The 72,089-nt window shown below is 31.0% G+C and overlaps 1 long non-coding RNA gene across 1 annotated transcript; it reads left to right on the top strand.

Annotated features, from left to right (window-relative positions):
• The first annotated feature begins 30,087 nt into the window (after nucleotides 1–30,087).
• LOC139904754 (uncharacterized) lies at nucleotides 30,088–50,116 on the top strand. Its single transcript, XR_011784218.1, has 3 exons — nucleotides 30,088–30,258; nucleotides 47,881–47,954; nucleotides 48,840–50,116. It is a non-coding gene; the product is annotated as an uncharacterized lncRNA (long non-coding RNA).
• Nucleotides 50,117–72,089: the final 21,973 nt, after the last annotated feature.

The following is a 72,089-nucleotide window of genomic DNA, read 5'->3' as shown; positions in this document are numbered from 1 at the left end:
GTCTCACTCGATCACAGAAACAAAATAGGTAGAACGAAAATTCCACCGCTTCTTTACAGAAAAAATATCAACGTTTCGTTTTATTTGACTTGCTGTTGTATATCGAGTATGCCGCCATGCTGTGCAGAAATCACTTCTGTGACCATGTTGTAAAGAGGTGTAATATTCTTGGATTGATTGTTTCTTCTTCCATATTAAGTTTCTTCCAGCGTTTTGCCACCATCAAGCTTGGTTGTGATTTTACTTTTATTTGGTTAATTATATGGTTAAGGTATAAACTTTTAAAAACTGGTTTCATATTTCTTCAACATCTTCCTTACGATTTGATTCGAATGCCATTCTCAAATGCCACGGAAGGGGAATTATATGAAATTGTGCGGCTTTCATGAGTTGGTAAAAAAATTCACCACAGTTTAACATAGAGTTGTTACATAAATCGTGAATCGAAACAATATTATTACATAAAGCCAACCATTCCAATTGTCTGGGTTCTACAAGGTTTTTAAAATAAAACTTATTATTGCAATATTGTCTCACCAAGTCAATGGTGGAGGACAATGGAAAATACGTTGTTTCTCTCCATAAAATTCTTTGAATTACTGTTAAAGGTGGAGGAAATTTCTCCGGATGATTATATATGAAATCCGTTCCCGACATAAGCCAATTATAACACGGAATTTGCAATTTGAGAATCTTTATCAGGATTCCATTTACCAATAAGAGGAATCGTGGTTTTTTTATTGTTGATTTTTAATCCGGAACTCCTTGCATATTTTTGAAGTAGTCTATTACAATATCAGTCCATTTAGTTAATTGTCCTTCAGAATTAGCCTCTAACATTAACATGACGTCATCGGGTTACTTATCAATTGTATGTTTTGAGTTTCCAAAATCTAATCCAAACCCCGTGAATTTCTTTAAAATAAAATCTGCAAGATCGTTTAGCGTAGCAGCAAATAGTAAGAGAGCTGAAGATCACCCTTGTCAACAATTATTTTTCAAAACTAAAGGGTCACTCTTCCTATCACCCATAGAGATAACGGATGTTCCATTAAAGAGAAGAGCTCTGACAGAATAAAAGTATTTATTTGGAAAGAGTTTTTTTTACTAATTTCATGACCTGACCATTTTAGTCTGAGATCTTGACATGGACGAATTCACCCATAAGCTACAGAAATTTTGACGTATCGATGTACTATATAGGTTGAAATAAACCGTAAATTCAACCTTGTTGGGTCTGAACTCAAGTTTCCGACCGAATTTTTTGTCAGTCTTGGTTTTTTATCATGTCCGTCCAATTAACAGTACATTTGTGCATGTTTTGTCCATGTACCTTATGTTAAAAAACCTCCAGAGGCTATTTTTAGTGGGCTCTGGAGGCCAAACCCAGCAGGGGTGGTGAGGCTGACAAAAAAATCAATGTTCTGGGTGACATAAGCAATGTATGGGGGTCAAACCTTTTGTATGGGATGAAGCTCCCAGACTATGTAGAATTGAATCAAAACCCTTGCTTAGGTCAACAACAATTATAGCTCCAAAAGTTTCCCATTTCTGTATAATCTCAATGGCAGATTGTGCATTCCTTGAAATGTCAAAAATCTTTCTTCCCTTGAGGAAGCCTTTTTGATTTTTTTCTATTTTGGAATTTAAAATTGGTTCAATTTTGGTTGTGAGAACATCAGAAATAACTCTGTAGTTCTCATAGAGCACTGTAATCGATATCCAATTATTAATGTTCGTCACAACACCTTTATTAGGAATAAGAGCAATATTGCGTTTGGTAACTGATTTTGGAAGTTTCCCATAGATTTACATGGACTTTCCCAACTGGACTAAGTAGGGAACTATCTCACCAACGCATTGGGTAAAAATTCTTTCACCCATACCTGGTCCAGAAGCTTTAGTAAGATTAAAATGTTTTTTTATGTATTTGGAAAAGCGATATTCTGTAAAAATTTAGATAAGTTCCTGATTTAGTTAAAAGACAATTAGTTTTATCACCAACAAGAAGCCATTGGAAGGACGTACGGATAAGTTTTAAAATTTCTTGTGGATCAGAGATTGTTAGATTACTTTGAATAATTTTCTTGATATTCGTTGACGATCGATCTTATCGGACCAAATTTTTAAGTGTTTTTGATGGGTTAGTTTCCAAAATGGTTTTTTCTTTGTATTCCATCTCAGCTATCTCTGAAGTACGAAATAGACCCAAAAAAAAATTTGACACTGCAGCTGGGTGCCTTTAAATTTAAGTCTTATTAAGTAATCATCCAAAGAAACTATCTGTCGTATTTTAGCAGGATATGCAACAACTTCCACAACGTAGTTCCCATCTCTCCATACATCCTTATAATTCTTGTATTTAAGTTCCACCTCTCCATTTAATATTTATTTCTTATTTTAGATAATGTTCAACCACATCTCTAAATAGCTTGAATCATTTGACTGCTCTAATTTCATTCACCCTTTTAAGAGTGTAGACCCATGTGATCATGACCCATTTTTTCCTATTAAAACTTTGTCAATTTCTTTTAATCTTAATTTTACATTGACAAAGTTTCCTTCAATATTTTGAACTCAATATGTATGTATTTTCTTGAGGTATTTAATTCTCCCGCTCATATAAATAGGTTGATTCATTCGAAACTTAAGATTTGCTCCGGCTATTTCATGTTCTGTAAAACGAAAAAAAAAGCCATATCGCATACATCAACGTGTTTTGGTCTTTCAATGCAAAAAGACTTATCTTCAGTCATGATGAAAGATATCTTCCATTGAAACTTCTAGTCCTGGTCAAGAGTTTTTCTTTCATTCATCTTCCAGTCTCTTCCTCTTTCGAGTAAAGTATGCGAGACGTTCCTTCTTCTTCCCCTTCAGACGGGTTAGAAGGTTTATCAAGGGTTCGCTCAGACATACATGTTGATATTTAATAAAAAGAAGATCAATATCTAACTTCTTCTCTCACCTTTTAGAGGATGAATGATTAGACATAGTACATATATCAAAACTGTCTATTTAGACTGTTTCTTAACTCGGGCCTTGGAATTTTTTGAAATGTCAATAGTTTATTAGTTCAAATAAGATAGATGATATTTGTATTCAGAGCATTGTACGTCAGGGACGGTTACAATATTAAATTTTATTTAGAGGGGGTGTAAGGATTTATTTTGGAAAAATTTCAAAAATTCATAGCTTCTTCACGGAAAATTTAACTCTTTTGGAATAAAAATTTCAAAGATTAAATAAAATTTAATATATTAAATGTTTTGAAAAAAAAAATTATCTATTAAAAAGCAAAAAAAAATTTTTTTGGGAAGGACTACAGCCCCGCCAGCCCACTCCCTGCAGACGCCCCTACACATATCTAGAAAGAATATTCTCGTTTTCATTATAAACGAATATATTGTTCTATTTTTAGGTAGTGATATTTTTTATTGTATTATCTAACAGAATAATTATAAAGGAAAACACCCTCAATGACGTCACAGGGGATCGATTTACCTGGACTGGACTGACAAGCAGTACTGAACTTCGGCCCTTGCACCTCCATAAGGATTGCCATAACCACTGAAGTAATTATCCGTGCTACTATCCATAATTTATGAGTACTCGTATTTTGAGATTACTTTATCCTTAGATATTCCCTCCTCAAGAATGAAAGAATAATTATAACCTCATCGGAAAATAAAAATAAAATACGGTCAAGATTACCAACTAGACAGAAATCTAAATATATTTCCCTTAAAAAAATAATTTAAAATATATCCCTGAAAAATCAATCACTTACTCATTTATCTTTCTAGGTTATCTTATTGACAAAATTATCTATTATATTACATGGAAAGGATATGGGTCAATATATATATATATATATAATATAAATTGGTATAAAGGAACGCGTGTTTCTTATTCTACTAACTGGGTCTATTGACAAGACGTACTTTTAAAGTATATATTGTATTTCGAATTTTTTTTTAATACATACTAAGACAAACTTGCTAATTCTCTCCTTAATTCCCTTTTTTTAATTCGTAATTAATATATGTATCTTCTTCTATTGTCGTTATTTGTATTTTTAATTAGGTTGGTGTATTTTCGAATCTACAATTTATATCTTAAAAAACACATTGAGACACACGGGGAATCAATCTAGTACGATAAAAAAAATTAACTTGTTAGCAAAACAAACAAACCTGCCCTCCAGATCTTATGAATCTGTTCTGAAAAGAACCTTGCACTTGAGGTACATAGCCATAGGTACGTAACTCTGAATGCTATACAACTTTCTTTTTATGTCTAAAGTATCTACCTGTCTCTGTTTTTGAAATAAACCCCTACGCGTTTTTAACATGGAACAATGGATCACATAATATTTTATTATAGTAGACTAGGACGTATCTGTATTTTATTTCGAATTATTTTATTAATACTTTAAATAACTCCAGAATTAAGTAAAACTTATCGATAGACGACATTTGAAGTTCTTCTATTCTTTTGAGCATTTTAATTATAATAGTTAGAAATATCTTTCTCTAACCATCGATGTCGAATACGTCAGTTATTTCATTTTAAAAGATTGTCAAACATGTATTTTAGAAGAATTTGACAATTTGATGGATATATATGCTTTAGTTACTCGTCTGTGAATGAAAATGGTTATTTGGAGTTATTTGAGGAACAAAAAAGTATTCAAAGGAAATTTGGTGAAGTTAATAAAGCATGTAACTTATCTTTATGTGAAATTGAAAATGATAATTTCAAATTGAAGTCTGTGAAAACGAATATTCTACCTTATATTCCGAAGTTTGAACTCCCTAAATTTGATTTAAATTTAGTTAAGCATTCTGTTTGGAATAACAAGGTCTGTTGTATTATAGATCACCAAAAATTTAAAACCAATACTCAAGTTAATATATTTTAGATCTTTTTTAAGGGCACTGCCTTCGGCAAGATATCCGCACTTTCAATCTCTGGTGAAAGTTGTTTAGAATCTATAAAAATATTAGTAGATTTGTATAGTAATGATCCCTTTGTGGTTTCAAATAAAATACTGGTTTTGTCATCTGTCAAGAATTATGCGAATAACCTTTTTCAATTTCATGATTACATTTAAATTTAAAAGGAATGTGAAAGAGCAATGTTGAATTAGATGAATCTAAGGCCTGTCAGTTTGTAATACCTATCTAATAAAACAAAGTTTCATGATTGCTTTCTAAAAGTTGGAAAAAACAGGCTAATGTCCATAAAAAAGAGATTGTAAATATTTTTGAATTTTTGGGGCACATTTTATTGCTGCTAAGGTAGCTGAATTCTGTAATTTTGCTCGTAGGGATAAGACTTAAACAGGATCACACAATTTATCTGACGTGGTCATGATGATGTAAGATGTATGCCAAAATTGTAATAATACAAGAAGAACATTACAACAATCCCCAATTTTCTTAAATAAAAGTGCTTTGAATCGAGAATTTCAGGCAAGATCATTTGGAGTCTGTTTTAATTCTCTGAGGAGAGGGCATAGCCCTCAAAACTGCTTATACAAAGGTAATTGTATGACTTGTAATGAAAGGCATAATTCCCTCATTCATGAAAACAATTCAGTATCTAACAAAAGTTAAATCGATGTGTGACTAATAAAGGATCAACTTTATTGATGACAGCACTTACTGAGATCGTCTTTGAAAGAAAGAACGCGCCCATCCGTATTTTATTGGACTTTAAGTCTCAATATTAGGGTTAAATGGATAAAAGATATCGATTTCAATTAGTGTAGTGGCTATTATGGAATGTGAAATAAAAAACTATTTTGTAAATGAAATATTTTGAATAATATTTGATGAATCACTTGTGAAGTTAACAAGATATCATACTGTGGACTCGTGGTACCTAGAACTGTCATTGAATACCCTCATCTTAATAATGTAAGCCTTGCCAACCGTATAGATCTACCTTGAAAGATAGATATTCTCATTGGAGCAGATATTTTGTCCCGATTTGTCATTTCTGCTCCAGTGAGATTTGGAGAATCAAATGAAACCTTCGCTAGACATACTAGATTTGGATGGGTAATATGTGGGGACATACAATGCGATCGAAAAACAAGTAGGAAATTTGTTTCCATGTCTCAAGATAAGGTGAATGTTGTGATATTTCAAAATTCTTGAGGTTTGAAGGAACAAGTCTTACTCAATCAAAATTACATTATTGATTGAAGAACAGGTACTCAAAGAATATTTGAGTCTAGTGTTAGAAGACTTGAAAATGGTGCTATAGAAACTCCTTTTCCATTAAAGAAGAGTGCACCACCCATTCGAAATACAAGAAATGTCACCTTAAAAAAGTTTAATTCTTTGGAATTTAAATTTAAGAAGAATCCCAGCTATAAATATGATTATGTGCAAATGGGATGGAAATGGTAAATTGGTGCATGTTGAAGAATTTAAATTAGCAGATACGTCCGAACTTAGTTTAATACATCATCATGTAGCATTGAAAGACGCTCAAGATCTACGATGTTGTTTATTGTGTTTGATGGTTAATACTCTAAGAGACAAAGATTTCTTTCAAATCTTCCTTGTTGGTAGGTCCTAAACTTCAATACGATAATATATACGGTTAGGGTTTTTAAAAGATTGATATCGTTGCTGACATTTCGAAAATATAGAATAGAGTTCGTGTTCCTGTAGATCCGACGAATCTTTTGCAATTATTTTGGAGAAAAGGAGGAAGTAGTGATCTCAATGTATACAGAAATAAGCGCCAAGTCTTTGGAACATCTAGTGGCGCACAATCTTCAATTATATCAGTTCAATGGAATAGCCAAAAATTTGAACAATTTCCTCGTGCCTCCACAGTCACTATCGATGACATTTATGTCGACTACCTTTCTACAGGAGCAAATAATGAAAGTGAGGCTGATTAACTTGTTAATTACTTAATTAAATTAAATGAACTTGGCGGTTTTCCATTAAGGAAATGGAAGACCAGTTGTACAAAGACAGTGTCTCATTTGGGGGAGTCTTTTTTCAGAATATGGACATAAATCTTTAGCTATAAAGGAGACACGAACTCTTGAATATATTTGGGATCCAAAGAATGATAAGGTTCAATTGGATGTCAAAATTAATGAAGAAAATACTGTGTCAACGAAACAAAGTCACCCTAATATTTTGACCCGCAAGGTCGTTAGTCACCTTGGCTATTTATAACAAAGTTTCTTCTGCAGAGGGTTTGAAAATAAAGGAGGATTGGGATTCTCCATTGACTGAGAAAATTGTAAAGGAATGAAATGTATGGAGAAATCAGTTATATTTACTAACTGAAATATTATTTCCTAGGTGTGTCGTTGAGTTGAATTGTGTGTATTTTTTTATGCATCTCAGAAGGGATGGTCGGCTGTACTTTATTTAGGTATTGTAATAGAAGATGGGTAAGTATTCTTAAATGTCATAACTAGTAAAACAAGCGTAAAACCTTTAAGGGCTATATCTATTATACGAACTAGAAGCTGCTGTATTGGCTTAAAAAATATGGGGAGTTTTCTTTCATTTTGGGTCTATCACTCCCTTACAAAGTAAACTCTGTACGTGTTGGATTCAACCAGACCCTTATCGATGGAAGACCTACATTGCCAATAGGTTTCAATATATTGGGGGGATCATTAATACAAACTGTTGGAATCATGTTTCTGGACATGAAAATCCAGGTGATATTGCTAGTCGAGGTGTACTGCCCAAAGAATTTGTAAGATCCAAGATTTGGATGAAGGAACCCACTTGGTTATCTCTGACTTCACATAAACGGGAGATTTCTTGGGGAGTGGTAAGTTAGGATGACAAGATTGAATTAGACAGAGAGGAAAAGAAGGTGGAGTTAAATACTATTTTAAAGCATGAACTGTATGCACTAGGTAAACTAATTAGTAGTGTTTTAACTAGAATAATATGTTAAGATCATTACTGGGATTAGACGTTTTATGTTTTGGTTAAAAAGGAAAAAAAGAACATTTTTAATTAAGGATTCCCTTTGGAGGAAATAGAACTATCTTCTAAATGCTTGATACGTCTTGAACAGATATGTTATATGGGATATATGATTAAGAAGCTCCAATCAGATGAAGAGTTGGATTTTAAATTCAAGCCTACTGCTTAAGCTCTCACTGGTATATCAACGACTTAATTATCAAGGTTTGTGGAAGATTGAGGAATGTTATGTTTTTATCAAGTGAAGAAAAACATCCTGCAGTTATACCAAAAGAATCATTGCTTGCGTCTAAAATTATTGCTTCTGGGCATAATTGATTATTACATGTCAGACCACAGTGTGTATTGTCAATGATAAGAAAAAAGTATTGTGTTATTAATGGACACCAGTTGGCACGACATCAATTTGTAAATATATAATTTGCCAGAGAACATGGGTAAAACTGAGGGCTCAGAAAATGTGTGAAATTCCAAATTATTGAGTTAATATTGGCCCACATTTCCATATTACATCAGTAAATAATGCAGGTCCCATAATGATCCAAGTTAACAAGAAGAATAAAAAACTTATGTAGGCACATATCTGCCTTTTTGGAGATATGGTTACATGGGCTGTTCTTTTGAAGTTGGTTAACAGTCTTTCAGCTAGCACTTATTCTTGGTATTGAGGCGAGTTACATGTAGACGAGGGATTACACATACTATATAATCAGACCATGAAAAAATTTTCATTATGGTATCTAGAGCTTTTACAAGATTGTAACAAAAATAGAGACTAGATATTTGTGTGGTGTCGAAACAATGGTTTTGGAGTGGAAGTTTATCTCTCATAGAGCTCCAAATCAAGGAAGAACTTGGAAAACTGTTATGAAATTCACAAATACTCATTTTAATCGTCATTTTAAACTGACAAGTCTGAATTATGAGGAAATGGCGACCTCATTAGTACAGTTTGAGGTTGTTATGAACAATAGATCCCTAACTCATTTAACAACAGAAACTCAAGAGATAGTTATTGTACCCTCGAAGATAATGACTAGGTTCAACTGATGGATCTTCCAGAAGAATTGTTTTTTGGTTGAGATATCGTATGCACCCCATATGAGATGGAAAAAGTTAGGTGCTGTTTTTCAGAGAGTTAAAGATCGATGGAAGAGGTAATATTTATTAGATGAGCAAAGGAGATCTAAATGGAAAATTAAATCAAGAAATTCCAGATAAAAAGACATTTCATCGCTTTTCTTCTTCCATTAGGTAAATATACCTTCTTCTGATGAAAACAAGTTGTTTGTCATGGGGGGGATGTAATAGATATTGTTTTGAACCCTTCAAGGGGGGTTGTATTTGTTTATTTCATTAATTGTTTGGCGTTCCTTGTTATGTTTGGAATTATGCCACCTTTTTTGTATTTAGAGTTGATGTTTTTTCTCTTTTTATTTAGTGTTTTTAATAAAAAGCTTATTGTGAATACATAGGGTTTTCAACTGTGAAAAGAGGTTAGCGCAGCCTCAAAGAGAGCATTGGGTTTTTACAATAGTTCTACTAGTATTTACCATTATTAGACATTTTATTTCGAATTATTTTATAATGAATGCACTAAGAATACTAAATATATTAATCCTTTTCCTAATTCCCTTCTTTAATTATTTTTTAATATATGTACGTTCGTTTAATTTTATTTTGTTGCATTTTTAATTTTTTTTTTTTTTCGTACATTTCTACGACCCATACCTTAAAAAACTTTGAGACACGGGGAATCTATCTTTTTTTATGAAAATAATTAATTTACTTACGCAAAAACAAACTAGCCCTCCAGAGCCCAGAAATCTGTTCTGATAATAATTAAACATATCCCTTCTTTTTGCATAAAGTTTTTTCATCCTGAACAAAGAAATTGTTAGAGAAACTCCGAAATTCCTTAACTTTTTGGGAGGCTTACATGGTGGTACAGGTAAATCAGCAGAAAGTTCAAGTTTATATAGATCAAGAACAAGAGGTTGTCCGATGAATTTATTTATTTGATAGCTTATTATGTCAGAGAAGGTTGATATATCTTGCAGACCTCACTCACCATCCCAACCCACAAGGAAAGTCACAAGCATTCAGATCCAGGGAATTAGCTGGCCAAAATGATAGTGGCGGCCAATAATCCGGCGTGTTGAGGATAAGAAGTCATGCATCTTCTTGTCCTTGTGTGTAGGAGCAGAGTCCTGCTGGAGCGTGTATGACCTTTTATCAGCCACTTCATTCATCCAGTGAACAACTAAGGTTTGCAGGACATCCAGGTGTGTGTCCATGTTGACACTTTGGCCATTTGCAAAGAAATAAGGTGGTGTGACGTCCCTTTTGCTGCTGATCACGGCCAAGAGCATCCCTGGCTGGACTTCATCTGGATCCGGGCAGATCCACCGATCATTCCTACGGTTGTTTGAGGCATCAATGGTGAAAATCTTCTCGATGGAGAAGAAGTGCTTAAAGCCTCCCTTTGTCTCCATGGAATTGAGAATCTTCTTCCCCTTGATCCTCTGTCCACTTTATTTTGCTCCGTCAAGATATGTTTCACACTTCGAACTCTAGAGAAAAATCCAATGATTTCTTTTATTCCCCTTTGGATTGTGATTGGGTTGACATTATGATCCTTGGCCAACTCTTTGATCTTGACGGTCGGATTGGACTTGATCGATCGTTTCAGTCAGGCTAGGAACCTTAGGTCCGAATTTTTTTAACAAAATTAAACTAAACCAAAATCCAAACTGATTCCGACATGAATTTAGGTATAAGTAACTATAATGTTTTTACGGGTAGAATTCGAAGGACTACTTCCGGTCAAAGCTTCGCACCAGAAATAAAACTCCTTCAAAAATGATGAAAATTAAGGAAAAAAAAGTTATTCCTACAAGTTTCTATGAAAAGAAAAACTTTATATATAAATTAAATTGAATATTTAGCTAACAATATGTTAATTTAGTTAATTCATTTTTATATCCATCTACCGTATCAAATATAGTAATGCTACGTCCGTTGTGAGCAATTTTTTATTTATTTATTATTTTTTTTCTCTCCTGTTATTTTATTTTAAAAAAATGAAACAAAGTATAAATGGACATTTGGCATATAAATTGTATTTTGTATATTAAATTCTGACGGTTTTAAAATTAATAAATTATATAGTTAGTTTTAATTAAAATAAATGGATATACAATGAACTAGATTGCCTCATTTGGAGCTAAGGTTGTGAAGTCTGACTTTTGAATTTTTTTATATAATTTTGACCTTGAATCATGAATCGTTAGCAATCTTTGGTGTCTTTTTAGTTCATCTACTGAGTAGTTGTTGCAACACATCTTTCCATATTTTGTGAATGACAGGGGATATCAGGTAGATCCAAATTTTCTCCTTCAACACAGTTCAAAAGTTCTTCCTTCGTAATGTTAAAGGTTAATGGAGGTTGGGTTAAAAAAAGTTTTGGAATGGTAAATAAGTATATTAACTCTAAATAAATATTTACATTAAAGTTCAAGTGATCCTTGAGTTGTATGTATTACCTTATTGATCCTGCTTCTTGTCTTTTTTGTATCCTTTATGATAACGTTGACGACATTCCTTCTGGTATCTTTATCCGGATCAAATAAAGCACTTAAAATTATATTGCCTGGGTGTGCAAAGAGTGAATTCACATTGAATGAAGTTTCAGCAACATCTTTTTCCTATGTTTTTTTTCCCTTTGTAACTGAAAGCGAATTTTAGAGTTGTGAGCTTCAGATATCTAAATAATGCATTGTCATATGCTGCAACCGAAGGAACCGACTAGAATTTGTATTGAAGGTCAGCATTTTTCTCTATTTTACAGGTTCACATACTTCATTCCTTAAAGGACTCACATAATCCAAATTAATTTTATATTGTTTAAAAAACATATTTTTGTTGAATAGATTATTCTTGTTCTTTCTCCAAATTTCCCATCCATTCTTTTTCTTGATCTGTGTTTTAAGTCTCTTGGTCCTTCATTTCTCGATTCCAAACAAATTTGTCATACTTTTCTTTAAAGGATTGACTTTCATTTTTGTCAATGGAGGAAGCAATCCTGAGCTTCTTTGAAAAGTTCTGATCTATGTAGAAAATAAATTAATCCATTTCTATTTTTCTGCCTCACAATTAAAGTTTTTAATTTTGAAAATAACTAATATTCTTATTTTTAAAGCAACAACCAAAAGGAATATCAAAAGTTGCGACAATTTCTCCAAAAACTCATCAATATAATTATGACTCGATCGACCTCACACATTTATATCTTTATTCAGATCTGGGTATCTTCTACATACAAGTTTGTCGACTTCTTATTTCAAGTATTTGGAGTCGTTAGAAGGAATGTTTGCCCTTTCCCAAATACTCTTGACATTAGGTACAATTATTTAATGATTTGCAGATGTTCTTTTCTTGATATTCTTACTGCATTAGGATGTTGATTTTTTAGATACAGGTACTATTTATTGGAACTACCTCACTTGGCAAAATATTGCAAGGTATATCACTCGGACTTCGGAACAAAAAATAGGCCCGGATAGTCCTTGTTCCTAAAGCCATGACAACAGTAACCATTTTACATTCTATGATGTTAATTTTTTAGAAAAGAATCTACAAGTTTCATCAAACAAAGAACAAATTTTTAATTACACGGCAAGTAAAAAATGTTATAGTTATTGCCATTTTGACTTTAGAAACTGATTGAGATCAGCATATTGCTTTATTTGCAGGGATTAAAGTGGATATTTGACTACTTTATCCTATATTTTAAAATACATTTTTTAGTTGGAAATAATTTGAAGTTTCTATTTGTTCTTGAACATTTTGGAAACTAAAGTGTTTTTTTTTGTTCATACCTCCTTACAAATTATGTGATGTTAATTGTACAAAAAAAATAATACTGTTTCTTTTTATCAAAAAATAAAAATTTGCGCACAAAATGTATTATATTTCTATATTTGTTCCAGTACATGAACTCCATAAATGACTGAACTAAACTAACATGTTTTTAACTAAAAAATCGACTTCTTTTATAAAGTAAGTTTTTTTATGCAAACATGGAGGAATAATTTTTTTTTTTTTTTTCATAAAATTTTGATCCTTTTTGGAGGAGTTTTAATACTGACCAGAAGCTTTTGCTGGAATCACTACGTTCTAATTTTGCCCGGAGAAAAAAAATTTGCAAAGTGTTTTTACTTATACCTAAATTCTTTTCTTGATCAGTTCGATTTTGGTGTGGTTGAAGTTGGTTTCATAGCACACACTCCAATGATTTCCCTTGACGTCCGCGTATAAGCAAATTTCACTGTAATTTCGAATTCCATTACCTTCATTTCCGGTATTCAAACACGTCTTTTATTTTAAGAGTTGGTGTCAGGTCCAAACAATATACAAATTATTAAAATATTGAAACGTACAAAGTACGGCCAATCATATCAAATAAAGTTATGAAAACTCTATGCCTGTGAAAAAATATATCGATCGAGAGTACTTTTTGAATAATTAATAAACAATTAAATTAAGGAATATATTGAAAAAACAAGGAAAAATCAACGATTTAAAAATCTCTATTTTTTATCGTTCTTGAACATTTTTTTAAATGATGAACGATTGTCACTATTGAACGATTGTCAAAAAGCCTGCAAATAATAGCTTGTATGTAATTGAAAAGGAAATTTCCGCTCAGGTATTAAATAATAATGAGAACAGCATAGGGGAAAAAAATACTCATAAAATTCCCAACTCAAAAAAACAAAAACAAATGGGCGTGCTAAGAAATGCAACCGATTAACATCATGGATCATAACATATCAACGAGTAAGGATCACTTTAGTTTAGGGACTTGTCGTTTCACAAATTTACCACATTTTTAATAAATTATATCATGAGTGTATTAAAGGCTCACCTCAATTTAGTGATAATTAACCTCCTTAATTATCTACCTCAAAAATAAGAACTTGCAGGGAAGTAGTCGACTCGTTGTATCCAAAGCTAGGTATTTCGTCTTTTTCTTTTTTATAGCTTTAATTTTCCTGAAAAAGAATTATCTAATAAATGCCTACAAAATTGTAGCTAAGATACATAAACAATAGAATTTGATGAATCAGCGGTCTTTGGAGCTCAAAAATAGATAAATATTTATATTATTTAGGATCAGGCAGAATTATGTACAAAGGATTTGGATGGAATAGAAAACTAATTAAGGAGATCCCTTAAACAAATTGGAGTTACCGTATGCTATGCCTTTAAGAACACAGTATGTAAGACATTAAAAAAAATAGTATTTTATAGATAAATGTGATGTATTTTATTTATGTTACCCTGATTAAATGGGTGGAAAGATTATCCTGGTTTTAGATTTTTCTAGTTTTTATATATGTATTTAGCATTATCCTTTTTCGTACAAACGTACTCATTTTATATTTTAGTGCGGAGTTTCATTTTTCGAGAATAAACCTTACTTCTACATACTCCTTCACGACTCCCTATTTATTGCTAAATTGGCAACAAGTACGTTCCACCTTATCCTGTATAAGTTTGCCTGCACGTCATAATATCTCTTTCTATCTCGAAATTGGAGACAGCGACAAAGGATAGTAGAAATTCAATTCTCGCAACCTGTTAATTATAAGAAAATAACTTTGGTACGTTCAGCTAAAGAATGCAAAGTGAAGAGAAGAATATAAAGAGGAGAAGGATCTCGACTTTTTCGAGTTATTCGGATAATGAGGATTTAAAAGGGTCACAAAATTAGATGGAAGATCGTATTGTGTGGAAAGTCATAGTTAATTAAATAAAAGAAGCATTCTAAAACAAATTTAAGCGGTCCAAATTTCCAATTCATTTATGTTAAATTCACAATCCTTCCAAAAGAAAATCTTTTGATCCAAAGCTTTCGAATAAGTCCAATTTGGGAATAATATTTGAAATATTCTTCTTCTTCTTTTTGGATAAAAGTAATTGGTATCATTGTGAAAATATACATGCCATCAAATGCCAACAAAGTCAGGAAACAGAAAAAAATGAGTATTATTGAATTTAAAAAAAATAAATGAGAAATATCAAAGAACCGCATATCGGATATTGGCACATATTGTCGTCAATAATTATATTATTACTTTGGAAATAGTTTAAAAAAATACACAATTATAGGTCAGGTTTTTTTTTATTTTTAGAGTGCTTAAAAAATGTTCCTGCATCCCAAAAGTTGGGGTAAAATTTAATTTGATCCTTCTCATATTTCACTCCCCCCACCACCACTATTTCACAAGTAAATATTAAGTATACTTATTATTATATATATAATGGAATTTAATAATAAAAGAGAATAAGAGTGAGGAAACGACTTAGTTCTAATACACAACACTTATTTCAAAAAAGAAACAGAAAAATTCCTAAAGTAAGATGTTAGTTAGCTAATTCTAAGGATACTTTCACAAAAAGACGAGACAAGCGTATTAAGGGGAAAACCCATCACATTCAAATTATGATAGTTTTAGAATTTTCTTCTGCGTAAAGTCCATCATTTTATTAGGATTTTTGATATGGATGCGATTTTTGCAGAGAAACATTATAGTGTTATAATTTTTGCACTCTAATACTTGTTTTCTCTAAAGCCATTTCTCCTAAATATATTATTATTAAACTATTGTAAAGAATTATTTACTACTTAAAAATAAATAATTCTAATTCATCGATTCCGAATGGGAAAAACAGCAGAAAAATCAACAGCTGACCCTAAAGTACTGAGTATATTTTTATGTTTGTGTCCTCATCATTGTCATATAGTAGGATGTAGCATATTTTGTAAAGGTTCGAAATATGAGGTTCTCAGGGTCTCAAAATGTTTATTTTAGGTCATGAATATAATTTGTAACTTTCAACCATTTTGAAAAATTTTCAGAGGACACTCAACTGCTTATACTATAATATTTTTAAATCAATAAATCTATATAATAATGATTAAATATAAGTATGCAAAACTGAGTTGGACTATATTTATCATTAATAAAATTATGTGTATTGTTCTACAAAGGGCCTAGCAAATAGGCAACATTATCATAATATTGTTTATGATTTCAATGTCCATTTCATGACATCATGCTCCGTCATAAGCTATAATAAGTACTACGCTTTGTACAAATTCAAATTAAATAATTATTGATTATATTTCACATTTGCCACATTTAAACTCAGCAAACCAACGTTCCGCTTATCAAGCCAAACTTTTGCCTTTAATGTATTTTTTCCTATCAAAAAGCAATGATATATCAAAACACGAAATTTGTTTGAATCTATTTTTTTACAAAAACCAGAAGTAGTGTCACTTCAAGCAATGTAACTTGTAAATAGATAGTCCGATTGCCCTAAAAATGTCATATATTTAGTTTGAAGGCTGTACTGTGATAGAGACTTAGAACTTATTGAACGATGCAGTAAGTTATAGAACATTATTTGATTTCCAGAATGTCGTAACAATATTGTCCAATAATACGTAGTCAGTATGAATTTTGTCAAAATTAACAAAAATAAGTAAAATACACAGTTATCCTGAAGAATCATTATAATTCCTCATTAAAAATGACATTGTATTCTAACCTTTTGATAGAATCCGTTTGTTACTTTCCTCAGAACTTCAAGCAGTTCTCAATCATTGGACTGTAATACAACAAACTTGTATCGCCATTACTTATTTCCTAAGGTCTAAAAGATTTGAAAATAGGAGAAACAAAACACACATAAGTAATTCTAAAGCAAGCGCACATCCTGGAAATTATGGACATGTTACAGAAGAATCCAAACTACTCCATTAAGGCAAGATTCCTCTGAGTTAACATCCTTGATGAGGAAAATGTGATGATTATCTATGTTTCCAGTTGAGATAAAATTACTCAATGAATATATATTTTTTGAATTTGGGATTCCAAGTTGTTACTTCAATGTGACCATATATGATAGGACTTTTATTTGAATGGATATAAATTTACTTCTCACTTATTATCGGTGCAATACAAAAAAAAAAAAAAAACGCAATATAAAAAAAGTGAATATGTAACATTCAGAAATTGTTCATTGATATGATTATCAATTCAATGTATATTTTACGACCTATATACAGAATTCCTGTTAGAGCGGGCAACGTGCAAAATGCCCGGGCCATATATAAAATTTCTGAAAAATTGGTCAATGGTATTTTTAACTTCATTTACATTGTCAGGTAAAATTATTGTGGGAAATTTGATTATTGAACAATTCATTGCTAAGCATTTTGATCACTAAGGATTTGATTATGATGAAATTTCATTATAAGTATTATTATACTCTAGTTTAATTTAATTGAAATTTAACTTGTATTCACACACTCAAACTCCGACAAAATAGTTGATTTTTGTAAAAGTAGTACCAAAAAAACTTTGATCCCTTGAGTTGTGTGAAGAACGAATGTTCTTGATGCTCAGGGAAGCTATGACAGGGGGGTAATAATCCACCTTTTAAACCAGTGGTTTACTTGCATAACCCATGGGTTGGGGTGAATCATTTGATATTAAAAGGGGTCCTTGATACTCAGGATAGTGGCGCCGATAAATTTCGATCCCCCTTGTGGGCAAACATTTCACTCTAGTAACCCATGGGGCGTGGTGTATTATAATATATTCGAAGGGATCCTTGATCCTCAGAATAGTGGCGGCTATAGTCTTTGATTCATCTTAAGGACAAGCTGTCTACCTGCACAACCTTTTGGCCAAGGTATACCTTGCAAAATATAATGGAGTCTCTTGTGTTAATTTCTCACCATGCTATAGTTTGATTGTCTGAATACAATATAAATTTCAATAAAAATGCACTAGATCAGTGATGTATAACCTTATAATATAATTGCCCGACTTGTTACTCAAAATATTTTAGAATATGTTAAATTAAATTTCTTGAAAAATTTCCACATAAAACAAAATTATTAATTACCCATTTATTTCAATTTTAGACAAATATAAAAAAAAAGGCCCAATCTACTTTTTCAAGGCCAAACTCCTTAAAAAAGATAATCTGGCATCCCTGTAGGAGTCTAAAAAAATACAAGATACTGTAAAATATTTTCAATATTTGTATTTATTATATGTATTATACGCGTTTTAATGATATTGCAAGAATATTTCTAAGAAATACTAGTTGAAGGAGAATGAATAGTGGGCCACACCTAAACATTAGGCAAGGTGGAATGTAGTCTACAATCCATAGGTTTGTCATCCTTGCACTAGATTATCAAATTGCTTACAATGAAATTGTATCTTAATCAAATCCTTAATGATCAAATTGCTTGCAATGCATTGTTTAATAATATAATTGTCAAAGATCATTTTACATGACAATATAAATGAACGTAAAATGCACACTCTATTGGAAATATTATAGATTTCCCGGGCATGATCCACATTGGCTTCTCTGACGTGCATTTTAAACATTGCACGATTTTCCAGATGGCTTGTATCATTTACATATATAGGGAACTCAATATATATTACAACTTTGCTATTTGATTCCTCATATTATGCTCTCTAATTACAGTTATATTTTCAAAATTATTATTTTCGAGTTTCTGTTTGATTGTTTAAATAATTATCAAAGTCATTTGCCCCCATGTCGAAAGTATAACTTGTTAGTTCTTATTATATATTCAAAAGTCAATTTTTTGAAGATTATGAGTATCCATATAGTCATTGTGACTCTCAATTTTAGTTTCAAAAATGGTTCTTTTCATTTGTAATTATATATTTGAAGAACTGTAAGAACCCTCATTATCGCTTTCCTGCTACACTTCATTTTCCTTCATTATCAAATTGTATACATAGAGTGGAAATCAAAAATAATGACAAGATCATTTTCTCTAATTTATGATACTACTAATATATTTAAACAAGTGATCGAAAAAACTTAAATCAACTAATTTGAAATGAGCCATAACTCATGGATCCTAAAATAAATAATTGCAATTCTAACTTAATAGAAGAAATTCTAGTTAAGCAAATAAATTGAAATAAGTTTCAAAATACAAAAATAAATTTACAAAAACTATTCGTATATCATCATATACTCACATGTATACTATGATTTTTGGAAAAAATTGCAAGTGCAAAAAAAAAAAAAAGTAACAAAATAGAAAAAATGGCAGATTATGTTAAACTGATCAGCAATTTGATATATATTAAGATAGAATATAAATAAACAAATGCAACAGCGGCTCGAATTGAAAAAAATGTTAATCATTTAATTCTCTGTTGTCAATTATAATATAATTAGGCATGTTGTATTATTCATATTAGACATTATCATAGATTGACAAACATGAATCATAACTAAATACAGGGTGAATTTAATCCAGTTGTAGACATTTATTATTTTCAATCCGGAATCAAATTTGTTCAAACTCACGTAGGAGAACAATAAGGGGCCTTATCTCTGAACGGAGAAAGCTGAGACGGCTGGAAAGAGAAAGGAAGATTCTAACTTTTCAAAAGACCAACAAAAATTTGGACAAAGTTTGGAGGTGGATTATTATTCACTACCACCGCTTCCCTGAGCATCAGGAACCTTCGTTATTCGCAAAACTCAAGAGATCGAGCTTTTTTTGGTACTACTTTTACAAAAATCAACTATTTTGTCGGAGTTTGAGTGTGTTAATACAAAATAAATTTCAATTAAATTAAACTAGAGTATAAAATTACTTATGATAACATTGCATCATAATCAAATCCTTAATGATCAAAATGCTAAGCAATGAATTGTTTAATAATCTAATTTCACCTGACAATGTAAATGAAGTTAAAAATATCATTACCAATCTTTCGGAAATTTTATAGATTGCCCGGGCATTTTGCACATATCGTGCTCTAACGGGAATTCTGTATATAGGTCGTAAAATATACATTGAATTGATAATCACATCAATGAACAATTTCTGAATGTTACATATTCACTTTTTTTATATTGCGGTTTTTTTTTTTTGTATTGCACCGATAATCAGTGAGAAGTAAATTTATATCCATTCAAAAAAAAGTCCTGTCATATATGGTCACATTGAAGTAACAACTTGGAATCCCAAATTCAAAAAATATATATTCATTGAGTAATTTTATCTCAACTGGAAACATAGATAATCATCACATTTTCCTCATCAAGGATGTTAACTCAGAGGAATCTTGCCTTAATGGAGTAGTTTGGATTCTTCTGTAACATGTCCATAATTTCCAGGATGTGCGCTTGCTTTAGAATTACTTATGTGTGTTTTGTTTCTCCTATTTTCAAATCTTTTAGACCTTAGGAAATAAATAATAGTGATACAAGTTTGTTGTATGACAGTCCGATGATTGAGAACTGCTCGAAGTTGTGAGGAAAGTAACAAACAGATTCTATCAAAAGGTTAGAATACAATGTCATTTTTAATGAGGAATTATAAAGATTCTTCAGGATAACTGTTTATCTTATTTTTTTTTTTTTTTTTACTTTTGACTACTAATTATTGGACAATATTGTTACGATATTCTGGAAATCAAATAATGTTCTATAACTTACTGCATCGTTCAATAAGTACTAAGTCTCTATCACAGTACAGCCAAATTTATATTTATTGTTTTTACAAACTAAATAAATATATCACATTTTTAGGGCAATCGGACTATCTATTTACAAGTTACATTGCTTGAAGTGACACTACTTCTGGTTTTTGTAAAAAAATAGATTCAAACAAATTTCGTGTTTTGATATATCACTGCTTCTTGATAGGAAAAAATACCTTAAAGGCAAAAGTTTAGCTTGATAAGTGGAACGTTGGTTTGATGAGTTTAAATGTGGTAAATGTGAAATATAATCAATTATTATTTAATTTGAATTTGTACAAAGCGTAGTACTTATTATAGCTTATGACGGAGCATGATGTCATTAAATGGACATTGAAATCATAAACAATATTATGATAATGTTGCCTATTTGCTAGGCCCTTTGTAGAACAATATACATAATTGTGTTAAAGATAAATATAGTCCCAACTCACTTTTGAATACTTATATTTAGTTATTATTATATTGATTTAAAAATATTATATTATAAGCAGTTAAGTAGCCTCTGATGAATTTTCAAAATGGTTGAAAGTTAGAAATTATATTTATGAACTGGGAATTTTTCTGTTTCTTTTTTGAAGAAAGTGTTTTGTATTACAACTAAGTCGTTCCCTCACTCTTAATCTTTTTTATTATTATAATTCATTGTGTATACAATAATAAGTATACTTAATATTTACTTGTGAAATAGTGGGGGGGGGGAGTGAAATATGAGAATGATCAAATTAAATTTTACCCCAACTTACTTTTGGGATGCAGGAGCATCTCTTAAGCACTCTAAAAATAAAAATAATTGACCAATAATTGCTTATTTTCTCAGTTCATTTTCAAAGTAATTAGAAGAAACTCACAAATGTCGTGAAAATGATTTTTTATAGGTAAATCAATAGTTATGTTTATAACATTTAAGTTTATATAGTAAAGATGCAAGGCCATATAAAAGGTCAAAAGTCACCATAAGGTCAAGTTTTCATATTTTATTTACACATGTCTACTAGTGCATCCAATACTTAGGGTAATCTGTTGATTCGATCTTCTTTTGTATGCTAATGAAAAGTTGATTTTTTAAAGTTTTAACTTTCAAGGGTATTTTTTTACCTCTATAGTAATTTAAAGATGACTTTTTTAAACAATCTCTAATTCCCTAATTGTAAATGAATTTTGGAGTTTCAACTTCAAACTTATGCTGTGGGATTTCAGAAGTTGGAATTTTGAAGTTATCTTTTTGAATTTTAAAAGTTTCATTAATCTTCTTTTTCTGAAATGATACATAAAAAAATTATCTTAATTTTTCCTTTTGAAGAAAAACAAATGGTAACTTTAGGAAATACTTCAGATACCTAGATAATCAGAAGCACTGTACTCTACTCTGATTTGCAACATCCGCAAAATTCACCATTTGTGACTATGTTGGGTCCTATCCTAAGTGATTAAGTTGAAGTCATTAGTCATTAAAAAAACCACTTATTTTATATAGAGGACTTCAGAAAATACTCATCTTGAAGTTTATATCCCCCCGCCCCAAATTATAAATTAAATTATATATATAAATTAATAACTGCTAATTACGAATAAGCTTTACAAAATTGCATATAAATGGATTAATGTTGGCATTAGCTATATGAAAATGCAAATAATATAAGAAAATAGAATATTAACTCAAATACATAAAAACACATGAAGAGTCTAAATCAGTAAGTATCTCTAAAACATGATCTATTTAAAATATAAATCATGTTCTCCGTGTCTTGTTCTTCGAAGACAATGTTTTTTATTAATATTACTTCCGGAGGAATTTAACACGAGCTTGAATAGAGGAAGGATTTTAAGAAGGATTTATCAGGGGCATTATCCACAGGAGGTAGGTTGGAAGAAAATTTAATATTGGAAATTTAATTTAATTTTGCAATTTTTTTTTCCAAAAAAATTAATTTTAGTTATGAATTTTTACAATTTTTCTACAAAAAATTAAATATTCGAAATTTTTTAACAAAAAAATTAATATTTGAAATTTCATATTTAATTGTTTTGTTTTTTAAATTACTTTTTTTTGTGAATAGCTATGAATTATTTTATATAAAGGGCCTCTAATTTTCATCACTATTTATTTGTCTTAATTAAAAACTAAATTAACTGAAAATTTAGAATACACTCATAAGTTATCATAAATTTAACGTCATATTTTATGACATAATTCTATTTTTTTTTTTTTTGCAAAAAAATCCTTTGTAATAAATAAAGTTACGTCACTTTTTTTTGCATATCATATTGTAGATATTTTGTCATTTTTTTTATTCCCTAAATTAATTTTTTTAGTGGAAAAAGTTTTTAATAGATTCTACGTCTTTGGATATTATTTTTTATTTTCTGAGTACTACGTAAACTTCTCTCAGTTATAATCCCTGGACGATAATCAATGAGGCATTAAATGTTTAACATACTTTTTTGTATATAATAAATAGACGTACTAAAGGATTTATTGAAATTTACGACTTTGAAATAAAACTTTAATGTATTTTCAGGGAATTAAATTTTTATTCAATTCAGTCATTAAAACTAATAACGTACGAACAAATCTATGAGTAATATGGTATTTTTGTGATAGTATGTCTTTTGAGCTTCCAATAGCTATTATCTCATGGAGTCTCTCAAATACTTCCTCTCCTAAAAGACCAAAAAGTTAGTAGCAGTGAGCCAAATATTCAATTATTATTCATTTAATAGGTGGAAATGGCTAACAGCTTGTAAACAAAGAGGATATTTTACTTAAACTGGAATTTGCAGTATGTAGAATACAAAACGTCGTTTATGGTCATTTTTCTTAAATGGAATATCATTTCTTTCTATGTTAAAGTCAAAAATATAAAAAATCAAACATTTAGAATTTAATATATACTACATTTATACAATAATATGTGTTATCTATATGAACGGTGTGCCATAGAGAGTTAATTTCTGCTCCGCATCTTAATTTATTCATAAGTAGTGTTCGATTATGCATTTTTCACCTTTTGTGTAACTTTAAGATTAGATTTTTTGATACCTACATATATAAAGTATATTACATAAACCTACATAATTACATCAATTTAAGCTCGATTCCTCAATATTTTCCAAAGTTATTGCCGATTATGTATTTTTAACGTTTATGTGCTGCCTTGAACTCTCAAAATGTAATGGCCTCTTACTGAGGTCATATACCTATAATCTTTGCTCCGAGTTTGATCAAAATCGACTTCTTTCTTTTACGTAATCATGGTGACCAAAAGGCAGACTAGATAATAAACAAACATAAAAATATAACTTCCATTCAACTTTCTTGGCAGGGCGAATAAATCAAGTAACAAGATGCTAAAAAGGACAAACAATGGCAGAAAAATCGATAGTTGACAAAAGAACTTGTCTAAAATATAATGTTAGTAGGATAATACACCGATCACTCCTTGGCATTCCCAAAATTTTAGCAATTTTTATTTACTTTTTGCTTTCAGCTGTTTATTGGTCTACTATTGTCCCTTATTTACAAACCATGGATTGTTTGAACACAAATCAACTCTTATAAACAAACTGTGAACAATATACTACGATTTTCTATCAAGAATAGAAATTGATAGCTTTCTTTTGGTATGATCTTGCCCCTTATTTGGGGCCTGATTGATTTCTGTGAAGATTTTTGAAGAGGAGATTTTATATTTAATATTCCTTGAATCTTGAAACCTCTTTCCTTAGAAAAAAAAAGAAAGGAGAAAGACCTGAAGCACTATAATAGTTAAGCAATTATTCGATTGAGGAAAAAGTAGTTTCGTTTTCCCCGCCTCTTTTTAACTAAGTATATCTTGTTCGTTATTGGTCACATCGGATAATACGATAAATAATTTTAAAGGTATGAGTGTATACTACAAAAACTTTATTTCTACAGTATTGCGATTGGCAAGCTCAGTCATGAATTATCATGCGTCAAGTATGGAGGTCTCAAAGTAAGAAATTCACCATATTTTACATTTTTACTACTAAAAAATAGAAAAAACATGTTATTTCTGAAGTGGATTGCTACTGGTGATGAAAAGTAGATCATTTCCATCAATGTCAAGCCGCAGAAATTGTGGCCAAAAGCCAACAAAGCGGCCCAGACCGTATCCAAGCAAGGATTGACTGCCAAAAACGTGTTGCCGTGAATACAGGGAATAATCTAATATGACTTGCTCCTCTATGGCCAAAGGTTCAATTTTGCCCTCTACTGTGGACAATCAAATTTGGAGAATTGGAAAGGAATCGCGTTTCATCAAGACGACTTCATCTTTGCAATGCTATGTACTAATGCTAATCAATAGATATATATGAGTTTATATGTTTTTAACGAAGTAAATTCCTTTATGAAAAATATTATTATTTTATAATATTTGTTGCCATAAATTTCAATTTGTTTAATTGTATGAAGAGTTTTTTTCCTCTCTTTTTCCCTAAATGGCTATATACATAGTCATGACTATGGTTTATATGCAGTAAACAACTGCTTTCTCAGCATTTACACAAACAAATAATTCCATTATTATAAAGTTAGGTAGGGGAAAAAGTAATTTCGTATTTCCAGCTTTATTTAAACTAAATATATATAGTTTATTAATAGTCAAATCTAATCATACGATAAAGTGCTGTAAAGTTGTAAGTGTAAACTACAAACATTTTTCAGAAAGTACTGCGCTTGACCAGTTCAGTCGTGAGTTATGTTGCGTCGATTATGGAGGGTTCATAAGAAGAAATACGCCATATTTTAAAAATATCAAGGACCCAATTTCAGGTAATTCCTGCAAAAACAATCCATTTCTGGTACAGATTCTGACTGGCGTTAAAAAATAGATCCCTTACATCAATGTTGAGCGACAGAGATCGTGGTCAAGCCAGGATGGCCATACACTCAATTCTTCCGTCTATTGTGAACAACTTGATCGTTAGAAGATCGAACACAGAAATATTATTGGAAAATAAGAAAGGAATAGTGTTTTTATCAAGACAACACCAGGCTGCACACCTTTTTTATGACGCGCCAAAAGCTTCAGCAGCTCGAACGGTAAGTACATATGCATCTTTGCCACACTCTGGGCCTGGAACCAAGTGAATAATGATTAATTTAGTGTATTTAGGTCGGATTTCTCACTAACAAAAGGAAACAAATCAGACCTACAGATAAACTTTGCTTTATAATAAGACGTCACCCTCGGCTACTCTTATGGCTGTTATCACGATACACATAAAGACGTACGACTTACGGGGTTATATTACGAATCCATTTTAATCCAAAAACTGGTCAACAGCTGCATTACACTATATCAATGATATCTACATGCCTTCATTTTAGACATATGGACAAAAGAAATCATTTAAAGGATTTACATCTGAGCTATGTGGTTGAGGCTACTTTGACTTCCCCTATTAATTGATATTTCTGGTCAATTATAATGGGGGATTTGTCCCCCTCCCATTCTTCATTTCATTGTTTCTATCGTTTTTCGACTTATTTTTTTAAAGTTATAAATGCTCTTCCTGGCTACTTTGGCTAATTAATGTTGAAATCTCCCTTAGAGTCTTACCTGTAAGAAGTAAAGTTGTGACGTTGAGTATTGTGTCCCACACAAAGAATGTATATCAATAATTTGAAGAGGAACGTGTTTGCCCAATGAAAGGAAAGAGCAACAGAAAAGAGGAAAAATTATCTACCTTAATGCAGTAGTAAAGTGTTCAAATTTATGTATTATTATTTTTTTTTATTTCGTGATAAGTTTTGAAATAGTGCTCGTATAAACATTTTTCTTAATTATTGTTTAGTAATCTATGATGTTATTATTCAATGATTATGTAATAAGTGATGCTTTTATTTTTATATTTATTTTACAAAAATAAAATTTAGTTTATATTGTGTTTAATGAAATTAATATAATTATTGTCCTCAGAGGACAATGTGGGATTTAGAAGAATACCATAAATTGATTAGCTTGTATGGCACATAATGAGTAATTTATTTATTTTGTAAAGATCCTAGATCTTGGAGAGAGTATAATGTTCCCATATTTGGACGATCAATTTAGCTGTTTAGAAGTAGATTATTATGTAAATAAGTTCGGAAGTTGCAACTACATTAAGATATTGCAATGGAAATTAATTACAGTTCAGAAGTAACTTATATTTTTTAAGTACATAGTTACTTAACAGTTCCCAATAACTATTTATATGTGATAGCATAATAGAATAATGTACTGTAGACCAAAATAGGGAGAAAAGAGGAGCATTTTATCTTTGAGAGTTTAAAATAATTCTCTACTTGTTTTCCAAAGGAAAAATAGGCTTACGAGTACTAAGGAAATTGTCAATGAGGCTTGAAGATATTTCATTGTCCATATTTACAGTACAGAACGAATTCAAACTTAAAAATGGAATTGATATTTGTGGTATTCTGAGACTATTTAGTAGTGATTGTTGCGTTATAGGCATTAAGGAAACTAAAGGACTCTTATCAAGGAAAGAGTATACTTTAAGTAGGAGTTGACTTTAAGAAGATTGAACTCAAAAATTTCAATGAAGGAAAGTAAGAAATTTCTTTGTTCCTCACTGTATTTTACATTATATTTTTCTTAATGTAACTCTTTAGCTTAATAATATCAGTATATGTAGGATGAATAACTATTCATAAACAATAGACATTGCAGAAAAAAATACAGAGAAAAGAGAGGCACATTATCTGTAAATGTCTAAATTCATTGCAGACTCACAAGTGTTAAAGAAATCACTAATTAGGGATAATGGCTAAAGTGTTGAAGTAATATAGTTATCCGTATAGAACATATATCTCAAACTTCACTTTATTAATTGTATTGATATCAATGTGCTTGAGATGAGTTATTTTTCCATTGCCTATAAACATCAAAATCAATGAAAGAGCTTTCTTAGAGTAGGAAACGAAGCAGAGTTGACTTAAGGAGAAAAAAGACTCAACCACTTTAATGAAGAAGCAGTGGATTTGGTGGATAAGAACTCTTTCTATTCCTCACTGGATCTTCAGTAGATTATTCTGTCGTTTTATGGAACTCGATAGTTTATATATGTAGAAGTATACGATGATTCTGTAGAAGATTTGGAGGTATTTATGCATTCTTGAGCAATGATTCATGAGGTGAACAACTAGGTATTTTGATCCTTTACATGAATATCTATATGTTTTAAATATTTTATTGCTTAACGAGTAATAACTATGATAAACCCAAGACTGAGGTACATATTTTTAATACATACATTCTGTCAAAAAAGTACAGGGCATTGTTAATTTAAATTGTCTGCACTGAAAAGATTTAAACACATTTTTTTTAGGTTGGCAGCACTGTCTTTCATTATGATGCCGAGTTTGAGTGCGATCTGTAAACCAGTTTGTTTACAACAGCTGGATAAGTTAGTCTATCCCAAAAGTGCTCTTCGATGTATACAATAAATTTTTCCCCCTCCATTCTGATGATTGTTGGATAGTTTGCGCATCATACTCGGGAATTAGCACGATCAAGCATGTCCGAAAAGACATTCTTGCCGTACTGTTTTTGCCGAAAATTCAGCTTTGTTGGAACAAGCTGTGCAGCGATGAGTTGCATGCCAAAATATTCTGTCAGAATGGTACTAATTAACTCGTGAGAGATGTTAAGGGAATGTGATAACCCCCTTAAGATGGTATGACGATTTTTTAATTCAATAATTTTGTATATTGTAAAAACCGTAGAGCACGAGTGAAGTAGACTGAGTTATCCAATTTGTTGCAAAAAAACTAGTCTTAGTTTCCACTAAAGTTAATAAAAATACAAGATTAGACCATAATATAATCAAGCTTGCTAGAATTTTCAAATTGATGTATCCAACCGACACGCCTGCTGTGCAAAACACGCAATCAATCATAGTCTATGACGTCACTATTGATAGAATTTTCAATTTGATGTATCGTAGCGTACACTATGACGTCAATATTTAAAAGAGTGGTGGAAGTCAAACATCCAATGTATACACGTTATTATTAAACCTAGTATTTCTATTAACCTTGGTTTCTACAAGGTACATAATATATGTAAGTATATGAGAATTCAACATGAAATCTGTCATCAATATATGTATAAAAAAAACTTTAAAAAGTACTATATAATAAATTCCTAATCAAATTAGTTTTAATCTACGAATTGCATATATCAATGAATTTTCTTTCTAAGTTTTACAACTGTGATTGCAAATTTTACAATTACATTTTATGGGTAAAAATACATAATATATATCTTCTAAATGGCTTATATTTATCTCTTCATTCAATACTTTTCATGTACTTTTATCAAATTATCTGCAAGGGCGTCTGCAGGGGCTATAGCCCCCCCCCCTCCCAAGAAAAATTAAAGAATATTTCCTTTTTATTAGAAAATATAATATTATTTTCTTTCTAAAAATTTAATTTTTTGTGCATAGCAATAGATTTTTGAAATATTTTTAAAAAATAATGTATATTTAAAATTTAATTTCTGAATTTTTTGTTAAAATTTTTTTTTTTTTGTGAGCAGCTGTAGATTTTTTAAACTTTTTCACAATATATACAATGAATTTTTTAATGTTTTTAAAAAAAAATTTGTTTTTTTTCAAAATAAAATAGATTTTTGAATTTTTTTTTTCAAAAAAATAATATTATAAATTTATTTCCACACCAATGTAAAATTACTAATTTTTTTTTTGCCAAAATGTAATATTTATAACTTTTTTTCCAATAATTTAACATTTATAAAAAAATTTCTAATAATTTAGTATTTTGTGAATAGCTTTGGGTTTTTGAACTTTTTGTTCCAAAAAATCTAATATTTTGCGAATAACTTTGAATGTTCGTAATTTTTTTTTCCAAAAATTGAACTTTTTGTAAACAGCTGTATATCTTTGATTTTTTTTTTAATGGAATATTTTGAAACTTTTTTTTTTTTAATTATAAAACTAAGCTCATTCTCCCAGCCTCCCCCCCCTTTCCCCCCATTCAATTCCACCTCAATAACCTAAGAGTATAATGAGGAGTTATTCCGATATTAATCCTAAATTCTATGCAATTTTTGAAAAATAAAAAAAAACACTGTTCATATTGCCAACTATAAAAATTTATCTGCGTGTATGACTACTACATTTATTTCTATATGAATCAATTTCTCTCATTGTGATATTAGAGTAAATTTTATAGTTCTTCCACCTTTAAAAAAAAATTGCATTAAATATATTCTTATAGATCCCAAATCAGATTAATTAGTTAGTTATGAATTTTATCTATTCACGTAAGATATTAGATTCTTGCAATGATGGAAGTTATTAGCGAAGAGAGCGTTATATTATTCTGCGTGTATTTTTTTTTCTGAGAATGCCTCTCTTCTTAATTTCCCGCTCCTCTTCTCCTCTTTTTTCTTGCAGCAGCCGTTTCATTTAACAGTCACAAAAACATTCTTGGTGCAGTACGAATAGTGAGCAACATCTTCTTTTAATTTCGTTATCCAATTCAACGAATCATTTGGTGAACTTTTCATAAAAACTATCACATTCAAAGGAAAATATTAACTTTGGAATTTACTAACAGAGTCAAAGAAGGGATCAATCTGACAGTGAGTTCATTGATTCTTTACATTATTTTCTTCTATTAACTCCTCTAAGTTGACTTTATTAATGTAAACAAATGGATTTTTGATTGTCTCATTTGCAATTTTGAAGGAAAAAAAAAAGTTTTTGATAGTTATGTTTTATACTCCACTACAAACTGATAAAAAAAGACATTTTGACAAATTTTAATAAGTTTTTATCTAATATTTGTACTATTAGTTTAGGAGAGGACAGGATTATATAATCGTCACGCAACCTTAGAAATGCATTATCAAACTATTATACTTTGTCTAAAAAGCTGAGCCCATAGTATCTTGGCCGCTATGGTTGAGTTGACATCTACTACAGTCTTCATTAGATTGTCCCTTATTAATATTTTGTATTCACTGATATTTTTAACCGGGGAGAATTAAAAAGCTAACTGTACCAAAGGTTGAAGACGCTAAGGATATTATTGGCGTAGTAATCTGGTTTATGTCATTTTAATTGAAGGAAAAAAAAAGTTTATTGGGTTGAAATTAGCAATTTTTAAGCTTCCAGTACTTTACTTAATATCATTATATGAGTCAAAAATTGTACTTTAATGTTTGGTTTATGAGTAAAAAAATATTGTACACCTTTTTTGAATCTATTGAAAGGGTTGAGAAGTACTCAATAATTTGCAGTTTCTTTGTTTGAATCAAAAGAATGCTCCATGTTTTTGTTCACAAAAATCATCACTTCAATTAAGGTTAAATTTCCCTCCATCATGTTATATAATAATAAATACTAAGATTTTTTTGAAATTTTATGATCATTCGGTTCTTGTACTTTTTTAGGGATACCTGATTTTTGAACCATTATATATATATATATATATAGCAATACCAATGTTTATACTTCAGTAAGAGAATCCTTGCTCCTCCTCAGTGACATGACAACAACAACAGGAGTAAAAGATACAGTATCCCCCCTGTGGAAGCCTTGACGATTTCATCCTCAGGGTAATTGCTTCCAGACCTTGGAAATTGTTTATTTCAGGTGATCCACTTTGTGGCGTGGGGTTGCATTTTGGATACCTTTGATGGCACACCGCCAAAAGTAATCAAGGATGTTCAAGTTAGGAAGTGAGGGGCCACATATCCTTTGCCCAGAAATCGGCAAAGTTTTGGGCGCAGAGCTCCACTTCCTGGCTTTCTGAACATCCCATAGCCAACGTTTTTTCCAACAAAGATGTAGCAGAAACTCCTCACATTGACCCCGACGATAGCAGTGATGTCTTTTTTGGCTATATAGTCGTGAAACAAGTCGGACGCACGAAGCCTTTTTTTGCCTCTTGTTCACTGATATGGGGGGGGGACGATTCAAAACAAAAACTGCATCAAACAAAAGTTTATTTATGATGCTATCAAGTGACTAAAAAAATCCCTCGACATTTTATGGCAATAGAGTGCCGCCTAAGAGGTTGATATCAACTATGCAGACGTCAACCCTCTATTGCTAATATTACGAACGAAAAGTAAATCGTTCTTAACGCCTAATGGGTGATTAATTTGAATATGAGACGATGTATGTGTTAATATCCTGGAAATGGGCTGTTTAATGCATAAATATTTTTGTATGTAAGAACAAACGTATTTTCGTTTTACGTCATAAAGTAAATTATTTTTATTCCTTTGCACTTATTTTTCCTGTTTTTTTTAATAGTAGGCTTATTACACATAGTTTCATGAGTTTTTAGCACGATCTCATTTCACAGCATTTCTAAACCTTCTCTATAAAGAACAAAAATAACGTCTCCAATTGCAACAACTCTTATATTATTGAATCCTCAACCTCGTACCCCCAATCAATAGAAATAAATAATAATATTAAAAAAAAAAGACAAAAGTGGCCTTTCCACCCTCACAAGTTCTTCCCACCCACTTTTTTCATAGCATTCTGAACAGTCTGTGGCGAAACTCCGAGATCTCTTACATTGGTCCTCACGGACTTAAGTAGATTTGCCTGCGCTGTTTTCTTTCACTCTTCCGTGTCCAGTTTGTTCTTTTTGACAGAGCCATTCTTCCTCTCCGACGTTTCGGACTTCCTGACATCGTAGAAAGTGGTCCTGGAGAACCCCAACTACTTGGAGTACCCAAATGGAAATTCTTGGATCGAGTCTTAACTTTATTCTTAAAATTGTCCTAGATGTCCTCTCTCTCCGGATATATATATTTTTTTTTTTAGCTCTTTCAACTGTTTCACTTGAATGACTAAATTTATTGATCCCGTAAATGGACTTTCAATTGATGTTCAATTCTCTGTCGACCTTATTTTTTCTTTTTCTTTTCTTATATAAAGTTTATAGAATAAACTTTAGACAATATTCACTTCGTTGAGCATACAAACTAATTTTGATTTATATTGTTCCCTCAATATAAAAATAGTGTTTACAAATGTATACTTAAGTATGCCACATAAAATACGTGGCTTTCAAATTTAAGCTTAAAATTAGACATTCTAGCCAAGAATCACACCTCAAAACAATCAAATATTTCGATCAGACGAGCACAAATAATATAAAACTATTACTAAATACTAAATATTTCAAAACATAGTATATAGATGAAAGCGTTCATCCATTCCAACAATTATTTCTGAACTAGTTATATTTCTAGCTTCAAATGACAGTTTGTGTTTGACAATGTCAATAGCATTATCCCAGAAATTACCAGCCATCCTTTTTATTTTTAAATAAAAATCAGCATATCTAGCTGTAATGGACAAAACTATTCCTCTCAAGTTTTCGGTATGAATTGTTTCTCCGCCTTTTATCGCATTGGCGAGAAACAAATTCAAGTAAAAAGGAAACCAAGGAACACTTGACAAAACCTTGCAAAATATTTTTTTAAACTTTCCACAATCGTCACAGGAATCGTAGAAAAAAAAACATTTTGTTTAAATATAAAAATAAGCTTTTAATTTTCTTACCTTGACAACTCCACACAAAGAATTCCTTATTGTGGCAACCAATACTCAGGAGATCCAATTTTCTCACGAAGTTTTAACATATCTTGTTAGATACATCAGCACATGAAAACGAAATTTTAAATAAATGCATGCATGCATATTTATACATATGTAAACATTAGGTTTCTATTCCGGGATTTCTTGGAATTCTACATCAAAGGAAAATTCCAAGGAATTTCTTGGTTGTACTGTGAAATAATATAATCTTTATTTTATAATTAATAAATATAGGGTTTGGATAGGATTGGATCTAGTGAGGCTTGTGTATGGAGCATAATGTTTTTGTTTTTCCCCCAATAGTATTTACATACAAAAATCAAGAAATCAAAGCTTATATATTTTTTAACTTTTTTAAATATGACTTAAGAGATTATTTAAGCAAAGACGAACGCTCGGGAGACCTATTTTTTGGCAGTGGTACAGTGGGGGGTGGGGGGGAGATGAAGGGGAACTTTTTGAAGGTTTTATCAAACATGAAAGCTTCTAGTACTCTACCTTAACTCGAACAAATTAATTAGACTTGCTAATTACTTCTGAATTATGAGACCAAGGCTTATCATTTGGCCGTGAATGTAAGCAAATAGGGCACAAAAAATCTCTGAGGACCCATTCATCAAATAACAAGAGTTATGTCCAAAGATAAATATGTGTCTTCTAATATTTACATAGTATTTTTTGTTTTTGGTTCTCTTTGATATACAGTGTGCGACAGCATAGGTTACAAAAAATCGACTTGATCAAGAACCAGATAGTGTTAAACGATTAGGCTCTATATTATACAAAAGAAAAATAATTATAAATAAGTTATTAGTTGAAATGGCTGGTTTCTATTGCCAGCATATCCTCAAGCCTGGGCCTGAAGAGTCTACACACCTTTACGAACGTGGCCCTCGGATATGGCCGTCCATTGCCTTTACGTGGAAGTCTTAAGCACGTCGACATAGTTATAGTCGAGAGGATTCATACTGGTGAAGAGGGAGGCCACATATCGTATTTTCAGAAATTGGAAAAATTCTTCTCCAACCATTAGTCTGTGGTCCTTGCCTTGTGCTCTGGGGAAGATTCCTGCTGAAATTCATAGTTTCTTAGGACAAAACCACCTTCTTGAGGACGTCCTGGTACTCATTTGCCAAGATGTTCAGGCCTTTCGGAGCATGCTCTTCCCGTCTGATGTCACAATTCCCAGCATCATCGTCGAGGCAGGGAAATTGGTCTGGTTTACCTGTTGAACCTTATTGTAAAGGAAGTTAGTGGTCTTTCCTGGAGTTCCTCAACTAGTCCACGGTCAAGTTTTTCTTGTCTTGTTGCTGTACTCGGTGGGATTCAAATCGGCTACACTACACCTTTTTGCCTTCATCTAGACAATTAATGAACTGATTTTAGTTAGTTGTAGCTTATTTGAGCGCTCATATTCTCTGAACTATTGTATTAGAAAGTCTTGAAACCTAGTTCTCGAAGGAGTAGTTTCTGACACAATGAAAGTGGAAGTCACAATTTGCTGTTGTACAGTGTAAAAGGTACTTCTTTATGATTAGAACGCAGAACAGAACGGAAATAATGGTGGATCGGTGAACAAAAAAATACATAAATGGAACACCAAAATAGTGGAACACTTACAAGCCAAGATCTAGTTACTGAATTCAAAAAGGGGAGGCACAGGCTTTAACACCCACCCCCTTCATGCAGAATTATAGCATGAGTATATATTATATGCTTAAAATGTATTACTTGTTGCGAAAGGATAAAAAGAAATAATTACATTTCACTGAATTTGTTATAGCTTACAGATTTTCCTCAAAGAGAATAGACCGGTAAATGAGACACCCTGGTGTACATATGCCTAGCAATCTGAATTTACATGCATACAAGAACTGATTGATTGATTGATTCCATTAATTTCCTATTGAAATACATAAATATGTATGTTTTACATATAAGTAAATGTATTTAAAATATGTCGTAAAAAGCGGGAGTGGCTTTTTTTTATTTGCAATCTTAACAGGAATTTTTATATTCCAAAGCTGTTATCATTATTTTTCCAGTCTTGACGATTAACATTTTAGTATAGAGCGCGTGAAAGGCAGAGAGAAGCGATGAGAGTTTATATGTGAGTTGTAAGTTCGAATCCTAGTTGGACTCGAAGAAGAATTGAGGATTGACAATTGAGTAATTCCAGAAAAGATGTCCTGTTACATAAAGAGTGGGTTTGTCTCATTATTTCTTTTTTCTCACACCTAGATGCAGCTGATCATATATAACCAGGGGTGTCCGCAGGATTATATTGAGGGGAGGGAGGAAGGAGAATTTAAAAAAAAATGAAAAAAAATATATTTTAAATGTCTTTGAAAAATTAAGTATTTTGGAAAAAAAATACAAATATTCAATTTTTTTTTGGAGAAACTGTTAAAAAAAATCATTTTTTAAATGTTCCTTTAATTGGTTGTACTGATTAAGTATAAGTAAACATTATAGTAATACATATACACCATTTAACCTAGGAATCTTATTGTGAAATCCATATACACAAATTATATTTCTTTCTATAGGAGTCACATGGGCACGAACGTACACACATTAAGTTCAAGAGAATAACTTCTCCTGAGCGTGTTGTACATGAGCTACGGTGATTCCATTCAAAATTTCACAGCTGTTTCAAAAAAAATTCTAAAAATTTTTGTAGAAAAATTGACGGAAAATAAAAAGTTCTGTAAAATTGTTTGAAAAATTAATTTTTTGCAAAAAAAATGACAAATTTAATTTTAAATATTAAATTTTCATATAACAAGCTAAAATTCCTTAAGTTTGGGTTTTAAAGCCCCTTCAGCCCACCCCCTGCGGACGCTGCTGTATAACCTTATCACAGCTAAACTGCTGGTTTTATGCCGATACCAGTAAAGTTTAAATTTCCATTATATAATGTGAATATTTAGATGAGAGTAATTGTATAACCAGCTTGTACAAGTGATTTTACAGAAAAACAGTCTTGTTAGATTATCCCACTCTAGAAGCCATTTCAAACAATATTGTTTTAGTTTGAATGGAACTCAGGCTTTAGAGGGCTTGGGCCTCCGATGCACCAAAATGGATCAAAAGATAGTTTACCATTGTTGGAATGTATTTTGTAATGATACAAAGTCCGTATCATCTCCACAAATTGCATTTGAATAAGAGATATTAAATTGTACTGTTCAACAGCAAAGATAGATCAAAACAACATATGTATACTCAACATAATAGAATTTGATGCCCTGATTCCAAAAGTTGCTTATTTTCTCTCTTTTAGCCTTGTGGCTTTTATAAAACGCCATACATTGTTTGCTATTTTTGTTTAGTTTTAAGGTTCAAAGCTTTTTAAAGAGCTTTTTGTTGAAGATCGGGATAATTTGTGTTAATATATTTGAAAGCTAAATGGTAAAAATTTTTGTAACCATTGTCAGCATCATACTTATAACTCAAATCATCTTTGTTTAAAATGGATAATAGGTGCTTTTTATTCATAGGCTCATAACTTCAAGCCAAATATATTTAATACATTTATCTATTTCTTGTAGTGAAAATATGAAATTTGAGCCCCCAAAATGGTGTTTCCTTCAGGTATAATGCAATTTATGAAGTGAATCTTCCTATTTTCTAATCTTTGTATGTAAGAGCCATTATTCAGAAATTTTGATATCCCATATCAAGGGTTCCTTCTCCCATAATGCTTATAAGCCTCCAAATTGATCAGATAAATATAAAATAACAGTTAGTTACAACTTCAGCAGCACACCTCCTTACTTCATCATGGATACAAGATTAAAATCATAAATATATTCATCATTCTACATTGCCTCTAAAATTCATTAGTTTCACTTATGTATCCTTATTTCAAGCTCAAAGGACACATGATGACTTATTGCATAACCGGATTGACTTAGGCATTCCCAAATAAATACATTCAAGGTAGTAATCGGAGCAAATCCTCAAAAAAATATATCGCACTGGCCAGGGGCAGTTCAACAGGGATTTCGTTGCCAGGGATTCCTTTCAACACATGTACTCTTCTCCATTGATGAAGATCAATCCCAAATTGAGGATCCTACTCTCAAGAGGGATTTTATTACTCTTTTTTATTTTTTTAAGTTTCTTCCCACCTCCTTATCTTTTTTTCTCCCTTCTTTCTTTTTCTTTTCTTCGATCTAGCTAGGACATGTAAATATATTGACTTTTCTTATTAGATCAAATCAAAAATGAGAATGTTTTAAAAAATCTCTTTTTTTTAAATTAAAGTTCAGACTTTCATCTGTCAAATGAGATATTTTTTAAATATATTCGTCTTAAAGCTGTGAGCCTCTGAATAAAAAGCACCTATTTTCAATTTTAAACAAATATAAGCATGATACAGTCATTTTAAAAATGATTTTAGAACTTTTTTAACATTAGGCTTTGAAATATATTTAAATCATGTATTCCTATTTTCAACACCAAGTGCTTAAAAAAAGTGGGATTTTGTAGAATAGTGTTATTTGAAGAAAAAAAAAATTATTATTATAAATTTTCAATTTTTATCGAACGAAAATCGAATAATTTACCACCCTTTTCATATTTTTAAGATTAACTATTTTTCAAGAAAAATATTTTGAATATATTTACTTAAAAAGAATACATTGTTTTTTTTACAAATTAAATATTCTTATTATTTCTTTGAAGTTTTGATTATTCCGAAATATTAATCTTCATATTTAGGGAGGATCGACTATTATAAATTTAGGAAACCCAATTTCTAATGTTCTTTGTTTAATTATTTATGTAATTAAATACGGTTGCAACAGTCAAAAAAGCTCAGTTTGAGTTAGAAATTAAAAAGAATTAGAAATATGTATTTAAATCAAATAAATATAGGTTTAATAATGACTTAAAGCTATGGATGCATGTGAGAGGCTATGAATAATAAATATTTTGTGTTTGTCATTTCAAGAGGATTATTATAACTCAGTTATAAGCCTTTTGTTATGTTCAATGCAACATTTTGCAAATGTTATTCCTAAAATATCGATCATGTGATCTTTGTTTTGCTACTGGGTTTATATATTTTGTATCCTCTACTTATTTGTTGTAAGTTCAAAAATTAAAAAAAGAAAAGGTGTATGTCTTTCATGGTTATGGTTATATCAATTACTGGCTGTAGTACCCAGCATTGCCTGGAGTTATTAAGCATCGACGATTATACCAATTGTATTATAATACTATGGAAGATAACTCTTCAACAAATCCTTAGTGGTACTCCACGTTTTTCATGGGCAAACTCACACGTAAATACACAATCAATACTCAACAGCTAAAGAAAAAAAATGTATTATGATTGGATGAGATAGGGAGTACTTTGGCTTATTTCTAAGCTTCATCAAAGGTAACATTCAGTTAAATTACACGCTTGCTAGATTTCATTCATTTTATATGGTGATCCCAAGTGTATATCACACTGTTGATTAATTTTAAAACAATATTGGTGATTATATATTCTATTTATTACTGAATAGTGATATAACAGCGTTCTTGTTAACATATATTGTGAATATTCATGTAGTCTCTATTATACGTGTTTCATAATTGTCATACAATAAAAACGCCTAAACAAAAAAAAATATATAGAAGGTTTTTCTCTTTACAACAATAATACATTTTCTCTACCCAAAACATATAACATCCAACTGATAATAACAATGCTCTTAATTCAGTAATACCATATGTCTCGCTCCTCCATTTTCCTTACGCTCCTATACAAATCCCATCTCTATAAATGATATAAATCAGGGAGAATTATATACATGCTAAACGACTGCGAGAGCTACATTGTAATATCTTAAATGAAAAATGTCGTAATTTGATACAAAAGTTCATACATACAGATAAACTTTTCTTTAAATCGTCAATTATTTGTGTATGTACTCGTCATATTATTTTTTTTTAAATATAGTTGGCTAAAATATTGTATTAATGTACTTTCTAATCTAATAATTCTGTATTTATAATATATAAATAAAAATATATTTTGTGTTATTAAAAAATTTGGAGATGTATATCAATTTCCTAATAATATATAGCTTGTGTTAAAGAAACAAAAAGTGTGTACTACATATCCATGTACGGAACCTTAAATATTCAACTAATACATACTTAATGACATTTTTCGACTATTTTGAACTTATTATTCGTAAAAATATCTGGATAATTAATTAAAAGGAATTTAATAGTCATATTTAAAGCCAATTTGCCTCTTAAACAGTAGATTTAATTATCGTGAAAGGGATTCAAAATGAAAATGAAACTCTCGTTTAATTTATGGCTTAGGCTTCTTTTTTAAATTATACCTAGTATGACTAGAGCTGAACTTCGTATTTCAAGTATATATAAGTAATATGTATCTAGTCTGTTTTTTTATCAAATGTGGGACTAAGTCGAGTATTAGTCAGAGGTTTATTTCGAAATGAAATAAACCTAAAGATGAAAATTTAAGGAAACAACAAATGATAGAAAACATTGCAGCATTCAATAGATAAAATATTTATTAATTCCTATTAAATGCAGTTCCTACAAAATCTATCCAATCATAAAAAAATTCAATAAAATGACAGGTCTGATGTGAAGGCTAATAACTTTTTTACACTTTTCTCAATTGCTTGTTTATTTTCTTCTTTCCTTTAATTGGTTAAATGGAGCTGCAGGGTGTTGTCCATGAGCTACGGCGACTCCATTCAATGGCTGAAAAATAGATTACTTTTTATACTACAACTTTAAAAGGGTTCGATTTAAATTGATTTTTTCAGTTAAACTTTTAATTTTCTTATGAAATATTTAATAAATAAATATTTCAAGGTTGTCTGAGAATGTTTGAAACACAATACAATTAAGTTGATTACTCGACTTAATTTAATAGGTGATTAATATTTTAGAGGCAAAACGATTAACACCAATTAAAACATCTTTCATATACAATGTATCTGATAAGTATCTTTTGATTGGATGTATGTAATCTAATTTACTTTTTTGTATTTAATTTGGAAGCTTTTCCTACTTCTATAATATTCATTACTTATTTCAATTAGTCAAATAATCTTCTTATTAACCTTATAAATATTTTATCTTTAGAATACTGAGATGTTTTCTTTCAATAGTTATTACCTTTAATTTTCATTGATTTTGTTATTTCACTTCGAAATATGGATCTGAATCAAAATTATACTCTAAAAACGTGATTTAAAAAAATGATTTTAAGGCCAAATCTTCTGCAATTGAAAATTTGAAGATAATTATTGTTTTTTATGACTTAGTCAACAATTATAAATATGGTTTTTAGCCGGTGGGTGTTCCAAAACCTGAGTTTTGTTGCATAATTTTATAATTCTGATTTCTTAAGACATAAACTGAAATATAATTGTATATTGAGCTCTAAGGCAAACTCAACACCTCTCACTAGGTCATTAAGCATTTTTAACTTTTATTTTTCTTCAGATCATAACGCCAGGCTCTATTTAGATGATTTTATAACTGGATTGTACAAACTAATAAAAACAAGCATTGAAAAATAAATTATTTTATTAATAAACAAAACTGCATTCCAGTAGAAAAAAAGTAAATAAAAATCCATAACGTACGATAAAAAAATTAAAAGTCAATATATATTTTCCAAATAGGAGTCTAATGTAAACAATACCATTACATTTCAAGACCTAACGGTGGAATAAAAAGATGTGTTTGGATTTAAATCCTACATGACGCATTTTATGAAAATGAATTAGTTCTGAACCAATTTTAAAACGTTATTGATGGTCCAAAATAGTTACAGAAAGGAGAGAGTAAGATTGGTTGCATTGTCTCACGGAACCCACGTTATGGTAGGCACTCTTTTTGGAATCTCTTATTCAAGCCGCATATGTAGAAGTTGAGAAAATCTACAATCCGAGCCTTATGTGCGGATTGACAAGCACCTCGTCCCCTCCTGAATGAAGACGAACAGAACGTGCACAGATGCAAGTTACTCGGTCTTGTCTTTGAGAAACACGTCCCTGGGATCATCCACAAGATACCTGCCGTTCATATGACACCTTGGCTTTCACGGATATCTTCTCTTCCTAAACGAGGTGCAGCCTGCTTTAGTGACAAGAGGAGGCCAAAGAACATACTGGACTAGTGCTTCTTAAGAACCACAAGAAGCCCTGCTTCATATTCAACACGTAGAAATTTACAACCAGAATTGTTGTAGAGGCCCTGTGGACCTACCCAAGTCATTGAGCTGTTCACTGATGGCGATCTATTGGTTCACTAAGAAGTTCATGATGCGATTCCTGGTGCCATATCTGTTGTTTCCATATTCATAGGGCTCCTTCTCGAAAGGCTTCCCATCAGTGAGCTTCTTGGGGTAGGATAAGACTTCATTTCATGATGATTTAATTCTATATATAGTTTCCTCCTCTTTTCTCTCATCCGAAGTGCAATTATTTATAAAGAAGTCGGTTTGAACTCATTATAAAAAGGTGCAGCATTCATGTTTGATATTTTCATTTTTTTAAATTGAATAATATGTGCTCATTTTACACAAATGAATGCAAAAATGCATTATAAATGACTTCAAGTGGGAGAAAACTCATTTTAAACCATAAATTTGTTAAAAAGTTCTTTAGTTGACAACCTGCTAAATATTTGTGTTATATAAATTAATTTTTTACTTTTATTTTAAAGATTTAAATTTGAACCAGCGGATATTATGTTTGAAATATTTTTCATGCCCACAATTTCAGGGTTGATTTTTTAACTCAACAAGATTCTCTAATTAGTTTTTTATTATCTTTCTTTGAAAATCAATTGATAGCTGTTTTTCCCCTAAATTATAATTGGGAATTTATTTTTTGATCAGTAGAGGATTTGATTTTTCTTTTACGAATCATAATGTTGGAAGTATATGGTAGTTATGATTCTTCGTCTAAACAACGTTCATTTGTTCAACTTGGATTAGCTCTTGTTAAGCTTCGTACAATTAACTACTATTATTAAGTGAAGAATTGAAACATTATAGTCAAATCCTGTGTATAATGGCCATGTTAAAAAAATAGATCCGAAAATCAACATGGTAACCCTGACAATTTGAGGAATGTTTTTGAAAAGATTAGCCAAAATTTACTGCAACAAAGGATGAGGGGGAGTAGGAAATAAAAAAAGACATTGGCTAGAAATTAATCCAATATCGATCCCCAATTCTACTCTGAGTCCAACAAGGACTTGCAACAAATCCTCAGTGTTATGCTCCGCCTTTTATGATCTCACACGAATGATAAATGCAGTTTTGATTAGAATTTAATCTATTTAGGAAAGGATATTAACTACACAGGAATTAAATAACAATGAAAGCTGCTAAGGAACAGAAAATGTATTTTTTGGATTACCATTTTCAAAAAAAACAAACAAAAAAAAACCGGCCAGCTAAAAAATAAACAGGACTTTACATCACAAATTAAAGTAATCACATTTACTCCAACGTACATAGGAATCTTTTTTGAAGTCAAACTACATAAAGTATTCTTTCCAACAAAGGAAAGACGGAGCGAACCTATGAACATTAAGTTCAAAAGAATAATTTCTGCACGTTGTGCATTGAGCTAAGTCGTTCCATCATTTTCATCCTTGTTTCTTTCCGAAAAAAAAAATGCAAGATACATAAAAAAAGAGACATAAATTGTGTACATAAAACACATGAATGTTAAAAACATTAATAAGGGACTTGAAGAGTGCAAAAAACCACAGCTGAGAATATAATAGATGAAAACTTTCAAATATAACGTTTTGCTCTAATAAGGCTAATCTAATTTACATGTAAATGACCTGGAATAATAAAAAATTGTATGCAAGTATTTTAATTCGATTTGGTTACTTTAATAATACATAAATACTAAATAGCATTGAGTCTATTTAAATTTAAATCAGACTCTACATGGGATATACAAAAAGTAATGTATATATGTACTATTAAAAGTATAGGTGTAAAAAAGAAAATAATAATTAAACACGTACTACATTTTTGTAGCTTATAATTTGAGCAGTTTTTCTTATTTTCCAAAACTGTTATCATTATTCTTGAGGAAAGAACATCTTATTGTAATGCGCATATAGTCGGAAATGGCGTAGATCACCCTGACAATTTAAATAATGAAGAAGATATATAAAAGGAGCTTAGCTGCTATGATATTATATTATTTTATTTCAAAGCAGTTATGAGATAAAGGGAATATACACAAATCATACTCCGTATCTAGCAAGAACATAGTCAGGAATTACTTCAATATAGATCCTCAATTCTACTCTGATTCAGTCCAACAAGAATCATTACTTGTAAAACATAATTAATTGTAAACATGATCCCTATTATCCTCAATAATAATGACAACCAGGCGAGGATGTAAAGACATACAGTTTTTAACAAGACGTTTCATTTCTACGTACTTGTATTTTGTGGCATTTTTATGACAAACATTTGAATCAAAAAGTGGTGATTCATCAATTTTCTACACTTTTTATTCAATGTTCCCGGTTCTCCATTCTGAATGATGGATTCAATACTGGGACGAAAAGAGGCACAGCTGGCTTTGATTAAGCCCATGGAAATGTTGTTCTACTCCTCCGTGATCACGGCCTCCAGCGCATCAACATTCGGAGAAGAAGTCTTCCCCTCCAATTTGCACCGTCCAGTGAGGTTCTCGTAAGGTGAGGACAAAGGCCAGAAGTCTACTTTCCAGAAGGCAGCCACATTATCCTTGCAGAAAAGCTGCACCTTCTTGAACGTGTGTCCCGGTTCGCTGTCTTTGATAAACACATCGTTGTCCTTGGTGAATGTGCTCGTCAACCATGGAAGCCATGATACTTCTACACCTTGTAGTAGACGTCTGTATTGACTTTCTCGTTGATCTTGAAGAAGTAGGGGCGCATTTTGCTGCCGTTAGACACCACGACGCCGAGGACCATGACCTGAGCTGGATGTTTGGTCATGAAGGTTCCATCGAACTGAGCTCTGCATTCAGCCAAGAAGCGATCATTTTTCCTACTCAGAACAGCGTTAGCTGTGAAGATCTTCTTCTGGAAGATCGACTTGTGCGTAGAGGAGATCGCACACACTCTGCCGTTTTGCTTGTTACTCGAACATTTCTGATTGGACAAAAACAAAAAACATCAAATTATAGCTTTTTGTATGCTCTTTTGAATGGCATCAGGTACAAAATTGTCATATTTTTATAACCGAGGCTCCTGATCCTGTGTACAAATCAATTATATGTCAGCACAATCAAGTTGCCAAGTTGTGGAAAATGTATAATTTATGGAGTTATATGTGCCTATATTTATAACTCCACAAGAAATGCTTTGTAATACTTTAGGAAATAGGTAACTTTGTATAAGGACAATTCGTATAAGGACATTACGTATAAAACCATTTCCTATAAATAAATTTATGAGGAAACGGGGATAGACTTTATTAATTCTCATTTTGTACCCCTAATGTTGAGGATGTTTTAGGGTACCAGCAATACTTAAGTAACTACTAAGAGCCCCTTACAACCCCCCCCCCCCAATTCTATCTCGGATGTTGGGGTGTTTTCAGGTACTGCTAGGTCTCAAAACGGGATGCAACCAACCGCCAATACTTGAAGAAACTAATAAGAGCCCCTTAACATCACCCAATTGTACCCCGAATGTTGTGGGTATTTTTGGGTACTGCTAGATCCCAAAACGGGATGCAACCCGCTATTGATAAATGAGAAACTACTAAGGATCCCTTATAACCCTTTCAATTGTACCCCGAATGTTGGAGTTGTTTTCAGTTACGGCTGGGTCCCAAAACGGGATGCAACTAACCGCTGATACTTGAAGAAAACTACTAAGAGCCCCTCAAAATCCCCCCAATTGTACCCTAAACATGTAGGAGGATCCTAAAGCAGATTATAACTTTAAGCCAATAAGAACTCAAAAACACCAGCAATATTCGGTGTACAAAATGACAATTAATAAAGTCTATTCTCCGTTTCCTCATAAATTTATAGGAAATGGTTTTATACGAAATGTCCTTATACGAAAATGTTTAACCCAAACTCTCCTTATACGATTATGTCTTATACAAAGTTACCGTACACCCCACCTTGTCCTTAATGAGCACATATAGATATCAGTGATTACTTTAGATTTTCTCCATTCCAGAATTAAATTTTCTTGGTAAGAGCTTTAGAAAGTATTAAAGTACTGTTCAGGTTCTCAATAACAAAAAAATTGCATAGGATTTACAACTCTATGCATGCAACTAATCTATAAAATATCACGAAGCTTGAGCTCCTCTCCTTCCCAGTATTTTTCAAATTGTGAGGGTCATGTTCATGTAGGAATAAATTCATTTTTTGATAAAGCATAGTGTAGGGCTCAAAAAACTTAAGGGTCAGTATAATATAATCTCTTTAATATCAAATTGTACCATTATGTTACTATATGAGTATTAATAATATTTTGTACATTTATACATTTTATACCCTACTCTAAATAAGTGTATAATCTATCCATAATGATTACCTACAATCTAAAAAGACTTTCCTGATTACGTGTCAATTTCTGTTATTCCTCGCCTTTCAGTGTAGATAAAGGTATATATATGCATTTCCCTATACTTATACGCAAGGAAATAATCAAAAGATATATATATTTCTTCCCCTTATAATTGAAAGGACCTTACAAATGCTTAATCTACTTCGACTATAAATGCTTTTTAATTTGTATGATTACATGCTTTCCCTGGGTTTATTTGTTTCTCACCAGGATTAGGGAAAAAGTTGAATATTAGTTAAACCTTCTTGGAAAGTTTTATATATCAGAGGGACCCGCAGGATTTTTCTTTTTTTCTTTTGGTTTATTCAAAAAAAAATCCAAAAATTAAATATTTTGGAGAAAAATTTCAAATATTACATTTTTGGAAAAGGAATCAAAATTCACAACTATTCATATAAAATTAATGTTTTTCGAAAAAAATTTTGAATACAAAATTTTTTGAGAAAAATTTCAAAAACATTAGGTTTTCATAGAACATTTAATTTTTTTGGAAACTAATTTCAAAAACCCAGAGTGTTTTCAAAAATATAATTTTTTGGAGAAAAATTTCACAAATTAAAAACTGTTGACAAAAAAAAAATTTCAAAAATCTAGAGCTTTTGGCAAAAAATAAATTTTTAAGATAATTATTTCAGAAATTAAATTTCTTATATTCAATTTTTTAGAGAAAAATATAAAATTACATTGTTATTCAGAGAAAGTTAGATTTTTTGGAAAAAAAATTGAATAATTTAATTAAATTTTAAATTTTCTTGTAAAAAGCAAAAAATATTTAATTTAAGAGGAAGCTATTTCTTTTTTCTATGTTTTTGTAGTTAAATACCAGTAATAAGTTAGAATCGGAATACCCAATGTTGATCCTGATTCCAGAAAAAACATAGATTCTCCGATTCGAATAAATGGTTCCGTCATTCGCAATAAGTAAACTTACATACTTGTAGGTCGACCCATGTTACAGCCTACTAAGTAGTCTAACGGGTAAATTGGAACAGTACAATGTTCATACACGTTCAGGAACGTGCAGTACGTTCCCAAAAATCCCACACTATGAATTACATATACAGAACTTAATGCACTAAAATAACAATAGCTAAACCGACCTCATGTGTCTAGAAAGCAGTTTGTTTCTTCCTGAGTTTTTGAGCATTTATTTGACATAAATTATTTTATAAAATGATGAGGCAAATGTCCTTAATTCACATAGTCTTTGACAGAAATAAATGTTTTTATATTTTTTTCTATACAATAAATATTATTAAATATTTATTAATAAATAATAATAATATATTAGAATTGGAATATGGTAATAAAAGAAAACTCCTTATTTTTCCGATCCCAAATGCAGAAATAGCAACCTATTTGGGATTCAAGTTGATTGTTCCATTACTAATATTAATAGTAAGAGTCCATACAATTTTTAGAGGTGAAAGTCCCACAAACGTGATTATTATTTTTTTTAAGTTGGACATGTAGAAAAACATACAAATTGATTTAGGGGTAACTACGTAGGAAAGCTAATCAGGGCGTCTGCAGGATTATATATACAAATATATATTTTTTTTAAATAGAAAAATAAAATTTTCTAGTAAAAAGCAAAAACTCAAAATTTGGAGTGGTTTACAGCCCCTCTAGCCCACATTTTGCGGATACCCCTGGCTGTATATGTTAAAAGTAAGTGGCTATTTTTTTAGAGGTTCAGGTCCCACAAAATGTTAAAAGTACAAAATCGACCATAAATTATTATATTACTATTAATTTTTAGGAAAAAATATTTTGAGTGGAGGTTCTATCGAGTGCCCATTCTAGTTGGACATATTATACGATGAACAACCAACCATGTTGTTTTGCAATTTATTTTTTACATATGTGAAGTGCCAATAATTTACAGCTCTAAAATCTGTATATGTTGCTTGTTAGATTCTTGTTTATGATTCTTTTAATTTTCACAACATAATTTTTCTCATTTTTGTTCAATTGATTAATTTTATTTACAAAAAGTCATTGCTACATATTTTTTTTTCCAGGTGAGTTCTCCTTTGCTCAGAATTTCTTTGATGTAGCAAACAAACAGAAGAAAAGGACTGAAAAAATTACTCAGGTATCCATTTCAAAACTTTATTTAAGAAAGTCAACAATGGAATAAATCCATTGGATTCCAAAAAAACAAGGGTAATAGAAATACAAGGTTAGACCATCATGTAAGCTGGCTTGCTAGACTTTTCAATTTGATGTTTTAAATCGACTGCTCGGCAAAAAAAAAAAAAAAAAAAAAAAAAAAAAATTAGACAAAACATGCAATCACACATACACTATGACGTCAATATTAAAAAGCTTGGTGGAAGTCTAACATCAGTTGTTCAAGCTTTATGGTATGAACTTGTATTTCTATTAATTTTGCTAAAAAGGAGTCAAATCAATTAATATTTAACTAATACCTATTAATCTCATTATTGATAACTTGATTAAAAAATTGATTAATATTTAAAAGTAGGTGCCGTTCCTTAGTTATGTATAATGGTTTCTCCATTTTCAAACTCCAAAAATGTACATACTAGTTTGTAGCATGGAGATTTTTGAACAGTCCAGTATATTTACAAAACTTAAATGTAGCCACAAATGTTCTAGGTATTGTTTTATATTCAAATTGAACTCTATATTAATAAAATAAAGTGTATAACGATGAATGTATGAAAAATAGTAACAGGGTGCACTATATAAAGTGGTCCCTTATGTTCTATATACCAATACTGTATAACGATGCAGTATAAAGAAGAAGAAAAAACGAGTATAATTTACAGGACCATTGTATAAATTGAATTAAGTCTTGCATCTGTTTAAGTAAACTACTATTAAAAAGAAAAAAAAGGAAATAATTTATATAAAATTTAAAAAAATGAATGTGATTTTAAATGAGTTTTATCAACGTTCATCAAATCACAATTATTATTTTAGTATAACGTTATTACTATTATTATTTTATTAGTTAAAGAATTAACGTCGAGGTATGAAATGAGTGTGTTCATGAAAAATGGAGAATAAAATAAAGGAATGGTTGGGGGTAACCTTCTTTACTATTAAAGCCAAATGTGTCGAAACCAAATAACTCTAGGCAAAGGTTGTAACTACAACTAGAAACATTGTAGTATTCAAAACAAATGTGGTGTCATTCCATCAACATAATTCATTAATATGGTTCAAGCAAGAATGCTCTTGAGAAAATTGCCAGTCGAAAATTGCCGTTGGAGAAAATTGGCTTGAGAAAATTGTCATTGGAAATCCTGGTCGTTTCTAGAGAAGGAAAAATACATGATGTTTGTGGACTTTAAAGAGAATTCCTTGGTCATATTTAGTAAATGTAATACTATAATGTTCATCTATACTTAATCAGTGCAACTTTATCTAACCAATTACAAGAACAAAAAAAAATTGTCTTCGAATAATTTCATGTCATGTACTAACAAAATCACATATCTCGGCCTAAACTTGTTTCGAGCAATGACAGGCCTGCCAACCTGTTTAAAATCAATACCCTACACTTCACCGCAGGTAGAACTTTGTTTGGTGTTTTAATTGCTGGTCAAATGTGTTTGGTTTAAAACTAAAAAAGTGGTATTGACCAACAAAGTATTTATTCAACAATTATGAAAGGGCAGTGTCTTTCTTAGGATTCGATCCGGACAAGACAAACTATAGAGTGCAAAGAGGTCCTATGTCTGGTGAGTCAGGTGCAGCTTTCAGGGCATTTGTCAGGCATACAGGACTCTGCTCCAAGCCACACAGCAAAGAAAACGTTGGCCGTGTTGTCCAGGGTTTTTATTTTACTATTACAGGGGACCTCAGCCCCCTGGACTTCTTTTTGTGAGACGCTGTTGAGCACACACCAACAGATCCTCCTCCAAAATAAAATCCGAGCCGATGTACCGGATCTTGGAAGGTATTTTGGAATCTGCTAAAACTGACTGTCATTAAAATCTGCTCCCGGTTCCGAGGTCAAGATGGCAATTATATTGAATTATAATAAAAATAATTGACCAACTTTCATTTGGCATTAGTTGTGCATATTTTTTTAATCGTATAGGTTGTTAAAGTGAGGTCGTACCCAGTATTATGCTATGTTTCAAAAATTGTACTTTTTATATTTTTCATGTTTTCTTTAACATATCAAAAATTTACTCTATTTTGTAGTATTCATGTGTAATTCACATCTAGTGGATAATTACTCATTTTACATGTCTCTATTTCAATAAATATTTATACTAATCCTCCGTTCAATATCGTCCTAGTTGAAGTAAAGATGGTTGAAGAAAAACGAGGAACATTATCTACAAAGGCGTTCCCAGGGACTGTAGCCCCTCCAGCCCAAATTAGGAAATTTTTTCTCATTATAGAAACATTTAATATCAGAACTTTTTCCTAAAAATTTAAGATTTAAAATTTAATTAATATTTTTCAAATTTTTGTACAAAAAAATTAATATTCGAAATTTAATTAATATTATTCAAATTTTTAAGTACAAAATTTAATATTTGAAATTTCTTATATAAAAGTTATTTTTGACATTAAATTTTTGAAATTTTTTGTAAAAAAATTATTTCTTTGGGAACAGTTGTTAACTTTTGAAATATTTTGTAAAAAACTGTAAATTTTTTTGTGAACAGTTGTTAGTTTTTGTAATGTTTTGTGAAAAACTGTAAATTTTTGAATTTTTTTTCGAAAAAATTAATTTTTTTGAAAATAGCTGTGGATTTTTTTTTTTTGTTTTCGTAATATTTGAAATTTTTGTTCAAAAAATTTAATTTTTCCGATATATTAATGAGAAAAATTTAGTTCTTACAAATTTTTTACTAAATAAATCAAAAACCCCCCCTACTAAAAAAATATAGATTTATATATAATCCTACAAACGTCCTTAATTTTTGATAAAATGGCAACCAATCATCATTGAGCATAAATTATAAAGACAAGGTATCAATAGTTTTTTTTTTAATAAGCCAAATACTGAAAGTACAATTATAAGTTATAACATCATATTTACGAAGGTACAAGAGACCTAAAAATTGTCAACTATGAATTCAAAAATTCCTTAAAAAACGACCAAATTTGCCATTTGAAGCTTTACACTTTTCCAAAGTCAGCTTTTTTACTCTCTCAAGCAGAAATTTTTTTGTTGATGGTACTAAATATTTATCCAATAACCGAACAGTCTATTATATAGTAAAAAAAATATTTATTAATTACTCGTTTTTTGTTTTTTTTCTTCAATGTGTACTTTTGATCTTCAGATATTGTTTTTCGAATACAAATAAAAACAAAGGATTGGATTTTTTCAATGGTGCCCTGTGCTTTTGCTTTAAGGCATTTTGTCTCTAGGATATTTTGCTTTAATATGAGGTTTACACTGTTATTATTATTTTTATTAATTTGTTGAAATTGATGTTCCTTTGAATTTTTTAATTAGAAAATCTAATATTTATTCCTCTGAAATGAATTAGATGTTTATTCTCTGTTGGAAAAATGACGCTTGTTTGTCAATTCATTGGTATTTTCTAATATAAATAGTCCATCATACCCAGTGATAATGGATAAAGTGGAGGAAAAAGTGATTAGCATTGCTTCTATTCGAATTGTTGCCGTGTTTGACGATTTTTGGTTTTTTATTATTCCAATTTTATTATATATTTTGTTTCTGGTTCGAATTTATTATACAACTAGATTTCATTGGTGTATACAGTGAAATCTATTTTCATAATTTTACGAGTTTTTAACAAAAACAACACATTTGGTGCGTTTTATAGTAATATAAATTAAATATTTTGATTAAATAATTAAAAGAAAACATCAATTTCAATCAAAAATAGGCAATAACAAAGTATAGATCTCATTTGTTGCAATATTAAGGAGAAATATTTCCTTAAGGCAAAATGTTTACCACAAAATGGTTTGAAGCCAAATAGTGTAGAGTAAAAGTACGTAACGTTTTTTGTATATATTTACACGGTGGTCCACATAAATTAGGTAAATCGTTCATGGCCTTAAAACAAACGAAGTAGAAGATGTAAATCCATATTTTCATTATTATTTAAAAGCTAGATTTAATGACATTCAATCATATATTATGAAGTATGGCTCTCCTGAAAACTGGGCAACATGGCACCGGAACCTTTGCCAAACACGGAGTGCCTTGTGCTGAATAGTATGTGCTATTGTACGGATAATGGACTTCTTTAGGGCCTCCAAAAACGAGTGATACTTGGCACAGGCCTCATGATCGACCCTCTCCAAGATATAAAAATCTCATGGGTCAGGTCCAGGTAGTTTGAAAGCCGGAAATCCGGGATCCCAAAGCGAGGACATTTTGTGACCAAGACATTTTACACTTTTTTGGCCTTGTGGACCTGTGCACTGTTTTGTTGGAAGGTGTAATTTCTTACTTATTTTTTAATGTTCGTTTAATGGTTAGCTGGAGTTACAATGATTAATTATAATTAAGCATTACAGTATTATGATTACTCCATCTAACCTAAGAATCTTTTTGTGAAATCAATATACACAAAGTATATTTCTTCCTTTAGGAATCACCGCGGCGCGAACGTACACACATCAAGTTCAAGAGAATTACTCCCAAGCGTGATATGGCGATTCCATATTTCTTCCTTGGACTATTCCATCCATCCAGGGAATTATCACCTCCTCAAGTACCTTCAGGTACAAATCCGCTATCATTATTTTGCGCCCTTCTAGAAGAAGTTGGGAACGGAAAAAGTCGCCCCCCTCGCTGGATATGATACCCAGGATCATAGTTCTAGCAGGACTTTTCGTCTTCATGATGGCGGGAACCTCAGAAGTATCAGAAAAGATTCATCTAATTTCCCTGCAGTTGGATTAGCGATCAGCCCGGAAAATTTTCTCGTCTAAAAAAATCTCAAGAATCCTACAGTTTACTTCATCAAGTTGTTGATTTTGTTGCCTCTGATCACCCTGGTGGTCTTGATGTCCTCAGTGAGAAGATGTTTGACAGTCTTACACCTAAAAAAAACATCCTAAGCCGACACTGATGGTCGTTTTGATCACGTTCCTGGTCTTTGTGTTTGATAATTGGGCTCGTCGAATCTCCATTGATGGACATTTAAAGCCCCACCATGAACCTGAGGGATTGTTTTATTGTCAGCTTTAACCTTGTGATGTTTCATGAGGGTCTTCCCCACGGCAATAAATACATCACAAATTCGGTAAACTGTACTTTTCGAGTACATGACACGATTGGTAATCTCATGCGGAGTGAATCTCGTGCGACGCAATTTCTATATAACGGTTCTTCTGGTCTGTTCTATCTCTAAATGCCGACTGATTTAAATATATATATCTACTTACAATAGATCGCTATTGTAACTAAAGGAATTTTTATCACAAAACTTATAGAAGTGGAGACACAATCGATTGAAATTGTTTCCCATTTATCTGGAACCCCTTGTAGGTATGTTAATATTATGAATACTTCATAGTTTTGAATGAATAAAGACATAAATTAGCTACTTAAGAAACTCATACAAAATGAGAGTCTTTTCCGGGAATATATACATGTAAAGACTACTTGAATAAGCTCGAAACATATCTAGAAAAATAATTAAGTAAATCCCTCACGAGTTCTTGTATTTTCATATGAGCATAGAAATATCTACATTGTATCTTCATTTGTGAATTGAAGTTGATCGAAATTTGATTGATTTTTTGAAAGATCATTCAAGAATTACTCCGTGTTCGATCCTCAAGACTACTTTGAGTCCAACAAGTACATACTTTTATAATTCTGGAACAAATCTTCCAGGTTACTCTCCCTCTTTAAGGAGCATATAAGAATGTTCAATCAGGGTTTGAATATAATTGAATGGAGTAAAAATTTAAGTTCACTACTTAGGAGCTAAATATTAATGACAACAGCTAACCCAAAGGAAATTCATTTTGGAGCTTTCCAAAAAACAGCCCAATTAAAAAATTCACTCAATTTTCATTACTAAATATGACTATTAAACTAGACCTCCAGAGATAGAACACAGTTCTTCCGTATTCTTATTATGTCATTTCAAATTCTAAAAAGTATGAAACAGTAGTTCAAGAATATCATAAAAAGTCCAGCAAATATCATAAAAACAGATACAGGCCTTTATTGGCAACTTGATGAAGTTTAAATGTTATATGAAACATTTAAGACAAATAGTATACAATATTTTGCAATATATGCTTTTGAATTTAGAAGTTCCATGTAAAGTGACTTAGTTTGTGAGTGGAACGAATTCCTTATTTCACATCTAATCAAAAAGAATACGTACCCATAAATAGTTTTGATTTGTTGGTTTCAAGGGCATTCATTAGTGAGCTAAATAAAAACTTCATCCTTCAAGGGTATTTTATTAAAATTTAGTAGCCAATTGGTATTACTACCTCATTTCAATTCCATACTCTTCCTAAGTCAAACTTGTGTTATTCATTAACATAAATACTAAAGTCGCTGTTAAAATACAACGAGACTGTAGAGAATTTACTTTAATTTAATTTAAATAAGAAAATTTATATTCTAATTGACTTAATACAAATAAATCCTTAGATGACCAAAACACTTTTAACAGAACACTCCTACATTTGAATGTAATATGCTACGCTGTAGTCGAATCCATCTTTACCGATTTTAAGTTATTTTCAAGATTCCCAGACTAGTATAAGTTACATGCCTTCGTGTCTTCCTACTATCTTGTCCAAGTTGGGTCTGATTAATCATAAAGTATCCAACTTCCTAATAATACATGGATACGATTTTATCACTTTACAGACTAAATGATAACTTTACTATATAGTCATTTCATCAATTTCAAACCACAAAAACTGACTCAAATGTCTGTTATAATGCTTTGAGGCCATAATTATCTCCTGATTTACTTAATATACATACAAATATCTATTCACATTCGAATTGACCTTTTCCAATACATAATTCTTGTGATCCCAGTTGCATGGAGATCCTTAGATATCAAAAGCACATATTTTTTTCCAAATTTAAGTCTGAGTCCGATTGTTCATGTTCTGAGATGAGTCCATGTCATGATGCCTCTAACCTAAGACATCACTGGATCCGATATAAGTGAATTAAAATAAATGTACATCTATTATAAAAAATCATCTGTGATGTCATTTCTTTGAACGTAGCCTCACTGTACGCTGGAGTATATTACTCAAACTTTTGCGCACCTTCTGCCTCTTTGTATTTTTTCTCTACGATAACGTTATTTTGATTCCTTTTTGTTGTTTTACGTAGCGGCAGCTCATATTTGTTTTTCTCAGAAGTATAACAAGGAGCACATTGGAGTTTAGAGCGCCCTTGCTTTGTCTATTAATATATATTTAGTTTTTTATTGGTTCTAAGTTGAGCAAATGTCTAATAAGAACATCAGAGTATCCCATAAAATAATTTGGGTATACATATTTCTCAAAAATAAGCAGCGTACCAACTCATATTATTTTAAACACCTTGGGACTTAATTTCCCCCTAATTGATTGAAGTCCAAGATCTAATTTTTCAATTGAAGAGTAGAATAATACAACAGAAATAAAACAATAGAAGTGTATATATAACATAAAACCAGCTTTGAGATAAATGACTTTGAAGTTTTTGAAAATGCCCACAAATTGTATATGATGTCGTATCAAATTCAGTTTTTGAATTTTCACTCCATGTCTTCAATAGAAATTTTGTGTATTTTGGAAGGCAAACTATCTTTAACCCTGGTTGTATTAATCACTTTCCATATTTTAGCATTTCCATTATAAATAATATACTATTTTAAGTTAAAAATAAGTAAAAATATGTGTAAAATATCAATAAAAATTACAAGATAGTTGTCTTTATCTCAATCAAAAACAAAGGAATAGACATTAAAACAAAGGAATACAGAAAAAAAAACAAGGGTAAAAGGGTTCATTATATTAATTCTTATTATAAGTGTTAACAGGTTGACTCATACTCGTCGACTTCTTCACTATGCTCTTCAATTCGTCTTTGTCTCAATTTGTAACAGTTCGTTTTTAAGTTACAAACTGATTTTAGTGAAACTTTGTCGGAAGATTAAATATGCTAGCAGTAAGAAGTGATTTAATTTAGAGAGGTCAAGGTTACATTCAATGTTTAAAACACATAATTGACAATAACTTTGGAACAAATTTCAAATACATCACTCAAATCCCCCCCATACCCCCCTTATTGTCATTTTATAAATAAATACAGTATAAGGAAAAAAGTAGAGATCACAAAAGAAGGTCAAACAATATTCAACATTGTAAACTTTTAATAAATAAGGTGCATGAGGAATTAATGTAATTTTTTACGGAAAATTATTTTAGGTGGAGGCTTGCACTCTTCCGAGCGCCCATTTTAGTTAGGATGTAATTTAGGCATTTTTAAAATTATATCCATTTTTAGTAAACTTGTGTTCTACAACAAATAATAAAGAATGATAGTGTCTTAAACTAAAATGTTGGAGGTAAAATTATAGCATACCAAAAAACCAAATCTTAGAATTATTGTGCGCTCACCAGGGGGGCTCTTTTTCACATCTACTTACTTATGCATAGGTGGCCAATGACTAAGTCAATGATTTTTTTGTTTCCTGCGATTTACTCATAATTATGTTGAGCTGGAGGCAGTTCTATAAAAAATGACGTCATATATTGATGGATCATGAACATGCAACTTTTCAAAAAGTAGGTGGGCACATATACCCTCGGCTCTCGGTATTGGGGCACTATCACTCACCAGTATCTTGTGTGCATTGTCTTTTACATTTTAAAGGTTCTTGTAAATTTGAAGGATTTTTCAAATTACTCGGTGATTTTAAACTACCAGAATTTGGGTGTTCAATAATCCGAGTCTACCCGGCTAAAAAACAATCACTAATACTTGCTACCCATCCCTAATACTAATACAGAACTCTGAATCAATCCTTAAGTAATTGAGTAATGAATGTAGAGAAAGATATATTGAGAGTTAGCTTTCTACCTAAAAGGAGCTGAAAGGATACATACTCCTCTTCATTAATATAGCTAATTTATCGATAAAAAAGTAACATCTTATTTATCAATCACGTTTTTAATTTAATAAAAGATTTCATCATACTTTAGATACATAGAAAGTGCTTATTATATCTTCAGGGGGTGTGCTGTGAAAATTATTTTTTTGTAAATAGCTGTGGGTTTTTGAAATTTTTGTCCAGAAAAAATTTGGTTATGGGAGTAGTTGTAGATTTTTGAAATTTTTGTCCAAAAATTTAATATTTGAAATTTTTTGTGAACAGTTATGAATTTTGAAATTTTCTTTTAAAAATTGAAGATTTTTCATAAAGTTTTGAAATTAGTTTTAAAAAAAAAAAAATCTTTAATTTTTTTCCAAAAAATTCCAAGACATTTATTCAAACTTTAGATATGGAAATGATCTTATACTTTATTTTCTTTGTATGTATATTCAATTGTCCCTTTGTCGGATTCATTCCCTCCCTTTACAAAGCCATTTTCTCCCGGAAATAATACAAAAACCTACGGGTCATGCCATTTTTGCTGTGGTATAGGCAATTTTAGTTTGAAAAATGAGATGTTTAGGTCAAATTTGGACATTTTTAAATTTCTTGTACCCTAAAAAATATGATGCTATGAAAAATAATTAGTAAAATATAATTATAGTAGGAAAAAAGGGGATTTAACTCATTTATTGGCAATATTGTAAAAGTAATGAGTAAAGCGTTTGAGTTTTCTTTTTCTGTTTAACATATATTTGCAATTGCATCTTATCAAGTTTTGAGGCAAAATAATACTAATAGAGAAACATACCTTGGTGTGGACAACGCACTCGATAAAAAATAATATATTGAATTTGATGGTTGTAGATTCGATCTCTGGTCTCTCATAGAAGAGTAAATGTATATGAAGTGTATTGAGTACAAAGACTATTTCTAAGACAGGTGGAGTAATTGTAATAGTCGAATTTTTACTAATACATCATTGGTGCAACTCCATCTGACCAATAAATGATTTTTTTTTTTTAAATGTGAAACTGCTCAAATTGAGAATTCCAAAACAAATATATGAAATAGGATAGAAGGTGTTGCAAATCGTTTACTTTTTCGGTATTAAAAAAAAAAGGAAACCGAAAATAAAAATGGTACCCCTGACCATTTGAAGAATATTTGAGGTAAAAACAGTTTAGCTATAATAACAGTTTAGTAAGTTAGCTGTAGTATTAAGAAAATAAACATAAGTCTAACTCTGTATCAAGTCAGAACATGGCAGAAATTACTACGTCTTCGATCCCCAATTCTACTCTGAGTTCAAGAGGGTTACAATTATTTATACTTAAACGCACCCTCCTCAATAATGAAAGAATAACAATATCAGCGTTTGAAAATAAATTCAAAAACTGTTCAGGTTGCCAACAACGACCACAATTTGCAGACAAAAATGCGTAAGATTTACATCCCTAATGATACGCATGGCGTTATAAGGTTTAAAGGCAAGTTGAATAATATTACAGAGTTTTTAGATGTCGACGAATGGACGCACTTAACTTTGATTCAATACAGAAGATAACTCCCCCACCAATCCTCAGTGTTATGATTCATTTTTTATGTACACAATTACACGAAGTTACTCAATACTTAGATGTTCTCTCTTCATGAATAAAAGAGTAATAATTACAGCTCGAGAAATAAAATAATATGATCTGATGAGCTAGTCACATTAATTTTAAATTAAGTTTAGTAAAAAGTTCTGAGCCTTTTTTGCTAGATGTCTTAAGCAACCTATATCTAAAGATTAATAAATTGCATAAAAAATATATAACAGTATGCTTCAAGGTTAAGTGTACACTTAAAAAAATATAATTTAGTTTTTGTATTTGGGGAAGTTAGTTGTGTAGAACAGTGTTCCAGATGGAAGTAAAAAAATAAAAATCGATACATTTTTTAGTAACATTACAACCAAGGTGAAAAGGTAGAGCAGTCGTCAAAACTGTATTGTGTTGTTTACGGACCCAATACAGTATCGAACGCAAAAGCAAAGAGGTGGTTCCAACGATTCCGTTATCGCAATATGGACGTCGAAGATGAGGCACACTCTGGTAGGCCAATCATCGAAAATGTCGAAAATAATAGAAATAGTCCAGTTGGATCAGCATGTGAGCACTTATTCCATTGTCCAGGAATTAAAAATTAGGCAGAAAGCCGTTTGGAACCATTTGCATGAGGCTGGTCTTAAGAAGAAGGTGCACTACAAATTGATACAAAAGAACCTTTTGAATCGATTGATGCTTGCGACTCTTTACTGAAACGTAACAAAATCGATCCATTTTGAAGCATATGTTGACTTTCAATGTAAAATGGGTCATATACAAGAAGGCAAAAAAAAACTTGATCAAAGCACGATGAAGCTGTTCAAACGATGGCCAGGCCTTGATTTACGGTCAAGAAGATTTTGCTTTGTGTTTGGTACGAAAGGAAAGGAATCATTCACTATGAACTGCTTCCATCGTGCAAAACACTTAATTCGGACTTATATTGTCAACAACTGACCAGATTGAAGCAGATGATTAACCATTAGCGGACAGAATTTGCCAATAGAAAGAGTGTTGTATTCTATCAAAACAACACCAGTCCACACAAATCTTTAACGATGCAACAGATGCTCCGAGAGCTTGTAGGGGAGGTTATATTGCACCTACCTTTTAGTCTAGACCTGGTACAAAGTGATTATCATTTTTTCAAGTATTTGTTAATTTTTTCTTGGTGGTACAAAACTGGCCTCAAGAGAGGATTGCAAAAATGAACTGGTCAAGTTTTCACCAATAGGGACAAATACTTCTTCAATCGAGGAATTATGAATTCGCTTTAAAATGGACAAAAGCTATCCAATAAAAAGGAAGATATTTGATCAAAGTTGGATAATCTTAACAATGTTAATTTTATTGTCAAAATAAAGCAACAAAAAACCGTTCAGGACTTTTTACTTCACCTACAATATATACTAAGTTCTTCCCATTTCTTTTTCTTTATTGATATAAGTTGACCTAAACGCCTGCGAGATTTGATATGCCATTCTTATACCATTCTATACAAATACTCTCTTTTTTTTCTTTTTTTTTTGACACGCACGGTCGATTGTATTGTTATTTCTTAGATCAATATCTAAACTAAAAAATGGCTTACTTTCAGCATAGATACAGACAGAATTTCTTTTTTTTAATATAAATGTTTTATTTATTTTAATTTAGCATAATAATCATTTTTTAACCCTCATAGAATACGATATACTATAAATGGTTTGAAATTAGAAATGAGTTAAAAGAATTCCCAAATTTATTTTTTTCAGACAAATAATTTCACTAACTAGATACCCATGGTATAGGGAATGCCTGATCGTTTTCAAGTGATGTGAATAAGTAAATAAAAGAAAAGGCACCAAATAATATTTGTAAGAAAAACTTTGATAAATATAATGTTTCAAATCACTTCTTTTCAATGTGCATACCTTAAAAGAGTAAAAAATAATTAGTTAATGAAATCTGATACGTGTATAATATATAGTACTTTCCAAAAGTTATCATTCTCTCATAAAAAATAATTGCCTATTCTTATGAGTAAGGCCGATTTTGCCTCTTAAAACTATTATTTAGTTCATACAAACGTCGGCATATATCAAAAGAGACAGTATTTACTTCAAACATTTACGAATAGTTTCATTAAATAGGATAAACGTCACTCACTCGACTTTGAAGTAGGCTTTCTTACAAAAAAGTATGTAGATATCAATTTAAGATTTAAAGTGTAAAATAATAAATATTTCCTTCTTTAAAGAGGATTTTTTAAAGTTGTAAGCTCTAAATAAATCGATGATATAACATATCCTTCGGCATAGAATTATTCAATTTTGGGAATTTAGACCAAAAATTAATCACCCCTGGCTTTTTTAAATTCATTTCCATCCTTAAAAGCATATTTTTCCAATGTTCATTGGAGAAAAATTAACTTAAAAACCAACTAAAAATAATAGTATATAATTAATTTATGTACCACATGTAGATTGGTTCTCCTACAAAATAGAGAGGAATAATTAAAAAGAGCGTTCATATTCAAATTACTTTGTTGTTCAGTTTCTTTAATGGGATATCTCTTTTTAAGAATGTCTTCGAATCTTCATAAATAATTTCTAACTTTCCTTATTGAGTTTTTAGTTTGAAGCCTAATTCAAAATTGGATTAGCATTTTTTTCTCTTGAGTTAAAGGTAATTTTTTCACTTGATAGAGAACAAATGTCATGGCAGGATATATTTTTTGTCATATTCAATTATTTTTTCCCATGGAGTACAATACACAGCTTGTGAGTCCGCAGTGAAAATTTATAAATATATCTAAATATTAGGGATTTTCATCCTTAACAAAATTTTCATCCGGCTCCAATTCCGATACCATATATTGTATAAAGGAATTTCATAAAAAAATAACAAAATTATTACTACTTTTAATCTTTAACTTTTGATTAATTATGGATAGGGGGAAAAAAAACTTAAGTTCATCAATCATAATTAGTTGTTAATATATTTTAAATTTAAAGAGTTAATTACTATCCGAGCTCAGTAGTGAATTAATTCCTGGTTAGCTCATATTAGGAAATTAGTCCTTTGTAAAATATTTAAAGTCAACCTCTTCGCCCCTCGGCTTCTGATCTAATTTCAACTGCTGCAAATAAAATAACAATGCTTGTGATACTAAGAAAATACTATTAATTATTATTTTACTGGTTTGGCCCACACGAGATCAAATGGTCTTGGACTGTCTCCAGTTCCTAGCTAATTTTTATATGCTTACACTAGAAAATGAAATATGTATAAGCCACTGTTTAGAGTCTGGGCTCGGGTCTTTTTTAGTAGATCCGGAACGAGTACTGATGACTCGAACTTGGCACACAAAATATTGAATTGACTTCAGTTTTGTTATAAATAATATTATTTATCAAAGATACAAAATAGAAATATTTAGTGAGAAAGTAACTTAATGGTTTCAGAATTATACTCTCACCCCAACTCCTACAGCTAAAGACTTTTTGAATGACTCATGATAAAATTCAAATGTACTGGTACTAAGTATGTCGTATTTCTAGAATGTTGCATTCAACTAAGTTTCCTGTACAAATTTCTCAATTTGTAAAAAGTTTCTATGTTCTATTCTCCCCCCACTGTTTTTTTTTTAATTTGTACGAACGACGTTGTCTAGTCTAGTTATTTTATAGATTCGTAACCGTAATTTTGCCTCTAACAATGAGCTCAAATAAGTTGTATTACCTATTCAAATAATTATGCATAGGTATCGGGGAAATTGCCATTATTGAGCCTATATAGATATTTCAAAAAAGGCCACTTCTTGGCAATTCTGAAACCAATTCTGATGCATCAGTAGACCCCTAATAAATATATCTATGAGATTTTGAACTTGGAACCTAACTTAATTCAAGAAACCAAAGTCAATATCAATCTATAATTTAAAGCCAAAATTTATCTTAGGGAGGAAGTATGTGGTGCGTCTCATCATTATTAATTATTATTATATTATCATATAACTTTCTGGAGTTTACCAGTTTGTGATGATTTGTTTCTTCATTCTTTTTATTATGAATTTATACATGTACTACTAATAGTTGTGTTATGTTACTGAAGGAGTAAAGGGGTTATTATAATTATGTTTAAAAGTGAATTATTAGTTGAGTGTCTTGAAGACACTACATAAGCTGATTTGTTGAAGAGAAAACCGCTTTGAAAGGGACGAAGAAAATTTGCTATGTATTCTGGACTCTTTTTGTTCGATTTGCAAAATAGTGGTCCAAGCAATTTCATTATAGTTTTGTGGAGATAAATTATGCACTACGCACTGGCATCCCTGTTTTCGTATAAGTCGAGAAAATTTCGTGATAGACCGTCATTTCAGCAGTAATAGAACCCCCCAGGAGCTCGCTCAACATTAATCATAAAACCATTTTGAACCATTTGTAGAGGCTGCATACAAAAAAAGAATAGGCAAATAGGAGAAGAATCGTGTTTCATCAATACCACAAACATCGTTAACGACGTACCAGAAGTTGTTCTTCTCTATGGCGAACGCGCTTGAGGGTTACCAATTTGGCGTCAATAGAAGCCAGTGAAGATTGGTTGTCCGAATATTTTGCCAATAGATACACAAAATTCTACGAGAAAGGGATTATTAAGTTGGATTCTCGTTGGAAACAAGTTATCAAATAGAGCAAGGCATACTGTTGTGGCACAACAGTAGTTTGAACAATTTTTTCCCCACTCAATTCTACCTGTACTATGAGCAATTCTACCGTTTGCAGGGGATGATTGAACTAAAGTAAATAGTATTGGTGAATAGGAGACAAGAAAACATTATTAAGACAAGGTCAGGAGCCACACATCTTTCATAATGCACTCGTTGGCTAAAATGTAATAAGTTGGCGTAAATCGGATTCTTATAAAACATTGAAATAAAAGGGAACTACGAAATTACTTTACCCTCAAACTATTAGATAGTTTCCCCTCATGATGAAGGACGGTTTTTGCAGGTGGAGTTTCCCTCTAAAAATATAACATCAACGCTATTGTGTAATCTAACTTGAATTTAAATTTTCTCTCTTTATTTTTTACCAGTCCATAGAAATGAGCAATTTTCACTGAAAAGTGGGCAAAATTGGCAATTCTCAATCTAGTGATAACACAATTACAGTCGTATTTATCGTTGTATAAATATGCTGTTGCTCCCTGAATTAGGGTTTTCTTTTTCTTGATTTCTGTTCAAAATTGTTTTTAGGTTGATGTACCAAACATATACTTATCTTTTCTTTTTTTTAAATGAGAAGCTGAGCTTTAGCAACACACTTTCGTCAAAATGTGTCGTCCACAGTCAAACTTTCCTTGATTTTAATGCACATCATATTATAGTTACAGATAGAACCCCTTTTTTTAAATTTTGAGACATTACTTGATGTTTTTGCAGGTGTTCTTTTTTACAAGGAGTTCTATTATCATAACATTATATTTGAATCCCCTATCTCTGTTTAGCTTCATCTAAGATGGAACTTAAAAGAAGAAAAAAAAAAACACCTGCGGCGTCTCATAAATATATTTATGGATTTTAAGAAATATAAATATTTCACTTTGAAATAATATTAATATAACATATTATATTTATGTAAATATACAAAGTAAAAATTATCTTTTTTAGTATATGATAGTATTGTTATGTATATTTATTATGCTATGAATATTTATATTAATAAAAAACAGTTCATCTTTCTGTTTGTATGATATTGATCATTGATTTTAGCCAAGTATTTTCCTTTCTATTTGATAACTTTTTGTCAACGAGAATCCAACTTCATTATGCCTTTTTTGTAGATGCCCTTGTCCTTATTGGCAAAAAACATATAGAATGAATTTTCACAGGATTCTATTGAGCCTGATTTGTACCCCAAGCTCGTTGGCCATCGACAGGAAAAGGTGGTAGTCACTTAGTACGAAGTCCAAACTGTTGGGTGAATGCATAAGAACTTCCTGTGGAAGCTCCCAGAGTTGCTCGTGCGTCATCAAAGATGTGTGGCTCCTGGTGTTGTCTTAATAATGGCTTGTTGTCTCGTATTCACCAATACTGGTCGCTTCAGTTCGAACACCACCTGCAAACGGTGGAGTTGCTCACAGATCAGGTAGAATTGAACAGGAAAGAAGTTGCTAGAACTCCCGTTGTGCAACAGGAACCGAAAGAGGAGTGGTCAAGTATACATCGCAAATATTCTTGGTCACTTTAAGTGCGCTTTTCCGTTTCAGGTATTCATATGTAAAATATGTATAATTTCTTCCTTGGAGACCTCCATACTTGACGCACGCTGATTCATAACTGAACCAAATAATCTCAATACTATTCTAAAAGCGTTTGTAGTATACACTGACACCTTTATAACGCTATATTGTGACCAATAATGAACAAGTTAAACAAAATTAACTTTTCCCCTACCACCTCATAGTTCCTGGAGTATCCCTGAGGAAATATTGCTATAATTGGCATTTAATCCTCACTTTCAAGAAATATATGTATTAAAATGCATTTAAAAAAATCGATGGTTTCTACAAACACTTTTCTCCTTCAAGTGTTTGTTTACTCCACAATATATAAAGTTACTTTAATGCATCCCTATGAACTCCTCTTCTCCTTGTTGCTATGAAGAAATTTGTAGTTTGTGGTTAAATCTCAAGCGAATTAAAATATGTTTGTTTTCATAAAGGCTCTTTTTATACCTTTATTTAATATATAAAGCAAGAAATTTAAAAAATTCAATTGATAAAATTTCAAACGAAGTTTCAAGGGAAAAGAATTCAACACGAAAATAAAGAAAAGTATTCTTCTTTTTTTTTAAAGAAATTATTTTAGAAAGTGGGTTTTTTTTTCCTTATATAAAGGAATGATATGAATGAGCAAAAAGTAGGGAAAAATAAGAGTTTTGATATTAGAAAAGGAAAAAAAAGTTCGTGTTATAGGTTTTTCTTTCTTCATTCTTCAATATATCGTCGTGGTCATATGTACATTTTGCTCAGGATGATTAATTCCTGTCTACTTTTGCTGTATCTTGTTACAAATATATTAAAAAATAATAATAGATATGTTTTAAATGTAAATGTACAATAACTTTCTACTCCTAATTCGATTTCAAGTGTTGAAGGTTCTCATCTCTATAGTATTAATAAATTTTCTCAGTCCATAATAATATAAAAGAGATCTGATGTTAACAAACGTATTAATTTAGTAGTGTCATGAGTTTCGCGTCTCTCTTCTCTTCAGACTCTGTTAAATGACAATATCTATGAATAGGTAAACTGAAAATTGAGCTACTTACAATCAAATTATCCAGGGTTCGTTATATATAGCGTTCCCCTCAAAGTAACCTCGTTTTGTACGTTTCTTTTTCTAGCAAGTCATCTTTTGTTTTTTAGCTAATATATTGGAAAAAGTTATAAAAAATATGACCTTCCTCGCATGAAAGCATTTTACTTGAAAAAAGTATTATATTTTTCTTTAATGTGTTTATCAGTATTATTTCATTCTTATGGAACAAACATCTATTTATATAGTAACCAGGTGTGCTTGAACTCTTGAACACTGATGATCCGTACGGAAATTATTCGAGATTTGTTCAAGAACTAAGGTTATTTTTAAAATCTCGAGGGAAATGCTAGATATTTCATGTTCTTACATTCGAAAAAAACCGTATATTTATCGTTTACAGCTATATAGTATATTTAGTTTGTTTGTGAGAGGCATAATGGTTAGAAGTATTTTGCGTGTTCGGTGATTTTTTATTATACTTGCTGGACTCTTCCATTTGGACGATTGTGCTTTGGTTTCTGAGAAGTTGTGTGTTTATTTATGTGCATCTAGTTGCGTAACGTTTTATGCATTGTCATTTCTTATTCGTATATTTGATTCAATCATGTGTATGATATAATGAAGAAGTGACTTGATAAGGAAAGGATTATTCCTAAGTGCAAAAACCTAATCATTGCAATAAATAAAACATCATGGTGCAGTCGGTATTTAATGATTAACTATTTCAGTTAAGAATCTTTTAAAACTTTGATAGAAGAAAAAAAATAAAGCAAATTTCATTTAAATTTAAGTTATAAGTTATTGCTAAGTGAAAATAGTTGAACGAGGTGATGACAAAAGGAAGCGATCATTTAGAAAGAAGGCTCCAGTAACCAGAGCAGTCAACAGAATAAACAGTTTTTGTAAGTTTATATTAGCACAGAAAACTTCTAAAAGTAAATTATTCCTGGATGAAGCAAGAATTCGTCTTCAATAAGCCAATGGAGCATTGGATGCTCAATGGGAGGAATACAAAATCAAAAGACGCTGGAGAAACTTTTAGATACGATGTATTTAATGAGCAACCGGCAGAGCCAACTTAAAATAGACCACCCGAATCTTCTAGAAGCAACAACATTATCCATATTGAGAACTCTTCATTCCTTTGAATTTTATAAACGAATCATAATCTTCATGAGTAAGCAGAATGGGTCAAAAGTCTAAATAGTTACTATAGTCCAAATTCGACTTATAAATTCCCACTGTACGTGCAAGAGAATTGATGCTAGTCTTAAAGCGAGAATAAGTCCTATAATATATGGTTTTTCTGAGGTTGAAAATGGATGTGTTAAAGCCTCAGAGGATGATTTTTTGTGTATGTACCCTCCATTCCAAAGAAGATTGGATTTTCTTCTATATTCTCAAGGATCTGAACAACCATGGGCGAATTTTGTGGAAAACTTGGTTCAAAAAGGAGCACAGGCTAAAATATCTTAGATTAATGTGGATTATCTCCACGTTTTTCGTTACGTCAATGGAACTACAGATAATGAGCACCGAAAAAAATTGATAACTTTGGAAAATCCCTCCAGGAAAGAAGTCAAGCGCACAGGTAGTGTAAACAGAGCAGCTAGATCATATCAAAGGGCAATGAATCCTATATTTGATACATCAAATAAGAGGAAAATAGGAAAAAACTGTAAGAAAAGTATGTAAGAGATGCAGAAGTACTAGTTATATAAAAGATTACTCTCATAGAGAATTAATAACATGTTTCAAATGTGGGAACCTAGAACATTTGTCTTACAATGACAAATCCAAATTCAATACAAAACAATAAAAAAAAATTCAACTCAAGAGTGAACAGTCTAGAACGTTATTCATCATTAAAAAATTTATATCAATAAGACCAAAGGTCTTTGAAGAGGATGGAATGGAAAGTTCAATTCAAATTCAAATTTATGGCATTGCCGAACACATAGACGAGCAAGATTATAAGTTCCTATGATTATATGTATATAAAAGAAAATAGATTTCCTTACACCGCCACAAATCAAAGATTTAAATGCGAGTAATGATCCTATGAAATATGAGGAAATTGCTCAACTTGACGTTATTTAGTAAAATAGCAAAATGATTCTGGGTTGTGCTATAATTACATCGTCCATAAAAAGGGAGTTTCTTATAGGTATAAATGATTTGAAAGGAGTGTCAGTCATCACGGAAGGGGTTTTCAATGTTTTATTGAACAAAGTGCTGTGCTTAAATATAGAAATGGATAAAATAATTGACGAATTTAAAAATATCTTCAGGGACTCTCTAGACGATAAACCTATGTCTGGACCACCTTCGAAAATTGAGTTGAATCACTCTCAATATATAGAGGGCCACAAAATTTTGACGTCATGTTTAGTAAAAATACATCAACAAGATATAAGCAAAAACACTTATCGATAAATTAGTTAAAGATGATATTATTGAACGAGTTTCTAATCCAACTGAATTGCAAAGTCCTGCATTTTTCGTCACAAAGAAGGAAGCAAGAGAGTCCGAATAGTAGTTGATTATACACATTTTAACAAATATGTCGAACAACCAATGCATCAATTTCCGACAAGTGAAGATGCGGAGAATCCAGCCTGATTCGATTTTTTTGCTAAAATGGATTGTGTTCATGGCTATTTCAAAATCATCCTAAATGAGTAAAGCCAGAATCTTACTAAGTTTCCTATACCAGATGGTAAATTTCGATTTACACATGCACCTATGGCTTAAAACCCAGTTTGGATAAATAGTGTTCTCGTTCTGATGCTATAATTGAAAGTGTTAACATTGCTGGTAATTCCGTTTCTGGTGATGGTGTAAAACCAAATATGGAAAAGCTCGAGGCTATATGTAAATTTCCAGTAACAAAATTTTTTCAAGTTTATAATCTTCAATGGGGTTTATCAATCAACTCCGACAATTCGTACCGTATTTATCCCGCATGACTATTCATTTAAGATCATTGCTAAAGAAAAGTTGGAAATTCTTATTACTATAAGATCACACAGAGTCTCTTGAACAAGTAAAAAAGCATTACTTAGTTCAAGGTTAATCACCAGTTTATTTAATCCCAATTTGTCTTCTCAATTTTTAACAGATGCTTCTCGTTTGAATGTAATAATACTTGCTCTAGTACAAAAAGATAACACCAACTGCTTCAAATTTATTCAATATCGATCAAAAAACTTTGCTTCAACGGAATCCCGATATTCTACAGTGGAACTTGAGTGTTTGGCGGTGCAATGGGTAGTTGCTTGTTGTAAGTATTACTTTTACGGCTTACCTAAATTTCTTATTCTTAGTGATCATCACCCATTTGTTGGTTTGTTTGGAGCCAAATAAGGAGTTTGAAGATAACACAGTGTAACAAAATTTGTAAAGATCCCAGTATGCAACAATCTATCGAGGTAGTAGTAAATGACCGTGAACATCAATTGATAATAGAGGCATTTAAGTTGGGAAGAAAAATAAAGACATTTCCAATCAACCCCCCAGTAAAACAACTTTTGTCAATCTGGGATCAATTATATCTATTTGATGAAGATGAATACTCACTCCATATTTATGACAACATTCATATTATTGTTCCTTCGGCCGAGCAAGAAAGACTCTTACAATTGCTTAATATAACTCATTCAGGCATTGTGAAAACAAGTAAGGTGGATCAACAACTCTACAAATTTTGTGAAAAATATATTATTATTCATATGATAAGTTCACCGCATAATTCTCTAATAATGGTATATCAGAGCAAGCAGTTAAGTATATCATCAAGAAAACGTATAAGATAAATTTAGATTCGTAATTATTTGCTTTGAAAACTACACCAAGAGCAGATGGATTCATTGCGGTTCAAATGATGTTCAGCAAAGGACAACGCAGTTATTTCCCTAAACTACCTAAGGTTTATAAAAAAAATCAATTCAAATGATGTTTATGAGCAACAAAAGAAAACAATAACTACCAAGAACTCAAACGGTGATGCACCAGAGTTCAAGATTGTGACAAAGTATTGGTACAAAACCCTATTTACAAAACTTGAGACACCGAAGCTGTGATCAAAGATATCCGAGATCATATATATTGATTAATATCAATCGTGAATTGAAACAAAATAGGAAGTTTCATAAGGCTAAACAAATCAAGGATATTGTCTGAGAAGCCCAATTCCGGAGAAGAAAACATGGAATATAGAATATTGAGGAGGAGTGACCGGAATTGAAAGAAAACTATTAAATTAACAATTGATTTTTAAATTGTGTATAGATAGGTTTTTTTTGTTTTTTTGAAGGTTTAATGTCATTTAAAACCTTATGTACATTCCCTTACAATCATGAGGAGTTGCGCTTTTATTTATGTGTATTTAGTTGCAATTAATAACAAGTCAGTTTCGATATCATAACCATATACCTATAATTCCTCACCAGTTATGATCCTTTTGCATAAATTAGGATCTTCATTGACGTCTGTCGACAACTCATTAGCGATGCTCACGCGACGATTCTTTTTGTCAAACTTATGCAGTTTCGGAACAAACTTCTCTGACACTCATCTCATGCCCAAAACGTTCAAAAAAAATTCTTGGGACGAGCCAACCGATATGTTTATAACCTCAGAAACTTCACTAATAGTCATTCAACTATTTTCAAATACAGTTTTCTTCACTGCTTCAACGTGCTTTGGCGTCAAAAACAATGTTCGTCATTGGCATCTTCTCCGCCATCTTGGAAGAGTTTTTACAACTTATAAACATTATTTTTATAACCAGAAGCGTTTTACCATATGTTATTGTCAACATGTCAAGTGTTTTGGAGCACTTAACTTCATTTTTACACAAAATCTATGTTATTTCAATGACAAGAGATTGTGGAACACAGAAAAATACTGCTAACCATTATGCATCTCACAAACAAACTAAACATATTAATTAGCTTTAAATAATAAAAATATGTACTTTTTTGAATGAACTAACATAAAAAAATTAGCATACCAAATATTATTTTCCCAAAAAATTTGAAAAGTCATCTAACTGTTTGAACACACTAAGGCATTTTTGGTATCAAAATACAACGGAGGATTGAGAATTACGTATTTAATATCTTCATACTAAATTGTAGTGCCTCAAAATAAAAACAATCTTTAACAAAAATCAAGAAAAAGAGAAAACCCAAGTTAAATTTTTTACCTCACATTATTCACAAGTTGACCAATGTTTCTTAAAAATATTTGAGCCGATTTAATTCTTTATTTTTAAACTTTTTGAATAAGCTAAGATACCCCATACTTTTAGTTATTGTTCAGAATCTTTATTTGATTTATGGGATGTATATGGCCATTGAAATTAAATATGTCAATTTTGCATTTTGTTATTGAGACAATTGATTTTTGTAACTTTAAGTACAATGTGTGGTGCATGTAAAGGGTTAATAGACATTGTGAGTAAATTGTGTTGTATCATATTTCTAATATTTGAAGAAAAATATTGTAAAACTTCCTTTTAATAGTTTTGGGCCTGCTTATAGAATATCATTTAATATCAATGATTTACTTCTACACTTGAAAAAAAAAATATAGTTATTTTATCAATTTGATCAATTTTTTTACGTTCACAATATACATAAATTGTACATAAATTGTGAAATGTTAATTTATATACTTTGGGAGGAAAGAAGGCTTTCGTATGAATTATTTTAAAGATATTTACATATTTATGGCCCTTCTCTTAAACATGCTTCCCCTAAAAAATCGTCAACTACAATATAAACCACACTTGAAAGTATTGAATAATAAAAAGGTACTGTATGTGAAAAAATTGAGTGAGAAAGTAACTTTTATTCCTTTTAGGAAACCCAGAATAAATATTTTTTATGATGGATGACAAGGCATTATTGTTAGTTAGTTTTTTTTACAATACTAAACCTTGGGCGTTTATTTTTGTTTCTTTTAGGGAGAAAGGTTAGGCGATACAATGAAGGAAACGATGTGTTGCATATCTCTAATCTACTCGCTGGACAAATACCCCGTGTGAGCACATCCGAACTTTTACCCCCTAGAATATCACTCCCTCAGCAATACACCTGCCGAACCCCTTTAACCTCCATCTATTTTTGTCCTAATAATTTCGAAGTAAGTCTAGTCAAGGTGTACGTTATTTAAGGGAGCGTTATTTTTTCCCTCTTACATGTTTTGGCCAAAATCATATGTAGTCAAGTTGTATTATTTACATAAAATAACTCAGAAAAGTAGTAGTGAACTGA

This window comes from Lepeophtheirus salmonis, unplaced genomic scaffold, assembly GCF_016086655.4.
Source record: "Lepeophtheirus salmonis unplaced genomic scaffold, UVic_Lsal_1.4 unplaced_contig_621_pilon, whole genome shotgun sequence".
NCBI lineage: Eukaryota > Metazoa > Arthropoda > Copepoda > Siphonostomatoida > Caligidae > Lepeophtheirus > Lepeophtheirus salmonis.
The sequence above is the reverse complement of the archived record's forward strand: the minus strand, read 5'-3'. Positions and strand labels throughout refer to the sequence as shown.